Source organism: Condylostylus longicornis, unplaced genomic scaffold (genome assembly GCF_029603195.1).
Source record: "Condylostylus longicornis isolate FDR11 unplaced genomic scaffold, ASM2960319v2 ptg000084l, whole genome shotgun sequence".
NCBI lineage: Eukaryota > Metazoa > Arthropoda > Insecta > Diptera > Dolichopodidae > Condylostylus > Condylostylus longicornis.
This window is the reverse complement of record NW_026578052.1, coordinates 6,205,108-6,277,196: the sequence shown is the minus strand read 5'-3', so window position 1 is coordinate 6,277,196 and position 72,089 is coordinate 6,205,108. Positions and strand designations below refer to the sequence as shown.

The window sequence follows — 72,089 nt, the reverse complement described above, 5'->3', positions numbered from 1 at the left end:
TACCAGACGCATCTTAATCATATCCAAAAATCATATTGATTTAATTATAGAATGGTAGTATGGTAGCAGACACACACACACATATTTTTACGAATATTTTAATGCCATCTTAAACAAAAAAATAAATTTAAACTTTTTACTTTCGTCTACATTCATGCATTCAAATTTATTTTACAAATTTAAAATAATAAATTCAATATTTTTACTTATTCTTATTCTATACATACTCCCTCGCATTCCCTCTTCTACCTTCTCTTTCTTACATTTTGCCCTTAATTTAAATAAAAAGTAACTATAAACTAAAACAAAAATCTAATTAAAATTTCAGTCATAAAATTCAAAATATTCTTTTGCACACGACTCTACGTCCTTCTTCATACTTGTATGTACACTTGTAGTATAGTATATACGACAGAAAATGTGGCATAATGTTGTCATCGTCAAAAATTCAAATCAAAATGAAAATGAAGAATAGGACGCAAAAAAAAAAACCAATCTGATTTGGGTCAGCATAAAACCGATTGCAAAGTGTATTTTTCTAAAAATATAGTGAAAGTATTGTACAAACTTATGGCAATGTCCTTAAATATATATTTCAAATTTAGTAAATTAGAAAGATAACGTAGAAAGATAGCGAAGAAGTTCGGTATTTTTTCTAAAAAAAAATACAAACAGAACTTTAAAATATTAAATTTCCAGAATACAGTTAATTAGTTCCTAGCATTAAGAAATGCGTTTCCGCTGAAAACTCGACATGTAAAATTTGATAAAATCACAATACTTCTCTTATTTTATGCAATGTTGTCAGCAAAAAGCAAAATTAAAAGATAAAAGATAAAAAAAAAAGATCCATTGGCAATCGCAATTTCAGTCGCATCCCAGCCAGTAATTCATTTAGACATTTATTATTTTATTTGAATACCACGAGGTGTCATTTCGTCTACGTATACAAAAAAAAATCATTTTTGATGTAAATATTAATTCATAATAAGTCTTTGACATTTTAAACAAAAACAAAAATTTCAAAGGTGCGGTGCGGAGTTCAAATTCTGGTATTAAGTAAATAGACTTTAAGAATGCCGAATTTATTCATGATGATTACGGAACGTTCTTTTTTTTATTGTTTTGTGCAAACAAGAAAACAAAAACCGAAAACTTAAATTTAAAGTTATTTCGAAAATGATTTGTAATTTTGAATGTGCACATAAAATGTGTCGTCTCTATGAATGAATGAATATTATTTAAAAAATTTTTAACCTGCTTCAGGACGTGATTCTTTTACATAAATCAAAAATGGTAAAATATAATGTGATTTGTTTTTGCCAATAAAGTAACCATTTCATTAAGTTTATGCACATTAAACTGAATTCAAATAACAATTGCGTTATTTAAACATCTAAAACGCAAAATGCTGCAACACTTCAGTAAACACACGCAATTTTTCGATAAACAATTGTGTTCCACCAAAAAATTTTTTACATTTAACAAAACAAAAAATTTGTATTTTGGTAAATGTAAAAAAAAGTCTGAAATGACTTCTTCTACAATAAAATGGTACAAGCAAATGTCAGATTATGAGTTGATCTTTAAAATAACAATCGCCGAATAACGGTTTTCCTGCAATATTTCCTTTAAGGAAACTCGATTAAATTTCAAATTTTAACAGTTTGTATTAATAATGACGCTTATTCTAATATCGAATCACTAAGTGATAGATAAAAAATTGTCGTAAAAAATTCGATATTATTATAAACACGAACCTAGTCATACAAATGTATGATAAATTCGGGTTTATTACTATACGACTAATTTATCATTCGGGTTTATGATAAATTAATCGTATAGCAATTCGATACCAATATTTCATTTTATTTTACTGACACAAATTTTCTTTAAAAATTTCATTTTTCGATCCTATATCTGCATCAAACTGTGCTACAATACCCATTTGAACTTTTTTATTTTAATATATTAAGGAACGCACTACGTAGCTGGTTACTTTTAAATGCGTTTTGCTTGTATGTACATCAAAAAATTTTCAAAAGTTTAATGGAGTAAGTTGTTGCAAATATTTTAGATGAATTTATGTGTTGTACATATTTAAATTTTTTACCTACTTCTTTATTTTGAACATTTCTCCTAGATGAAGATTTACTGCTAGGTAGATATATTGAAGTCTTATGAATTCATTTAAGTAGAAATTTTTTTCATAGATAATAATAATTTTTAAGTATTATTTATAAGGGGGAAAAGAACTTTTAAAGAAAATATGTAATAAAAAAAATGAATAATAAATGAAATATTAGCTTTATATTTGAGTTAGAGAGATAAATGGGGAGTAAATTGAAAGAATAAAGTATAATAATAATGGTAATAAACGAAGTTTTTTATTTTATGGTTCTTTGAAGAAAGTGCAATGCAATTAAGGTCTATAAATGTACATACATACATATATTTATATGGCAGATTCATTAAAAGTTTAAGTACGCTATAAATTTATATTAGAAATTGCTTTTTCTTTTAAAATGTCATTATTAGATACCAATTTATGTATTCATGTATGTTCTATAAAAGTAGGTATCAGAAGATTTTAAAGCTTTAGGTAACTTGGTACGCGAATGTTGAATAAAAATTATGAAAAATGTGTATATGTCCTCTTGAAAAATCAGCGTGAAACTGCCAACAAAATAATCTGCTTAATTCACTAAAAATTTAGGCATATTTTCCAATCCACTATACCTACATAATATGTAGTATGTATGTACATATGTATGTATGCATAAGACTACAGAACACAAACTATTCATAGAAATCTATTTTTCATCCGTGTAATTGACAGACTAAAAATTAACCTCAAATGAAATCTGTTAAAAGTGAAAATATAAGGAACGAAATAGAAACTTAACAAGAAAAAATGTTATCCTTTTCTGACAGATTTCATGTTAAAAAAGTGAGGTTCAAATATTCAATACACAGAATAGATGTTGACCCAAATTTTTTATTAAATGTTCTATACAAGAAAAAAAGCTTTTCAGCAATATTTTTGTATGCCAGCCTTTTTTCTTCAATTATCTATCATCATAATATTTTTACTTATTTTCAACGTATTATAATTTTCGTAGCCAACGTTTATAACATGGTTGAACGATTTTTTGATTGTACATGTTTTTTAAAGGAAAATGGTTGTTAAATTTCGAGCTTTTTAATATTCAACTAGATAAGGAAAATGTGAAATTCTATTTTTTAAACAGATCTTATGTTGGCTGTAAAAATAATCACATAAACTTTTCGATACATCAGAAATCATTTTAAGGAATCTTAATAATTCAATATTTTAAGGGAAAAAACAGCCTATTAGCTAAATCCATTTGGCAATAAAAGCATCCGGTTTCAATAATAACACCCATGTCCACATACAGCTGCACGTCCTGTCCAATTTCTCCGGCTTTTTATACTTTTACTCTACTAAACATTTTTGTAATAATTGTTTAAGAGAATTATTCTAAACCTTATACTTTTTACTGCAAATAGAAAAAGAAAAAAAAATGAGGATAAAAGAGTCCTGTCAGATCATTCTTTTTTACTATAACCGGTAACGAAAAAAAAGCTAAAGGTTAATATTTGAAAGGTTAATGTGCTATCAAAGGAGGGTTATATAAATTTTTCCTAATAAGAGTGCTTTTTGCTTAAATTTGTGAGTGCGTATAATCTTCACAAAAGATTGTATTAACTACTGGTCTATATTAACTGCTGGATGGGTCCATTAAACAATCCATTTACTGATTTATGTCGTCTGCTGTACCTCCACTTATACATTTTATCAATAATATTTTTTATAGATAAGATGAGTGGAAAATAGCACATGTTATCTTCTTATATTTCGTAAAGTTTTCGCCTTTGTAGGAAATTTTTTTTCAGTTTTCGTCTTTAATTTTGAGTGAGTAGTATAAATATGAACTTACAAATTTCAATTTTGAATTTATAAAACAAGTTTCAAAAATTATGTTTAAATTTCGTAATAATGTTTTTAGGTAATATAAAAGTGTTACATTGTATGTAGACCGTAATCAATTAATGAATCAATTTTTCTAATTTATATGCTAAATATGTTTAAACCTCTCACTTTCAGAGAGTTGTGTAGATTAATCTTACCTATTAAATGAAAGAAAGAATGAGAGCCTCCAAACATACTTTAAAGTCCATTTTCTTATCCATCTCTTAAAATGATGTTTAATAATATAATGATGAATGTTTGACGAATTCTGAAATTATTAAAAAAAATTATAAATACTCATTAATGGTTAAATTATTCAATACATACATGCAAGTCCAACCCTTCCATATGCATAACTGAATATTGTATCATAATTACCTTTTATGTACATCCCGCAAATTTTAATTAATATTTTAAAAAACTTTCGATTAAAATTTTTTTTAAATATTATATGCATTCTTGTTTGTATATATGTACATATGTACGTACATGATGTACATTTGTATATCCATATGCAAACAAGCAATTATAATTACAAATCAATCATTGTATCCTTTGTGTCCTTTCACATTAAATAACAAAACCTTTCATATTTATTAGAAAAACATTTTCATTATCAAAATCAACACCATAATAAACCAATTTGAAATTATTTATGTGGTCAGACAATAATATTGATTGTAATTAAAATGAAAATTAATTTCATATTGATGAATTGAATGAAAATTTAAAGCCACAAAATTATAATACGTTTACACAAATTAAATTTCTTTTAATCTATTAAATTATTGTGGTTCACGTCAAATTTAAGATTAATTATCTGATTAAATTATTAGATAATTTAGTAATCAAATTAATAAATTTCACGAAGAAATTTGAATGTTAAAAGGCGAAAAAGGCGCGTTATTGTTTAATTGGGTTCACACGGCGACTTTAGTATCAATCGTTATGGAAGAAATATTCCAAAGCGGCAGCCCTGTTCATTAGCTCTGTTTACACGATGAATTTTGTGTATGAATATTTGAAACCTTATATCATTCCTCTGCCAAAAAAGCTTGTCGTCAACGGGAATTAAACGTGTGTCAGCCATTGATGCACGAACCGTCATGTATATACATATATTATTTCGCTTCGTTCACACGAGAAGTTTTGCTCCAATGGTTATTAAACGTCTCGTTCTCTCTCAAACTCTCTCTGAATGAAACGCATCTCAAACATTGATCAAAAGTGGTTTCGGGAAATATTCATTATAAAAAACGTTCACTAAAAAGTCGAGAAAAACAAAATGTGTGATCGAAAGATGCATTAGTGTGCCAAAGTAAAATCAGTAAAAGAATAAATTTATATACTTAAATATATATTTTATTGATTACTACCTAAAGAGCTGACCGTTATTTTTATTTACAAATTAAAAAGAATATACAAACATATATTCATCATATACATATATTATATACATACGCTAATGCACAAAAGTAGGTTTGTGGTGGATGTTAAAACGTTCGTTCGTTTATCTATTCTTTTTGTTAGAAAAGTTATTTAAAATTTTTTATTCGATATTGTTAATTGCTTTTTTTTATGATTTTATTATCCAAACGATGAAAAGTTTTTATAAATATATTTTTCATTTTTTATTATAGTTATTGTTCCTTTTTTTGGATAGTGATTTAATTAATAGGTGAGAGAAGTGCTTATTAAATGCATTATATATTTAAAATAACGATTGCAATTCAATTTTAAATAACTAAAATATTTAGTAGAATAATTAAATTGTTCGAATCAATATTACAAAATTTTAATACATAATAGCTTTATCAAACATTTTACATCACTTTAATTGATTTAAACCAGTTTTGTATTTTTAAAATTTGGTGGTTACGAAAAAAGTATTCGCTTCAAAACAAACAAACATGGGTCAACAAAATGAAGATGAATCTCGGAAGTAGCGCTTGTAAATTGCATTATTTTTTAATTTTAAATGTATTTTCTGTCGAAACTTTACAGCTGACTTAAGTCATGGTTCAATAGCCACCATACAATATATTAAAACCGTCAAATTTTGAAGTATAAATTTGCATCGCTATTATGTTTATAGTTTTTACCGTAAAAACGTATGACGTATGTCAAATGAATTGAGTTGAATGAATTGTCTACAACAATATAATTTTTTTTAAATTATCTCTTAATCAACTTTGACAGCATTTTTTTCTTAATATATAATCGAATCTTTCAATTTCTAAAAATATCATTAGACTTTATACATCTTGAAATGATTCAAAGTTTATTGCTAAGCCGCCATTCCTCATTCAAAGAGAATAAAAACAAAAAACTGCTTCCAAAATCCGCTGCCATCCAGTGACAACGTATTTTTTTATTCTGTATATATAAAAATGCACATAAAATTTTAATTCCTTTCCATAAATTTTTATAATCTTTTATATTCCAATTATTGATTGAAAAATTTAGATTATCCATATATAAAATAAAAATCTATAATGAAAAACATTTATAAAACTATAAAAACGGTAATTTTTTTTAAATTTAAATTTTTATTTATAAAAAAAATTTTTTTTGTAATCTTTATTCGTTATAAATGTGGCCATTAGTAAATAAATTTTCATTTAAATTAACTAAATTAAGTTTCCATAGAATAAAAGTATTGTACGATCGCTTATACTAAAATGCGTTATTTTAATTTCATATATGAAATAATGAAAATTTTAGAAACTATTAATTTTAGATTTTTAACAATCGACTAACTTTATTACTTCCATAAATGAATAAGGAAAACATAAAGCCATTATTATGTAAAATATAGTCAAATAAAGGGAACTGATAAATCATGAACTTGAAATTTATTTCAATAATGAAAACTGTTGAAAGCTCGTTTTTATTATAGTTTTATTAAAATTCATTATAGTTTTATCAAAATAATATAGTAATTATGACAGCATATTTCAATTATTAAGATAGTTTAACACAGCTGCAGTTTTAACAATTAGCTTTTTCTTGGAGTTTATATATGGAAATTTAATTTACTAATAATGAGCCTGTAGTTAGAAATATTTTTTGTAGCCTTATTGAGATAACCGTTTATTATTCCAGCCTATTTCCCTAGCCTGCGATTGGGATCCTTTCTTGTGCAATAGCTTTGAATAATATTTTCACATTATTTCTTCAATTACCCATATATGTAATTTAAATGCACTTCTTACGACTTGAAAATTTTGCATAAGAAAGTTAAAAGTCATGCATAATTCATTTTAAGTCTAATAGTTAATCTGAAACAGATTTCATTCAATAATGTTACAAACATGATAACAAACAATTAATACACTTTAAATATTTATTCATTTGACACTATATTAAAAAAAATTGAAATGGCTTTTATTTTAATTCGGGTGACAAAATGTCTACAAGTTTGACAACTTTGAAAAATGCATATAAAAATGAAACAGTAAAATTATTAAAGCAAACTCGTATGTTGTTAGACTTGTTGATCATCAATTTATACGGTATATGTGCACGTAACGTAATACAAATATACTTATGATAACAAATCTATTATGACGTTTTTTAAAAAACACTAATGTTATGTATTCAATTCAGTCAACTTTTCTATCCATGCGTATAGTTTAAAAATAAAAAATCGATGAAGAAAAAGAAAATATAAAAATGTATTTTTTCTTTAAATTAATTATAGATAATTAAAATATGTTGTTTTTAGCTTATAAGGTATCCTATAAAATGCCAATGAACTTAATCTTGAATTATACAAAAAATAAAACTAGTTTTTTTTTTCTATTAATGAATGCAGTGGGTATGGCACGTAATTAATTGCTTAAAATTAGAAACTTTTCAAAAAATCTATTTTAGTTTTCCAATACATTCAAAATTAAACATAGTGACAGACCATGCACGCTTATGTGAACACATAAGATAACTAAATATGCATATGTTGAAAATTATTTTAACGTTATAAATATAACGTTAATGTAATAGCTTTGTGTGTATAAATATATTCAGATTTTTAAATGGAAATTGAGAAGCATGCAAGTCTGTATTAGGAAAAAATAATATTTAAATTAGAACTTGACATACATTTTTTTATAAATAAATTATTCCAGCAGATTTCAGAATGTACATCAAAAATTACATAAATTTTCAAAGCTTGAAGCCGAGTTCAATCGGATTTCGAACTCATTATAAACGCTACTTGAGTTGAAATTTCAAATTAAGTCGATCCAATAAGATAATATTAGCTTAAAACGAAGAAATAGACGCTATAGACGCTCCTTTATTGGTGAACACTGGCTGCGCCGCATATTTTTTATTTTTAATACATAATGTCATCTGTGAAATATAGTGACATTTATTATGAATAATTGTCATAATTCGAATGAACAGTTAAAAATTCTTACTCATTATTGTCAGTTAATTTCAGTAGCACGACAGAAGAAATTTGACAAATTGGAAAATATTTTAAACAATTTTCGAAAATTTAAAAATAAAATCTAAGAAACATAAGAAGATTTTAGTGGAAGTAAAAAATTGATAATTTCATATAAAACACAAATTGTTCTAAGACAGAAAAGGACACAGAACAGATGTAACATGCGTACATACATACTTAACATAAAAGTAATAAGGTGGAACACGAAATATTTTTGATAGCCAAATAACCAATAAAATGGAATCTTAAAAAAAAGGTGCAGATGAGTGATTTCCAGTTCATCAGTGCAAAATTTATTTTTGTAAGTATTATATCTTTAATAGAATTTGGTAACGTTGAAAATTATGTAGATATAGCGTTAAACGAAACTTTAAGTGGATATGTACTTTTAGTTAGGCATGTAATTTAAATTCGATGATTTTGCTGCAAATCGTATTGCAAGTTACCATAATAAATAATGCTTGTCATACATATATTTGAATAATATATAAAATTAAAGTATATTTAAAGAACATTTTCTAATTTACGATCTATCTTTATCATAACACTATTCTAAATGATAAGCTTAAACTATTTACAATTTCAAGTCAAATAAAAATCTGTCATATTTAATTTTCAAACACAATTTTCTAACTTAAGCACATAGGTGGGTAGATACATACCTACCTGCTTATAATTAAGCAAACTGTAAAAAGAATAATTAATTTAATCAAAAAGTAAAATTTGACAGCCTATAATTTTTAACTGAATTTTGCTTTTGATCTGATTAAATACTTTTATTTTTACAAATAATTAATTATCTTCAAACTTTTATAAGGACTATGGATGTATAAATGCGAATGTATCTTGGTACCTACCTACATATTTTATATGAAAGGAAAATTTGAATTTAAAAGAACAGTTTTCTTAAAAACAAAAATTTCATTTAATTTTTTTTTCTTTTCTATGGTTTGCCACCACCACGAAACAACTAAAATAATAATCTTTTGGGAACTTAACTTTTCATTTTCAATTTTATTTTAATTCTCCACTTTATACTCTTTAACTAATTGTTATTACTTTTTCCAACAAAAACGACAAATCAACTTTATTTCTGTATGTACAACCATTATAACCATACTTCATTACAAGTCATTTAACCATAGCACCTAATCATCCACCAGATCATTTTTATTTTCATTATTATCCAAAAATATAACACTATATCTGATACTATGCTATATCTAACACGAATACACATTAAGTTGTTAAAATTTCTATATAAAACAAGGAAAAATTCATGTTGAACGTCTTGTCTTAATGCTGTGGTTAAAACGTCTTAACAAAATAATGCTTAAAAAACACAGAAAATTTTCAATCATCCTTTTTTTTAACATCATGTTGTTTTATGTCTTTTACACTTAATATTCTCACTTTAATTATTATTAAAAATGAAAGTAGCTATACAAGAACAATAACAATACAAAAGATTCTTTCTGATATAATTAACATCAAAACACTTAAAAAAAGTACATAAAAACTTAAAAAACAAACAAAAAACACTTTTTTCATAAATAAATTTTCACATACATTTACACACAAACACGCAATCCAATCACAAATTTCATGTTACACACTTTTTATTACAAGAAATGAAAATTATTTTTCTTGTGTTAATTGCGTTTATGTTGTATAACGCACCAAAAAATATGTTTAATTATATTTTCCGTATACATTTAAACACACCATATTATTTAAATAATTTTACACATTTATACATTCATTTGTATAGGTACATTAGGAATTTTCTCAACCCTCTCCCTTAATATGAAATGTTAGACACAATTTGATTAATTAACTACTTAAAAAATTTATTTAACTCATCAAGAAAGGAAATTTTATCCGCTTATAGCACCATAAAACACCACCAAACATCAAAAGTTGCCTATATATCTAGATACTAAGAAATATTGTAATGTAGGGTTTTATTATTTTACCTGAAATTTTCCGCAAGTACCTACCTATCGTATACTTTGTATTTTTTATAACGTTACTTTAAAGTAACCGTTGAGTACAAATATAAGTGAAAAGCAAATTTCATTTTGAAAAAATAATGGTGTTATTATTGTTGAGCGTCGTAGGCTCTCATAATCACTTCTTCTCTGCTGTTCTGTGCGGGCTACGTTTTATTTTGTTCTCTTTTTTAATACGTATATATATAGCCATACATAGTATGAATATATATTTTAATTTTTCCATAATAGGAGAATATAATTTTACCGTTACCTATTTGTTAACGTTATAATATTTTATTTTATTTATACAAAAAGAAGAAGTCTGCCACCATAATCAAACCTTCATGATTGTTATGAGGTTATGTCATTTTAGCAGAAGAGATTTTAGTCTTCAGTTTCTTCAGTTGCTTTGTGAAGGCATCTTTTTAAGGATGTCATAAAAAATTAACAAATTATCACTTTGAATATTTTTAATTTAAAAAAAAAATATTTGGCTTTTTTTAATTTAAAATATTTAAGTATAAAAACTTTTTTGGTGCTGTGTTGTTGGCATTAACATCTTGGATTATGGATGGCATGTTGATTTCATAGTATTAATTTATATGAGGAATACTATACATGAGTGTGGTTGCACTTTATAACCTAGGTACTATAAGTAAACATGGAAAAGTTCTGTTATTCAGATATTTCCCTGAACGAATTATGTATACTCCGTTAACAGCAGTGATTAAATTATAGTTCAGTAGAAAGAATACCGGAATGGCAATGTGCCTTTTTACTAAACATTCGAGAATCGCTTAGCATTTGTACAAATTGGATATAACTGCGAATTCTTTATGTGCAGAGTTTTTCGAAAGAGTGGCTCAAACATTTACAAGATGTGTACCACCCTCTTGAAGACTTGTGGAAAATCGAAATTGAATCCTACAACACCAACTTATTTCTACATGAAGAAGGGCGAAAAGCGGCTTCAAGTTAGAATTTTCAATTTTCCATGCAAAAGTTGAAAAATATTGATTTTGATTTGCAATCTGCCGAAATGGGTTTACGGAATTTTTACATGCAGTAGTTCAAGAAACATTTTATTTTTGAAAATTGTAAAGATACCACTTTAAGAATCTTATATAAACAACACCTGACTGAAACATTCTGTACATGGAGCTCAATGACATTGAAACGTCTTTTAAAATCTTCTAGACGTCTTTCACCTATCATATTATGTACATTAGTGGGATTTTTTTTTATTTTCAATCATATATAAAAATTTTATAATATGTAACACTTACTTTGACTCATAAACATCCTACTTATTTGTGCCACTTATGACAAAATAATTTCGAAAAGGATGAAATTTCATTTAATTTAAAAAAAAAGGGAATAAAATTTTTGAAATTGTACTTTTTTGGAAATTAAGAGAAAATTTAATTTTTCCATTAAAGAAAAATATTTTTTCAAATTTATTTTCAAAATTTTATGTCACTGCTCGTATTTTCTTCACCTGATCTTCATTTAATTCAGTCACAAGAATTAAAAGTTAAAATAACGTAAATGTGTATTAGATTTTAAATGTTAGATTTAAAATGTAAGAGTTGAATAATGTTAAGAAAAAAAATTAAAATTTTTTCGAAATTGGTTAAAAATAATAGAAAATTAAAAAAATTGGGAATTAAGAATAAGAAAAGATCATTTTCGTAAGTACAGATTAAATATTAAGTTTCATCTAGTCCATAATAATTTCTATGAAACCAATATAACAAGTTTTCTCTTAATAATTTCTATCAAATTTTTTATAAACTGAGTTTATTCAAAAATGTATTTAAGTTGGAATAGATCCTTATGCACTAGTCGCGGCTAAATGTTGCACCTTCGAAGTAAGGCTTAACATAAAAACTTTGTACAGGCTCAACATAATTTTTCCATATTTGCAATAGAATAATTTTGGAAGTACCCTAATTAAAGATTTTAATTTTGTCTAATTTTGCAGCCCATCAATAATAGTTGTTAGTACATCTTATAATTCACAAAAATTTTACTTTAATATTAATATTAAAAATATTTACAAATAAAATTCATATTACACGATTATGAATACTTCCACTAGCTTCATTGAACCATAAAATTCTGAAATTTAACCCTCCCACGAAATTTTGAAAATGTTAAAGTTTTGAGCAAAAAAGAACGTTTACATCATAAATTGGAACCCGAGTAAAAATATTGAACCAAAATATTTACTAATAGGGTAAAAGCACTAGTGGCCGAACAGTTAACACATTTTCTAACTTTAACTTTATATTATTTTTAGCACTTTTCCAAAAAAATTTTGAAAAAAAGTGCTTATTAGTTTCACTCTGTCCGTCCGTCCGTCCGTCCGTCCGTCCGTCCGTCCGTCCGTCCGTCCGACCGTCCGTCCGTCCGTCCGTCCGTCCGTCCGTCCGTGTGTCTGTTTACAAAACTTCTACATTCTTAAAGATAGAAAGCTGAAATTTAATACGTACATAGATCTTTACTAGAAACTTATTTTCGTAGAACAAAATTTTTACCTATCTCCCCCCCTCTAGAAGTTATACCCCCCCAAAACCCTAAAAATGGCCTTTTTTAACTATTTGTTGCAATGAAACCATAAGCATTTTTGAAATTTTGCAAACGCAGAAAGGCAGTGGCTTGCTTCCCCTACCGCGGTATACTATAGTTAAATTTTAGAAAAACAAAATGGCCGTTCAAATTTACCGTTATCTAAAGTCCTTTTTTTCCAAATTTTTGATGTCGCTTTTCTTTTAGACCCCAGCCTGTAGAAGCTTGAAATTTTAGGGGCTTTTAGACATTAACAAGTAGTTCATTTCGTTAGAAGAAAATTTTTTTCCATCTCCACCCCTTCTCAAGTTATAGCCTCTTGAAATTTGTAAAATTTGAGTTTTTGACACCTTATATTTCCGAAACCGCAAGCATTTTCAAATTTCTATAAACACAAAATGCTAAAGGTAAATTCCATGACATTAAAAAATATAATTATTTTTCTTATCTCACACAATTAACCCTTAAAATCGAGCATTATGTTAACCCCACTTTATATTAATTTTTGCTTTATTTCAAAGACTGCATGTATGCATCATCCTAAATATATGCAATCCTAGAAATAGTTTTGTATATGAATGAAAATAATTTCAATAGTGTGGTGGATATACATAGACTGTTTTTAAAAGCAGTATTTTCACTTGTTGAAGGGAAAAGTGCTACAATACAAACCATTGGTTTGACCCAACTTTATTTAACTACGAGACATAAGGCAAATATTTAAAATGTTTCTAAAAGCGGAAAAAATTCTCGATAGCATTAAATATTTCAAAAAATTGTAGAAATTATATTTATAATAAATAATTAAATTTTTTTAAAAAGTATCACTTTTTCTAGTATCCGAACACTAAAATTTAGTTGCCGAACACTTTTATTCTAGTATCCGAACACACAAATTTTCTTGATATATAGGTGCTTTTCTATTAAAAAATTAACTTATTAAATAAATTAAGGATTTATTTTAATATAAGTTTTATTATCTAAATATGTTAATCAAGTTTATAATGAAAAAACATTTTGCAAATGCAAGTACGTACAATTTTTTTTACATGATACTTCATCGTTAAATCCAAAAAAGGCTAGATGAAAAAGGCCAAATTGAGCTTCAAGAATAAAAACTAAAATAACGAATAACGAATTTTAAGAAACTTTTTCTTAAATTTTCTTTTTTTTATTCTTTCCTCTCTCCATTTTTTAATTGATTTAGCCTTTTTCTGCTTTTATTTTTTTTTATGTCATAAATTTGCTAGTTTTATCACCATTTTGAAGGGTTGTTTATAATATTTATATTCTTGGTTTGTACTTTTTAAGTAGTCTTCGCGATTGTTAAATCATTTCAGTATGCTCTCCTCAGTGTCTGCTGCCCAATATGCTCTCCTCGTCCTAAAGGAACGTTTCCACGTTTAGGGAACGCATCCATGATTCTCTTGGTAGATCATTTTTAAAAGATGTTTTTCTTTTACTGTCTTGAATTTTTTTTTTTCGTATTTGGTCGTCTGTTTTTAAAAGGAAAAGGATTTTTAAAAGGATTTGCATAAGTTAATACACCATTGTGCTTCCTCGTCAGATGTTAAATATGGATTTGGACCAATTTTGGTTGATTGTTCTCTAATTAATCTCTTACTCATTAATCGATCGAGTAGTGTTTTTGGCCGTAATCCTTATTTGGAGACTAATTTTCGAATACTTAAGTTATTATTACGGATATCTGCGAAAGCTTAATGTCTGCGACCATTATTTAAACAAAAGACAAGGGAATATAGAAATTAATAAATTGATAAATAAAATTAATAAATAATTAATATTAATTAAACTATTAGTGCAAAAATGTTTAGTATTAACGGAATTGTAAAAATAAAACAGATTATATGTATAAAAATTCCAAAACAATACATTTGTTTAGGCTAAAAAAATTATGATTCGTAATACGGTTTAAATTTAAGACTTAGGATTAAATGTATGGGCAATTTTTTAAGAAAATTTTTTGATAATTAGTTTGAGTAGTTTTTTATAATTCGCCCAATTTCACATAAGTACAAATTTTGTACAGAAAATTAAATAGTAAAAATTTTCTTTAAAAAATTAACACTTCTACATGCAATATTTCAATTATTTTAAATATTATGTTTATAAATATTATGTTTATAGTAAAAATAGATATTCTGATAATTAAATTTATTTACTTAATGTATTAATAATTAATTTATGTTCCTACTATAACCTTTATAAGAAATTAATTATATACAAATTTGGTTGTTCGGATACTAAAATATGCGTCTTTTTCATATCTTCAGAATCCGAACCAACTGTTCGGAAACTGAAAATATAAAAAAATTTCGGTACCAATATGCGAACTGCAAATATTTAGTTAAAAATTATTCTTTTTTTAACGTTTTATGATTTTTTTAACAAAATTAAGCAAATTCCAATGAAAATATATACTTATCACTAAATAGACCTTAAAATATACCAAAAAAACACTTGCTTTTCTACACACAGTTCCACTATTTTTTTTACAAAAAAAAACGCCAAATCAAACGCTTTTCACAAACTGACTTATAATTCAAAGAGCATAAAAGTAATTTATTTGAAATTTTACAAGCACTAGCCCAAAACATAAACATTTTTTTTTGCGTTTTTGGTTTGAACGATTTCTTGGGAAAATTTCTTATTTTAAATTAAAAACCAACGAAGTGTTCGGATACTGCAACTGTTCGGAAACTACTGCCTCTATCCTTAAATTTTGACAGGATAATAAGATAGAGAAAAATAATGTTTTTTTTTTTTTAGTTTTCTTAAACATATGATATTTTTACATGTAGGTACATAAGGTTTTATGCACGTGCACAATCATTCAACCTAAAATTTTTTTACATTTCATTTCTCCCATGGTGGATTTCTACGATTGTCTACTGTCTACAACACGGCGTATGTATTATTTTTGTAGACTGTTTTTGAAATGCAAAAATAGAGAAGAAAAATTAAAAAAAAAAAAAAAAACATTTTTTTGCATTTTATTAAAATAGAAAAAAAAGTGGGGAAAAATATTTTAGTAATAAATGAAAGCGTTTCGCTCATTGAATATTAAAATCATAGTAAAAACAATTTTTTTTTTTAACATATTCAATTCGATATAAAATAAAAATGTTGGTAATGGTAAAGACTGATGGGTAATTTCTCATTGAATTGCATAAAATAGAAGTACACATGTATGCATATGTATATTTACAGTTTTATATTAATTTCTTAAATCAGTGTTTTACAACCTTTTTTTTGGTTATGAACCTACCGCTTTACGGGTTTATTTAGTTGTGATATTGTTTATACTCTACAATTCATTTATACATATGTGCAAATGAATTGTAGTCATGAATATTACTATTTTATGTAACGCAAATTATTATTATTTTAGTTTTCGTTGTATTTGTTTACAGGTTGATACTTAAGTGATTTTTATATGTGACAAAATGGATGATGATGAAGAAAGCTTTTTAATTTTGAAAAATTTTAAATTTTCTTTTATATCGAAATACTTTTTGAAATGTTGAAATATCGAATGAATTTTGAATTTCTTAATTGCAGATAATCATCGTTTGCCAAATCGGACGAATGACGTGATGTATTATTGTGTTTCCTACATACTGGACTTTTGTCTAAACAAAAATTTTACCGAAAAATGTTCTTAAACTCTGCAAAAGTAAAAAAAAATATACTAAAATGGTAAATAACAACAACAGTTCTGCAACAAACATGAGAAATAAAAAAAAACATTTAACTTGCAATCTGAATTTGATTCTATATGAGCAACGTGTTTACAAAAACAAAATTTTTTCATAATCAAAATGAAATGAGATGCGCATTTTGGGGTTGCATTCTCCCATATTTGCTTGAAATAAAAATTCAAAGTTTAGTTGTAAAGAACATACAAGAAACAAAAAGGATTTCAATATTTATTTCATCCTTTTATTTTTATTCTCTCTATATATAAATTACAGATATACCTAGGTGATGAACAAAATTATTTTATATTATACTGAATAGCAGCTATAATATTAATGTTTGAAAAAATTAAAGGGAATTCGTTAAAGATTTTGGATGATGGATGAAAATAGTACACAATATTCATATATGTACATATGTATGCACGTATGTAAGTATCACAGAATGTGCAAACAAATTTCTAATCAAAATTTATTCAGGCTGAAATTTTTGATTCTCTTAATGTCATATTTAATGATATATGATCCGTAATTAATGTCATGTTGAAAAGAATAAAAAGTTAAATATTTTATTTCGTTTTTGGTTTTTTGAATATTATAACAATGGAAAAAAATGGGGGTTAAATGCGCTCTTATTAGAATAATTTTCAATATTTTGTAACCATAGAGTATTGATGTACATGAGTTAAGACATACTTGCTATGTATACGTTTGCAAGAATTAATATTGTATTCTACTTATTCGGTTGCAAGATAAGATGAATGCATTATAAATTTGAGATTATGTAATGGTTATAGATTTATATGAGGTTAAATAAGACATTTTATGATTAATGAAGGAGAATTAAATACAAATTAAGAAAAATATTAATGGGTTTATGGGTTTGTAAATTTTTTGATATAAGAAAAAATGTGCGTACGGGATTTCGTAAACCCAAAATTGTTTTATGTATTATATATTCTAATTTCGATTTATTGTAATCACCTTGAGAAAAAGGTCAATTTGAGCAAAAGATTTATTTTGCTGTTTAAATAATATATTGAGCTAGTTTAATATTGAGCTGTTTATACATACACACACAATTCAACATAATAAAAAAAAATTTGGAAATCATTAAATTTATTAAAATTTATTTAATTTTTTTTTATTTTAGGATGTGGCAAGTAATTCAGATTCGGAAGTACGAAAATTACACACTTGAGAGTTATAGAACTATTTGAATAAGCTTAAAATAAATAAGGCTGGAATAAATTTGGAATTGCACTGTACAATTGCTTTTACTTTGTACTTAAAGCTTATATAAAATTGGTTTCAATGTAAACATAATGGTTCTAATGTTATTAAACAACTCAATTCAGATAATATCAGCATCAGTTATCCAAGATAGTACCCAATTAGCTAAATTCTTCTCATATAATATAACTTCAGATCGATAACGTCCAGATGGAAACACTGATGGAAAATAAACTTCAGCTATGGAATAATTGGTAAATATAAACGACTATAAAATATTAAAATTAAAAAATCAAAATTCAAATAATTAAGTATTTTTAGTTTTTTTTACATCTTTATATGGGCACGAATGATTAATATTGGTGTATTTTTCAATTACTGGCTTAAAAAATTTATACATAACATTTAATTTTCCTTTACCTTCCGATATGAGTGGACATATTTTTGTTGTAATATTAAATAAAAAGGGCTTATATCCATTTTGTCTTCGAAAAATTTGAAAACGTATCTGAGAATTAATTCAAATTTTATTTTATTAGATTCAAAGTTATTGTATTCATATCTTTTTACCATCATATCATCTAGTGGAACTTTAAGATACATGTTAGCGTTGAAGACAGCAAAATCTCTTTTAATTGGCCGAATTTTACAATATGATATTTTTTTTATATAGTGCGTAAAATTGAAATCACATTTAACACCTTTCAATTGTGCTTTAAGAGCATATCCTTGATTCTAAAAGAATATATTATGAAAAGCAAATTATTAAGTAAATGTTTAAATTCATATAGCTTATTTATAAAATTTCATAAGTATTCAAACACAGTTTGATAATTAATTTTGCTACTCTAACATATTTGATATAATGAAGCAATATATACGTGCACTTAATTTTTCTTGTAAACCTACCGTAGCACATGAAAAATTCGTTAAAAATGAAATTACAAAAATTAATATTAAAAAAGTCATTGCTTTAAAAAGGAAAATTTTTAAACTACAATAAAAATATTAAAAATATATTTTCTTTTCAAACACATAATCAACCAGTCTGTGGTTAATTATGCGTAAAACAAGATTTATTTTTAATTTTGAGTTAATTTTTAAGTAATGTGATAGATAATTAGTGTTAATTATAATATTATTATGAATTTTCAGATTTATAGCATAAAATTTTTAACATTATTATATAAGAGCAATAGCAGATTGTGAAAATGACCAAGAAAAATTTATTCAATTGATTTGGAAACTTATTTGTGCTAATATTAATTAAAAAGTTCAATTATATTAAATTTTTATTAAAATTTAATACTGTTTTCAACTAATAGAAGCTTTATAGAAAAAATGCAACGAAAATTTTAACAATAAATTTAATAACTATTCTGTGAAACTTTTAAAACCTAAAAATCTTTACGAAAATTTTTTATTTTACATGAAGTAATGGGAGCCTAGAACGTTGAACTTCCAAAATTTGATAAATGATATGATTTCTTAAAATTCAAAATTTTACGTCACAAACAAAAGGATCTTTTAAATTTTTTAATCTTTTGAAACACACAAAATTGTACAACAAAATATTTTTTTTTTAATTTTTTCACTTTATCAAGAACACATAAAATTTTAACAAAGTTTTTTATTTTTTGTTTGAAATTAAATGTATCCTTTTCAATTTCGGAATGTTAAAAACAATAATAAAAGTATTTAATTTCAATAAAAATTCCTTATAGTTATTAATAACATCAATTTCAGTATGAACAAAGTAGAAAAATGTTCCTTTTTTCTTGGAAGCACTCGATATGTTGAAGAAGAGGGTTAAAATTTAAAGGACTTTAAAAAGATATATAGGATACCTCCTATGAGTAATGCCCTTACATAATCATTTTATGTTATTACTCACGTCTTAAAGTTTAAAAATTTTTTTTATTAAACAAGAAAAAAAGGACTCTTTTTGAAAACAAAAAAAAAAATTATCTTATAATATGGGTCTATTATTGAGCGAACTGATGGATTTTTCTATACAATTAATTTTTAAAATTTCATTTTCTCCGGAAATTCCCTGTAATTGAGGGATGCGCTGATAATAAATAGAGTGTTTTGTTCATTAATTCAAATTTAAATTTAAAAGTGTGGAGTAATGGTGTAAAAACTAAGGAGAATTGATGCCACAATGGCTGTGACGAAATTTTAATTTAATTGTTAAAAACTGAAAACTTTTTGAATGTACATAGATTTTGTGATCTTAAGTTTTATAAACGAAACGCGATTCTAACGAAACGACAAAAAACTAATCATTCTAAGGAACGATATCAAACAAAAGCTGGTGTGACATTTATTTATCAGCTTGTGTTTGGTTTCGTAGCCGAGGAACTCGATATTTGTGCAACTGTTTGAAGCTATTAGAATTGGAAATACTAAGGATCGAATAATTCTATGATAAGGATATTGTGTAATGTTAATTTTATGGCAAATGCAACACTATTAAAATGGAAAATGGAACACTATTAAAGAATCTTTAAAAATCCTTCTTGAAATTGTAGAAATTGTCGAAAATGCAATTAATCTGAGCTAGTTTAGAGAAAATTGCTTAATTTTTGTAAGATTAAACTCAATTTACAGAATATACACCCTGTTATTAAATTTTCTTAATACTTACGATCAGAATTCCACAACATTTCCGTAATTTTATAAAAACAAAAAAAAATGTTACTTTTATTAAGTAAATTGGATATTGATTGTGTGTCAAGAAAATATGAAAAAGGATAATTTCATATTTTCTTATCCTTATTTTTCTAAATGACAATTTAAATTTTAAATTTATTATTTAATAATTTCAAATTTTTTCCCTTTTTTTGTTTTTAGATGGAAAAATTCAGCTGCTCACCAAAATATTTTAGATCTTAAAAAATTTATGAATTTTTTTTATTATGTGGTTAATATCTACAGTAAATTTTAGAACTACATAAAAACAATTATAGAAAAGGACGAAACATTTTTCATCACCTGATAAAGAAATTTATGATTTAATTTCATAATAATAGGTATAAATATAATCGATTAAGTATGAAAGCAGTAAAAGTAAGAATAATGGAAAAAAAATCCACCACCACCATCATCCTGTTAACTTGGTACGCTGGCACAGAAACTAAAAGAGAAATAAAATTTGTTTTTTCAAGATTTCATAATATAAAATAATATAAAATATAGAAGAAATAATAGAAGGTATATAAAAGGATGAACTGAAGACTGAAATACTCATAAAACAAAAGGATCAATGATACGTCCTTTAAAAGAATTTAAATATCAATTTTTATTGTGAATCTACTACCATGATGAACCTGTCTTTTTATTTATTGTTCAAGAAAGAACAAAAGGAAAACAATAAATGAGGGAATCATTATGAAAGCAGGTGTTCTGTTTATGACATAGGTCAAGGTAAACTCTTCAAAAACATTTAAATTATAGAGGAAAAAAAATTTTAAAGGTAAAATAATCGTTTTTGTTTTTTCCTATTGTTTCTTTTAATTTATATTGTATATATTAACTTTTATGTACATATGTAACACGTACTATGGTAAATTTTAAATTCCTTTAAAATAAATATTTATATATGATTTTATTTTATATGACGGATTCGAGTAAATTTAAAGTAAATCAATGGAGAAGGGAAATTTGATTAAGCACATTTAAATTTCTCCATTAAAATTTTGAAATAGAGAGAAATAGCTAACATTAAATAGAAAAAATAACGAGTTTGATCGATTAATATTAGAAAAACTTTTAAAAATTCTAATGAACCAAATAAAGTGCATAAAAATATAAGATTAATTTTAAATATACTTCAAATATTGAATAGGAGAATTATCAAATATGATAAAAGATCAGATTTCTATAAATGAGAGGTTTACAAAAAGGGCCCGGACTAACTGTAACCCCTATACGCTGATATTAAAGCTACACTTGGCAGTAAAACTTCTAATAATTAGTAAATAATAAGTGGAATTGCCATAACGCAACACAATCAAATCATTTTTAAATCAAATTTAGAAAATTAATTCAAAAATTTAATGAACTGGTGAATTGGATCAAAATTCCTTAGATTGTCTTCCTTAAACATAAGGCATTAACAATAAAATAATGAAAATTAAAATAACGCAAAGCAATATATAAAAAAATATATTCTAACTAACTTTACTATAATATAACCCATACATATTCGAATAACAAGTTAGGCAGTTTATTCTTAAAACATTAAAACGACAAAATAATTATTCAAAAAGTAACAAAATCAATCTGCCCAACGTCTTAACAACAGGTGAAAAAGAGATTTTTTGTTTATTGATCTCCAAATATAAGCGATCACTTTATAATTTGAATCTCTGTAGGTTGTAGTTGTATTACAATTTTTATAGTTGTGTTTATAGTTGTGCTCATGCATCCTTGTTTGTTAATGTGTAAATATTGACATTACATCTTAAATTTTTTTCTTAATTTTATAATTTTTATGACGATATCTTAAAGAAGTTAAAAAGTATTTTGTCTCGAAAGAGTTTTATTCTAACATGATTTTGTGTATTTTTTTTTAAATTATAAAGATTTGTTATCTTTTTGGTTGCCAACGTATTACATTGATAAAATTTCTGGTGATTAGTAAGAGTTAAAATTTATATTTTGAAAAAAGGTTATTATGTCCGTCCGTTAAATTGTAGTTTAATAAGAGAAAAGATTGATAGGTTATGAGGTATCTACTGTGAGTAATTAAAATTTTTGAAATTACAAAATTAGAAAATCTAACTTAATATAAACTAATCTGGAATTAAATTTATTCAACATTTTAAATACTGTTGTTCAACAAGTCAAATTTGCACTCGTTCAAACGATAAAAATAATTTCATGGGATTTCAATTAAATCAACTATACACGATGGTTTGGCATTGCAAGCATTAATTAAGATCCATTTTAATATTGAAGCTAAATACGTGATTTAAAAAAGCAAAATAATTTATGGTGTCGATCTAGTAAAAATTATTAATCTTATTTAGTTTACTGAAAAATACTATACTGAAAAATTTGAGAAATAGTGCAATTGAAGCTACATGCTGGTTATGTTGTGATTTTCTAAAATTAGTAATTCGTTCGTCAATTAAAATCAAAACAATTTTACAACAATACCTTATGCACGAATAACATATTTTATACTGATGTACAAATAAATTTAGAAAATTTATTGAATTTTTTTTTATTTAATTACAATATCTTAGAAAAAAAATAGAACTTCTATATTGTTTTTATAATAAACAAACATACAGATATTTTGTTTATGGTTTGTTTACCCTTTAAATATAATATGAAAGATTTGTAGTTACGAAAAATTTTTAGTTTATGCGTAGGTGGTAATTATGTCAGAATGCATTACGTTCTGTAGTCACAGTCTTAACAAAAATTTATTTTTAACAATGAAAAATAAAATTATAAAGCGAGTATATTGCAAATTGAATAGATTAATTTTGAAAATTTTCGAAAATATTCGAAACTGTTTAAAAATATTCGAAAATGGTCGAAATATTCGGGAAAATTTGAATGTAGTTTCAGTTTCTAGTATTTATATATAAGACATTATAATATAGTTTAAAAAAAATAAATCTAAAATGGTATAAAAAGTAGCCACCTTAAAGACTACGTTCGGTAAATTAAAACTCTATTTCCATTCCTACATTCCAAAACTCGAAGTGGGACTTATTACTTTCGATTTTCTTCCAGAAAATTTTTTAAAGATATTAGAAATATTATCTAGAGAACCTGTTAACAAATTTACCTGTAATGGGAAGTACGGTGGGCATCATGATGTTATATAATTTTAAGATCAAATGTTGATAAGAATTCTAACATACATTTCAGATGTTATGTAGGATTCAAGAATAATTTTATAACTTAAATGTTTTTACATATATTCCTTCTTTCCTTAAATTTATTATAGCAATAAGTTAAGATGTAAATTTTTTTTTGTAAAACTCATTTACTATATGACTTTTACAAAGATTTTTTAAAAGATATTTTTATAACTTTTTCCTTTTTTCAAACCTAAGTATTCGATTATAATCTTCGAATCTCGTGATTTACAATTTGAGATGAGATTTTATGATTTTATCTGATAAAGAAAATAGGGAACAAAAATAAAATATTATTTTTTTTTTTACATATAAAGGGCACTATAACATTTAAATATACAAAAATTTATTATGATGTTGTTTTATGCAGTAACATTTAATAAAATGTTATGGTTTTAACCCTGTGCGTAAAGTTTAATTAAAAATTGAGTTCTTTAGAAGGAGTAATTATAAAAATAATCTTACAGCTATGCCCGAAAGGTTACAAATACAATTTTTATTCTAAACAAAATATTTTAAAAAATTAATGAAAAAAAGCTCGTATGTTAGTCACTAATTTTGTTCCTGATAACAATGATAGCATTGTGTAAGTGATAAGCTCCTTTTATAAGAATAAATATAACACCCCCAAATATTGTGCAGTCGATTAAAAAAAAAGCATCCAAGCTTTTATTTTTTCCAGAAAATAATTTTTTTTTCTCCTCGAACAAAATTCTTCTTCTATCGTCAATTTTATATCATCTAACAATTTAATTTCCTCTTCGGTCTTTTTGTCTCCAATTTCATTCTCTATAAATTTAGATTTTTTCTAACATGAGAATAATGTTATATTTCATACAAAAAGCAAAAAAAAAACTAAAATAATACTTACAAAATACCATTGGCCCCTTCGTATTTTGTCTCCAAAACGTTACTTTTGTTGGCATTGTAACAATTTCTTTTCATACCTGAAAGAGTTAATTATTGCTTCTTGTTCCCCTAACAATTATGTATGTAAATATTTTGATAAAATATTTTGACTTTTAAAGATTTTTCTATCACTATAATAAATAAAACCCTTTTTAATTTACATTTTCTTTATTTTAGTTAAAAATTCTAAATTTGATAAAAAAATTAACAAGAATAACATGAATATATTAAATGACCGGATTCTTTTTACCTAATATTTTAATTTTTTTCAGTAACAAAAATTTAAATTAAATACTTAATGAACTCGAATTGATTTTTAGATTTAATTAATTATAATATTTTAGTTTGTTAACATCCACTAGTTTCACAAAATAATTGTATTGCATTATTTAAAATCATGGATTTTACAAAGTGCTAAAGCATCGATTTCAAGATTTTAGAAAATATTTAGTTAATTTAGTTGAAAGTGCGTAGGAGTCGGAAATAGGAAATTGTTTAGAAAAATACAATTAAGCATAGGATGAGAATGGTCACAAAAGATCAAGGAGCTCAATTTAAAAAAAAACATAACTTTTTTATATAATGGTTATTTATTAAAATTATTAAGTGAAAAGATATCGAATTATTTAGCTACTAAATTATTACATAAATGGTATAGCGCGAATGTTTAAAATTGTGTATTTTTACCGACCGTATTGTGAATACAATAGGTAGATTATGTGATGGCAACAAATTTTGCATATCGAGTTTTTGGTGGGAACGCACTTCTTCATGGTAGGGAAGTTCAAATAAACTATTTTTAGCAACCTGTCGGTCTGTATGTGCATGCGCCTATTTCAAGTTTGGATGAACCGATTTTGATGAAATTTTATATGTAAGTTTATTTCGACAATGGCACGGATTGATCGACTTTTGGGATATATCAGGCCTCCAAAACTGCACTTTTTAGCGGGCTTGTTTTACATTTTTGATCATTATGAAGAAAATATTCAACAGATTTTTTTGAAACTTCATATATAAGCCTAACTCTAACGTCCACAAAACCTCCTAACTTTTGGAAGAAATCAGACTTCAGCAACTGAACATTTACTACAGGCCAAATATACATTTTTGCGTATATAAAGAGAAATATTAATATTTAAAACAGTGAATCTATAAATTTTTTGGAAAGATCAGGGCTCGGAAACTGATCTGAGGGCCGATTTTACATTATCATTATTACGGAACGAAATGATGGAATTTCTTGAAATTTGTTATTTGAGTTCGGGTTGTTAACGAAACTAATTGGCAAGCATTTCAGGGAATTCGGGTAGCACAAAGCAGAACATTTTTGTAGGTATGTTAACTATAAGCTTACTAAAGCCCTAAAAATTGGAAAGAAGTATTTAACAGGCATTTTTATAATATTCTATAGCACTTTCATTTTACTAGACAATACACATTGCGGTTATGTGCTGACCACATCAGATTTTTTTAAGTTGCTGAAACAAAACACTAGTAAATTACTTTTATCGAATGATGTTCATATTGAATCTATTTTGTTATTTTATTTTTGCTTATTAAGCGTTCACACGGCAATAAACATAAAATTTTATATTACATCTGATTCATCTACAATTATTTCAAAATTTAAATAATTGTGACGAAATCAAGTTAATTTATTTGATATAGAAAAAAATCTAGGAAAAAGTTATGAAAGATTTGCCACCAAATAAAATTTAGTTTCCCGTAATTTTACCACATACCGAATATTTATTAAAAATTGCTATCTATTTATAAAAAAAAACTTTTCCAGTTTGAATTGCAATTAAGCAAAAATATTTTTCTAAGTCGAAAAGCCATTAAATATTCTCATGCGCTTGACTTGTACCAAATTCTTTTATCTTTGGTATGGCAGTGTCGCAGGCAATGTTACAATTTAGTACGAAGGAAAAAATTGCCCTATCAATCGTGTGCTAGTCCTCTCAAAATTTCACATCCTAAGCCTTTTCGTGGCCTATAGAGATACTACGTAAATATTCTATCGAATAAATATTTTATCAGTATGGCTATTTCACAAAAGAGCGATTCGATTCTGAAGACCTGGTGTACAATCAGAAAACGGATAGAAAAATTAACACGGCAAAGTCGACTCACCATACGTTTCTATAAGAAAAATATATAACTATTTTTTATTAAATCGCGAATACTTCCTTCTTGGTGCTACTACATACGTTGTGACAAACTGAATACACCCCGTATATAATAATATTAGCGAATATAAAAATACTGTATTAATGATAAATTAAAAAGCAAATTTAAAAATGATTTATGTTATAGATATAATATTTTTATACCATAAGGTTAATGATATAATGAGCATGGACAAGCAAATTTAACGCAGTTACAAACATGTTTGCAAATGAACTTTAGTTTAAATTTTATTTCAAATGAAAGATGTTCATTAAATTAGTTCTGCTAATTTATTTTTCGGTTAATTTGGTCGGCCTTCTTACGGTAAAAGTTGATTATAGTTTTTGTAAACAAAATTTTTTAAAGGAAACATGATTTTTGTCAACTTCTTTTAATTTATAGTTAGAATTCAACGTCAATTTTAAAAATTTAATATGCTTATATAATGACACATATATGGAAAAAGTAAATTATAACATTCGACCCATACGAAGAGGAGTAAATGCTATCAATGGAAGTCTTTTTCTTAAGAAGCCTATAACTGACTTTATAGTAAATTGTTAAGAATATTTAAGATATGATAATTAAAACAGAATGCTTGCTTTTAAATACTATAAATGGAATCTAACTAAAAATGTTTTGATTAAATATTTTGAATAATTGTTTTTTTTTAATTTTTTACAGGCGACTTTTCAACTTTTCCAGAGGCAAAATGGCTGGAAACCATTTTTATTACGTTTTGAAGGTAGAATATGTCCATATTTATCTGGAAAGAAAACAGGAGCATATTATGTGTTTCATAAAATGTTTCGTGGAATGAGGGAAAAATACACAAATGTAAATCATTCATGTCCGTATTCAGGAGTGAGTTAGATTCATTTATTAATTTATCTAATTCATTAATTTTATTTTATTTTAATTTAGCAAATAATAATTAAGAATTTGTTAGCGGATGGATTTTATTTTCCATCAGTTTTGCCTGCTGGAAAATATCTTATAAATTCTTCTGGTTACGAAAAAACTAAATCAAACTGGATTGGATCACTTCAACTGATTTTTACTACAGATGGTGATGGAAGGTTTTAATTAATTAGGTGTGTTAAAAAATTTTGCTCTTTAAAATGGGTTTCTAATTTTATTATATAAGATTAAAAACTACTTATGAAAAAAAAATTTGTTTCTAATCTGATTTTGGTTGCTGTAATCGCCTTTTGCATAATAATTAACTTATGTTGAAAAGTTGTAATAACTAATAATTGTAATAATAACTGTGGTTTAGCCTAAATGGTTTTTGCAATAAAATGTTAATTAGTAAATGTTCATTACACTTACTAATTATGAAATGCTAATTAATTATTTTTCAAATTGTATTTGTCAAACATAATTCAGTTTATTAAATTTGAAATAAATTTTCGTATTTTGTAAATATTTTCTGAACTTTTTACATGTGACAGTATTTTAATAGACAATAATAGAAGCTTTTGCTGATGAGGAGAATCGACTATGCCTGTATAAAATTTTTAATGATTTTAAATCTTAAATTAAAAAGATTTAAACTGACAAGGGAATGATCATTATTTTCTGCTCGAAGAAGGCTTACTTTTATATATTCTTGTAAAGGATTAGGTCCGAAAATTCATGAAAAAATCATATAACAATTTCTCTGCTTTATCACAAGCATTCTATAAAAATCACTGTTTTGGATTTATTTAATATCATACAAAAGTTAAAAAAGTATTACGAGTGCCAAATTAAACCTAAAAATTGATCATGTTAAAGTAACGAGTTATGCTAAATTTCAAATCAAGCTCTTTTCCTTCTCAAATGAATCCTTCAACAATAGACAAACAGACTGACGAACATGCAAAGTCGACTCAGTGTATAATTCTGAAGAAGAATACACCTTCAAATAAATTACATGTATTACATAATAACTACCTTGATGTTACATAATATGCCGTTAAAATTGAATTTGTAGGTCTAAAAGTATCGCATGAGTGATTAATTAAAAATTAAATTAAAAAGTAATTTAAATATACTGGTTATAATAAAAAAATTAATTTAATCGCTTATGCTAACATAAAAAGGCAAGTTTAAATCAGCTAAAATTTCTTTTGCGAAAAATATTTCAACTTTATTACAATCAAAAAATGTCCATTAAATTAGTTCTACTATTTTATTTTTTATTTTATTTTGTGGGTTTTGATATGGTAACGAAATTTATTTAATGAAAATTTTTTAGAAACTAAATTTTAGAAAAACTCTTTAATTTGCAGTTAGAGTTCGATATAAATTTTAAAAATTTAATATGCTTATATAATGACACATATTTCGAGAAAGTAAATTGTAAGATTCGACCAATACGAAGGGGACTTAACGCCATCAATGGAAGTGGTTTACTTAAACAGCCTATAACTGACTTTATAGTAAATTATCAAAATGCTCATAATATTTTTATTGTATTAAAACAAATAAATGACAAGAATATTTTGGTTAAAATTTGTAATTTTACGTTATTTTTTTAATTTTCAACAGACTAGTTTTCAACTTTTCCAAAGGTATAATGGCTGGAAACCATTTTTGATACGTTTTGAAGGTAAAATATGTCCATATTTATCAGGAAAGAGAGGAAAATATTATGTGTTTTATAAAATGTTTCTTGGACTTAGAGAAAAATACACAAATGTGAATCATTCATGTCCTTATTCTGGAGTGAGTTAGATTAATTTATTAATTTATCTAATTTATTAATTTTATTTTATTTTAATTTAGGAAATAATAGTTAGGAATTTGTCAGCGGAAGGACTCTTCTTTCCATCAATTATACCTGCTGGGAAATATCTTATAAATTCTTCTGGTTGGGAGAAAACTAAATCGAATTGGGTTGGCTCTATTCAGTTAGTTTTTACTACAAAGGGCGATAAAAGGTCTTAACTTGGTGTAATAAAAAATTTTGCTTTTTTAAAATACATTTCTAAATTAATTGTAATTAGCAAGGGATTATTTTCGGCAAAAATTCAATATCTTCAGCAAAGTTTCATTTACAAGGTATGCTAAATTTTTGCAATGTTTATACAATTAAGAAGAATAAATATAATAATACAAACCTAAAATAATATTATTATAGTTCAAAAATTAATCCAAAAAGAAAAAGAAAAGTAATAAAAACTATATAACGAAATATAAAAAGAAATAGTTATAAATCGGTCATCAGTTTGTTGAAAATCCAAGAGCAAATACTGAATATAATAATAAAAGCTGAACAAATGGGATATTTTATGACTGGGAACAATAATAAGACGCCTCCAATTATTCCTCAAATTATGTGCTATAGAGTATGTAGCATTGTGATAACCGCATCTTAGGAAAAACAAAATTTAAGCAATTAAAGCACAAATTTCACATAATGATCGAAACTTTGCCTTTTAAAAGAGGATGATGAAAGAATGAATTGACATAGAATATAACAAGATGAGGCCCAGGACTGTGCTCTGAGGAACACCACAATCTAAAATTGACAATCCACTAAATGATTCAACGACTTTCATTCTTTGCCTATGATTACATGGATAGGACTCGGACCATTCCAAAATAAAGACTCTAAAGCCAGCTCAACGAAGTTTGTTAAAGAGAATTGTACGATCGACCATGTCGAAGGCTTTATCTATGTATGCTAATAAATAATGCGGTATTGAGTAGCGACTATTGATTAATGTCCCATAAACTGATAATTACCAAAGAAATTATATTTTTATAAAAAATTAATGAAAAACAGGAAAAACGGAGATCGCTCTGTAGTTATTAGGAATAGGAGGATTACGCCTTTCAAACAGAGGAAGCATTGAAGCTTCCTTTAAACAGGCAGTAAGGGGACAAACCACTAAACAAATTTAACAAAACCTTAAAAACAACTACAATTTAAAAGGAGAAATTTTCAACAATTACATTAAAAATACCATAGATATCACATGAATTAGAGTTTGTTCAGATCTTTTATTTGATTTAATAATTCAGAAGGCGTAATAGTTGAATATATGAAATTGTTTGAGTAATAAAAGTACTCAGTAATTGGTCAGGAGAAAGCTTCATTATTTAGAATTACACTGTTAGGGAAGCTCTATACAAGAAAATAACGGTATATCGCAAGATTACATTCGATTAAGGTTTTCAAGACTTTTAAAAAATTTTAAAGAACATTCCAAATGATATAGCGTATCCATATTTGTTGAAAAACAATAGACGATTGGACATGATTAGATCGAATTAAAATTTGATTCTAGGCAAGCATAAAAATATTAGTGATATCCTTTTTCGTTATTGTTTTTAAATCTAATAATATCCGCTTCCCGAAGAAACGTCACGTCCCCTCTTTTGTTGAATATTGAATGTAGAATATAAAAATAAGATCTTGATATTATTGTTAGCCTATTTTATTTAAATATTGAAAGACATCATGACGCCTATTCACTTGAATTAACGTAAAAATATCTAATTATACATTTTGTGTATTTGAAGAATTTGTACATTGTTGGTGTGCAAAACCAAATCATTAATAAAAACTTTTTTAAATAACAAATCAAAATAGATAATCCAATTATAAACGCATTACTTAAATAGGAAAATAAAAAAAATCAAATGAAAATTAGATTTCATGAAATGAAAATTAGATTGATGACCACGAATTACAATTTTGTGATTTGTTCTCTTGTTTTATATTTCAATCTTTCAAAGTAGTAGCACACAGTTAGCAAAATCTGTGTAACTATAAACACTATATACCAGCATATTTAACCGGTACGATACGTTATAATTAAATTTTATTGTAAAAAAATATCGATTTGCATATTAGAAGAGGGAAATAAGATGGAATGCAAATGGCTTTGGATTACTTTGTCATTTTTCGTATTGTATCAGAGTTTATGTTCTGAGGTAAGAAACAGTATTTCGTATTTGTGGCTCTATACTATACTATTTATGGATTATATTTGATTTTGTTAATTTAAAAATTAAAATATAATTTTAAAATTAAAATATAATTTTAAAATTAAAATATTGAATTGGCAAAGCAAAAAAATATTGTACTTTTACTACTTGAAATATCAATTGAACCTGTAAGTTTTAGTTAAACGTTACTCAATTTGCTTGTTGAAAACGGTTAATAATAGAAAATTTTTTAAACTTTTAATAAAAAAATTGCTCTTCTTTCTTTCAGAATATCATCAAAATTAAATTTACGAATCTTAAGTGTGACTTTAATCCAATTATCGTTAATCGTAATTATACATGTAAAATTCGAGCACAAAATTGGACTGATAATTTTATTGAAGGTGAAGGTTATCTTAAAAAAACTCTAAATGATGTATATGCACATGCATTGCTCTTTAAAAAATCTCCAATTAGATATAGAAAATATTTGGTTGATTTAAAGTTTGATATATGTCAATTTTTATCATCTGGAAAAGGTTCTATATACTTTAATATGGTATGGCCGGTTCTATCAACATACACAAATGTGAATCATTCCTGTCCATTTTCAGTTAAATATCAATAAAACTTATTATATTTTCTTATTTTATAAAATTTTTCAATTTTTTAGGGTAAAATAGTTGTGAAGAATCTCAAAGCAGATGTTATTCAATGGACTTTCATTTGGCCCGTTGGTGAATATAAATTAGATATTCATTTATTTGAAAATAGTATGAAAGCTCATATTGGTAATATTTCTCTTTATTTCACACTAGGCCAGATAAATGATAATTAAGTATAAAGATTTGGAATAAAAAATTTATAGCTGTTTTAAATATAATATAAAACAATTTAATATTCAAAATCTAAATGTATGTATCTTGTGTATTATGTATTTTCGATTCTCTTAAAAGATAGTCAGCCTATACTTATATTTAGGAAGGTAATAACAATTTATAAAACCATTATGAAATTAATGAAGATTTTATCGATTTAATTTTAATATCCAAATAGGTTTATCAATTTTCTAAATCCAATTTCGAAATGATTTTTATATAAATATAACAATATAATGTCTTTTTGTATAAATATAAATATATAATAAGTAATTAACAAGCTTAAACAACGCAGTAAATTTTTTATAAGCAGCTGTAAATTCACTTTACTAAAATCAGGGTCTACATAAACTCTTTTCTTGAATTTTGCGTTAGTTTTCTCAGCATGCAATATTTGTAATTTTTTTTAGCCAAGATCTTTCGTCTTACGGCAGAGCTACTTTAGATGTTTTAACAAAAAAAAATGTTTCCGTAGGTACATAATTTAAGTAAAATTAAAAATAATATTAAAAATAAAATTAAAAACAAAATTCTTCATATCATTACATAAGGTATATGATGTAATGTAGGTTAATTTCAAACGCAACAAAATAAACATACCTTTCAAATACCTATATGTACACACCTTAGATATCCATACATGTAGCATACCTTTCAAATATTTATTTAGATTTAATATGAATTAACATTACAAGTTAAAACTTAGCGCAATTCCACAAAATAAGAGAATTAAAAGAAGCCACAATAACAATAATCAGCCAAGTTATAAAAGTTTGCATTAGCATAGCAAAACAAAGCTCTGAATATCTTATAAAATGAAGAAAGAATAAAACTATTTGTATTGTTAATGTAGTAAGCAATATTACAGAGCATTTTAAAGATAACAGGCATCAGTAAACAGAGACGCCAGTTTTTATTTAACACTATTTCTATTTTATTTTTCTGTTAAAAACTATTTCAATTTCGATTTTAATGTTATATTTATATAGCCTCTGTATAAATAAACGGATCGTGTTAACTACATTCGTTTGTGTGAATTAAACAAAAATATAGTAAAAAGAGAAAATGAAAAGCCAGACAATGACAAATTAACTCAAAGAAATACCCAGTAAAACTAGTCTTTCGGGTGTAGTCGTCAATGACGAAAGCGAAATTTTTTGTTTACTGGGAATAAAATTATTTGTTTTTATTTAGTGCTGTGTACACAATAAAACAAATATCTTTTACTTGTTTTCTAATTTAAATTACTATCGAATTAGTGCCATTTAATTATTTTTTATATTAAAATTTATTAAATTAAATAATTATAAATAATTATAAAATTGATCGTTATGCCAAATGTAACTTATATTAAAATAAATCATTTACAAAATACATGGAGTTCATTTACAAATACGTCAGATATTGTTCCAATAGCTACAATCCGCTACAAAAATAATAGCGACTATATAAACAACAACGACAACATTAATATACCGCATAATTTAACATCAGATGTGCTCTTACTTCTTGAAGAACAACATAAAAATGGTAGTCGCTTATTCAATGGTAGTTCATTTGCTATTGCTGTAGTTGTGTGTGCATTTTTAACATTACTAGTTGGTTGCTGTTGTGCATGTAATTGGTATAATCAATATCCGAATTCTGCCGCTAATAATATAAAGAAACGTCAGCGACAACGACATCAACTATTAATAGAAAATGGAAATGTTAATACTACTACTAGAAATCATAATCGAAATAACAGAAACAGTGCAATTGCAGCTGTATTAGTTGGAACGATAAATAGAAATGATGAAAATAATCAAAGATTGAATGAAAATCATAATACAGAGGATAACATGACAATAAGAAGCGACAATAATCAAAATTTTAATACAACATTCAGAGAATATTTTCGAGATCGAAATAATGAGAGAAACAGAAGATTAAGAAATAGCTTTAATAGTAATAACAGATCAAATAATGATGTAAATGAAGGTAAGGATATTTTATTTCAATTGTAGTTTTTGAAAAAAATTTAATAATGTGAATTACTCTCATTATCGGTGAATAATGGTAGAGTACATACTCTGATAAATTTGTTGTGTATTGAAAATATGTTTTTGAATTTGATTAAAGTTTTGGGAAGATATTAAGTTTTTGGCGCAGTGTAGTTTATGTAAACAAATTTTGAGTCAATCATTCGAGAAGATTAAACAACAGAAAAACAGAACCTTTATTATTTTGTGTACATCCGGATCTGAGTTCATAATCTCTGCTAGTATCTTGTTTTGAAAATTTGAAAAAATAAAATAATTGTAAAAGTAATTTGAAAATTGTATAAAGTGAAACATAACAAGAACGATTTTCCGTTGCGCAATGTCTAAATTCGTGCAGAATAATAGAATCCACATGTATAAATGGGAGTAGACTCAAAATAAAGAAAAATTACCGTCGCGAATTTTATCAACGTCCACAAAATATTCTCAAATCCTAGTTTATCTCTGGTGATTTTTCTAACATACTCTGGTTTTGATGTGTGTATGACATTATATCCAAAATACTGAGCTGATTTTGTCGTTCCACTCTTTATCTGTGTTAACATCGGAAAACGCTCGCTGTTTTCATTCTCCGCTTTGGTTCTATTTTTAGTTTTATCTCTTTAGTCATTTAGTGTTCCTTTTATTAATTAATTTGTAAACAGTAATTCTTCAGTTCCTCCATGAAATCTAAAAATTTAATTGTATAACCGCATAAGTTTTGCATTAAAAAAAAACAATCATTAATATTCATTACAGCAAACTTTTTTTTAAATATGTACATACTTAGGTATAATCTTTCAAATATTATCAATATTGCTTCAAACATTCTTAAAGAGATCGATTTATTTTATATAACCATACCCAAAACAACGGTTCATCGTATTGAGAAGAAAAAGAAGGCAAAAGAAAAAACAAACAGCGAAACGAAACGAATAGCGTGATGTATAATTGATTGATGGTTTCTAGGGATCAAGAATAAATTTTATATTAAAATAGAAAACGTTTTTATACTTTCCTTATCATTTATTCATTTTCGCTACGAAAAAAATTCTTCCTGCTATCAACTCTAAAGATCCCCTTAAATATCTTTTATCTCTATCTCATTTTGTATTTTGCGTTGCTCTTAACTCCTATGTATATAAATGTTAGACAACATGTTGTGCCAAAATGTAGTACGAGGATGATGAAATCAATATAAGAAAAAAGCCTTACTCAACAAATGTCTTATTTTCGGAATAAAAAAAAAAATTTCATAAACGTGCAAAAAAGAAAAAATAAGAAGAGTAAAATTTTCAATTTAAATTCAAAACGCGATTTTTGGATCCCTTAAAATTATAGTTAGAAATCGTTTATTTTTTATGTACTTACACTTACTCACTGCAGTCTTACAAGAAAATGAAAATTGTATGTATGGATGTTTGTATATACAAAAAAAATTTACAAAAACTCTTTAGGCTAGTTACCAGTTACCATACACATTCAATACAAAGTTTCCATGTACATACTAAGTAAATATGAAATTCATATTTTATAAAATATTCTTAAAAAAATTAAAGCCTTACTTTTTTCAAAAAAAAAATTGTAATATTGTAAAAATATATTGTAATACATTGAAATGAATATTTAAATTTACTTGTGTGTATAGGTTTATGTACTACATATTTTATATAAAAACAAAATGGTGTTACTAAAAATTTTTTAATATAGTTGCACTTTAAGTATATTTAATTGAGCTTGACTGTTCCATTTACGCACAATTTGTTAAATCATGAGTAGTAGCTTGTAAATTGTAGTTTCATGTTTTTCATTCTATATAACGTGGTATGTAATAAACCAGGAAATCAGAATATTTAATGGAAATCAGATTGAGTTTCTTTGAAACCTAAAATTGTATATATACCTTTCGTAATGTGCTTCGTAAAGCTGTGCCCTCTCGTAAAGTTACTCCTTAAAATATTGGCATTTTTCCAGAACGTCATTTGCACACAACATGCAATGATCATGAATTCCAGTTTTCGTTGCTTTCTCAAGTGATACTCTTTTTTTGATTTTCTTTTTTTTGAATTTACAAAAACCAATTAACTGACTTTGATATGTAAAAGGAAAAGAAGTATGAAAAAAGAGTGCAAAATACAAAACATCATCTGAAAAAAGTTGCTTTATTTGCATGCATGACTGTCATTATTGCAAATTAAACTGATTGGCGTGATTGACATGATCGTCAAATTGATGATATTCTGTTAGAGTACTATTTAAATATAAAATTTATTCACTTTAATTTTTTAAAATGCATACTAGAACTAAATGCCTCTTCTGTATTTTTACCTTCATATTGAGTGGACTTAAAATTTTTAAATTTTCCGGTAAAAAAAATTTGTCAACATTTTATAACAATTACGTTATTTTTTTTTTGTTAACAGTTATAATAGACAATACGACTCTGGTTCTACTGTTTTGTTTACGAATTTTTTTTTTTTGCTTATGAAAATGTTTTGAATATAAATTTCAAAAAATTCTTAACACAATTTTTAAGTTGATTTAAGATCTCATAAAATTAAAAACAAAAAAAAAACAAAAGAAAGCAAAGATTGAAAATTTGTGTTCTCATTTTATGTAGCATTTTTGCTCCCAATACCATCTGAGCCATAATATTCTTAGCATAGGTCATGTGTATACTTCCGTTTTTATTCCTTTTTTTTTCTTCTTCCTTATAAATAGCCTTGAATGTACATTTTCTTCGTTGTAGTATCATCATTTTTTGTGTTCTTCACTCAAAAAAAAAAAAAAATCATCCGGAAAAACTAAATAGAACGAAAATTGACGAGTCCCTAAGGAAAAATTTTTTGGTGCTTTTGCCTTTTTGCTTTATTATTATTATTATTATTGTTTTACATTCTTATCTCTCTTTGTATGTTCTACTATACAAGTATGTATGTAGATCCAAATATAAAAAGGTTTATTCATTTTGCTGTGTTTGTTATCTTCAGTCATTTGCGCGTTTTTTTTCATTTTTCCGTGGGAAAATTCATTTTGGTTTTTTTAGATTTTTTCCATTTTCAGTATATTCATACTTAGTTACTTATATAATACAATGTTTCAGTATATTTACACGTACATTATTATTGTCTATGCATATGTATACGTATATTCCTATATAAATTTTAAAACATTGACAAGGACGGTCGAGTCAAACTTTGAATATAACTATTAAATAAAGAAAGAGAAAAAAATAACTTTAATGGTATTATGTTTGGTATAATAAAATATTTAGAGCATAGAAGTAAAAACAGCGAATATAAAAGCGTGTTATTTTAAGAAATGAGTTTTTATTATGTGAGATTGCTTCCGTTATTTAGTATAATAGTATATATGTATAAGAAAATATTAAAAGAAAAACTCATTTTTCAGAAAATTTTTGGGGGCTAAATAACAGAATAAAAAAAAAAAACAAACAAACAAATATGAGATGCACGAAAAAATTTAAAGAATTTTTATTTTTTTTCTCTTTTTTGTGTTTTAAAATTTACTTACGAGTATGGAAAGTAGTACACATTGTGGGTTTGATCATGTTCAAATTTTAATTTTGTATATATGTAATTTTGTTCAAACTTTAATAAAGATATTTTTTCTTTAAAACTCATTAATTTTCATTGAGTAATTGTATGTTTAAGAAATTAAATAAATCAAATATGTATAACAGTTTTGTAAATTTTTTAAAATAAAGTATAGTGAAACCAGGAAATAAAAGTAAAAGCAGGCATTTTAAACAAAACTGTGGGAATGGAAGAAATTGAAAGAAATCTGCTGCGTATAATTCCTCAAGGGAATTCATGATAATTATGTAAGAATTCTATTGTATATGTTTAATCAAAAGAAACTTAAAAACTGTCAATCTCGTTGATATCAGTTTTTGTTTTTGTTTACAATAACTCTGTGTTTTTTTACATATTACCGTATACTGAATGAAATTTGATCAGGAGGGTAGGAGGGGTTACTGTAAGTGTGATATAGGAATAATGTTGGACAGACTTAAAAGGTTCTGATCCTTGTCTTATCCCTTCCCATATAATATAATAAGAGTGTTTTAGTGCACTCAATCTGTAGGGTTAGGATATCTTTGTCATTTTGTACTGAATGGAAGGGTATTTAGAGGGAAATGAAGAAAGTTATGATCGAACAAAATTGGATACCAGTTCTTGTTATAAAGAGCCATGAAAAGTTCTCGAAGGACTAAAAAGAGAAATGCAAAAGAAAAAGCTGGATCTGTAAAAGAGGATCCGGTATGCAGAATATCTCTAGAATAATTACGACTCGAAAAGTTTTTAAGAAATCAGGATGGATATGAAAACTATGTGAAAATATTCAGAGGCCTTTCAGCAGTGCTCTGTTGTTTCTAGGAATACCTAAAACAGGGTATAGGGAGTGATTGGTCTTGCAGGTTTTATTGCAAAGGAAGATAATATTCGATTCACTTTTTGAGTGTAAGTATGTAGATCTTCATAATGCGTAGGAAAAGCAACAGTTTGGGGTAGCCCCCCGATAGAAGAAGTGTCGAAAGACGTTCATTAAGAAGATGTGCACTAGGTTATAATACTTGTACAGGAATACAGGTCACCTTGTGGGACATGCTGCATGCTTTCACCTGTAATAAATTATGGAAAGTAAGAACCTGTAATACAAAGTAAAAATTTATTTATAGACCTAAAATGAACTAAACGCGAATTTACTGTATTCAATTATAGCTGATAATATTTTAAATTCATGCTGTCAAATTAAAAGTAAAATAATAACAAAAATAAAAACAACAATAAAAGAAAACTCAACTCGCAAGTTAATTTTTTTTTTCTATTTTTATTTTTCTTAATTTTCTTTTATTGTTATTTATTTTTACTATATATTTGTACATTTGTGTATTTTTATGTGCATACTTACTTACATATTTTTTTTTATTTTTATAATTTGACATGATTGCCCTTTTAAAGTCCTTTCATGACATCAAAACGGTTTAATTTGTTCTTTATTTTTTTTGTATCTTTTTCACACTTTAGCTTTCACCCGCACATTTTAAGTCACTTGTTTATTATTGTGAATTCAGTTATCTTTCATATATATATATATATATATATATATATATATATATATATATGTTTATGTTTCTTAAATCATTTTATTTCATGGGGAGAATCTTTTGTTTTTTCACCTCCTCTCTCACCCATCTCTCTCTGAGGTTCTTGAAATGATATAAAAATTCCATTTTTCATTTTTCATTCATTTCTCAAGATTTCCAGACATCCATCACATCAGTATTTCTTTGTTTAAATGTATGTGTGTATATGCACGTAATTCTAAAATAATGAAGAAAAAGAAAAGAGATGGTTAAGATATAAAACATTTACAGTACTCTTATCATTAGATTGAAAAGAAAAAGAGTCCAACCTATGTGGAAGTGAAAAGAACAAGAGCTAAAATTAATTTTTATTTTTATATCATTTTTAGCTTGAGAAAAATTTTAAATTAGAAAATTCAGATTGATGGGTAATTTATTTTATTCGGAGGCATTTTATTAAAGAAACCATTATAATGAAAAAGTTTTTGGTCATTTAATGAAAATAAAATTCTAAAGGCATAAGTATTTTAAATATTTCGATGAATTTAAATAATTTTCATCAGTATAGAATAGGTAATGATTTTGTTTTTAATTATAATTCTGATTATTTCTGATTTTATTAATTATAAAAAGTAAAGGATGTAATTTCTAATTCATATACTTTAGTGGGACATTATAACATACCACAAGGTGTTGATATATATAACCAAATAATAAAAGTTATATGAACATATGGCATAAACCTATGGAGTTTTACCAAACAAAAATATCAAGGTATGAACGCAAAAGTGACATTGATATAAGGATATGGGAGTCTTTGAAGTAAGTGAAGAAATATGGAACTGTGCCATGAAACTCGTTTGGAGAAACATGAAAATGTTAAGACCTCTCAACTTATAGAGGAGAGAGCTAAGACAGAAAAATTAAAACGAATAAAGTCTCTCGATTTAGACTTAAGTGCTGTGGCTGCACTTTCATGCATTCCTTCGTGGAATGTAGCTACAAAAACACGATAGAGTTAAATTAATGGCTAGTCTGTTTGACTAGTTTTAGGAAGTTATAATCACCAAAGTGCATTTTATTTCGAGTTAAAGTACCTCACTATTGATAGATTTAACGACAATTCGAATCCGTCCATCTTTGCCTCTCTATAATTTTTTAACAACTATATGAAAAAAATATATATATATTAGTAATGACACTGCAATTTAAAAATAAGAATAAATTTTTCAAAAATCCTTAATATTTACAACTTTTTGACAGCTCATGGTTTAATTGTTAAATCACTTGAAAATGTTAAGACAAATTTCATTTGCAATTTTCGAAGAAACTGAAAATTTCAACTAAATTTAAGAAAGATTTAAGATATTTGGTTTCATGAAAACAATTGTATAAACATAAACACAATCTGTAGCTCAACTGGTATATATGGAGCGTCTACCATAAAAACTATAATTCACATGCTTAAGTCCAGTTTGAGGAAAAAAATCTTACTGGAATTTCTTCTATTGCGTCTAGAGCATCCTCGTTCGTTCTGCAATTGTATAAGGAATTTTGTATTTCTTTATTTCTAAATATAAAAAAAAACACCATATATATACATAATATGGACATATGTGCATATGTGAACAAGTAAATGCTAATAAAAATCACAAATTTTTATTTTCCTTTAATGTAGTTTATTTTTCTAATCTTTTAAATATAAATTACACAGAAATCTTAATGTAAATAAAAATAAAAACAATGAACTGAAAAAAAAACTATCCTTGCATAATTCTTAGATCCTTTCAATCTTCCTTATTGAAAAAATCAATGCATAAAACTCAAAAAACATTTATTCAAAATAAAACACTTTTTTACATACACTTTTGCAAGTGTTTCGTATCCGATTGCAAGGATATTGTCTTTAAAAAACAGTTATTGTTTCTAATAGATAAATAAAAAATAAACAGAAAAATAGCGAAGAAAAACCAAAAGAACCGAAGAAAAAATAAGTGAAGATTTTTATCTGCCTGTTTTACTGGTTGCATGCATCGGAAACTTACGTTATTTCTCTGTTCTGCAATGTTTTTTTATTCAAATATCCTTTATAAAACTTGTTTTAAATTTTCATCTTCTTCCCTAATGTTTTTCTTTCATTATTTTTGTTCTCTTTTTACTTGTGTAAATTGTTAAGAAAATCTCAACAAATCCTATGAATCAATGTAATTATATGAAAATAAAAACTTTAGACAAAGAAAAAGGATTTGTTTTTGAAAATTTATGTAAAGGATATGTAAAAATTGAGCATACAAATCAGCTAAGATTGGTTTTAAAGCCAAAAATTATGGTGCATATGGTGGTGTTTCAATAAAATTATCAGTGTTTTTAAAAAAAAAAAATTATCAGGATGTTAAAATTTATTTTAGACTGATTTTAGAAGTGCATATAATAAAATAGAAACGGTTTTTGCAAGGATATTATCAGAAGAATCCATTAGAATAAATAAAATATTAATCAAGTCGCGACAATAGCTTATATTTTTGCATAAGTCATTGTATAAAACTCAATATCGTAATGTGTCGTAATTATCTGGTTAGTTTCTTGCGAAACGATATAGATAATCATAGTGCGTTAAAGAGCAAGCAAACATTTGAGCCTGTTGCGCTGACAATTTAAAGAAGAAATAATTGCTGTTCGCTTCATACGTTTTATTTCAGTGTTTACTTTGTAAGTCAACCATCTCAAAATGTTTTGCTACGTGTAAACATAAAAAGATTTTCAATTATGTATATTATGAATTTTGAATGCCCTTTAAAAAATAGAAATTACTTCTAATTTATATAAAATTAAAATTAAAATGTGATGAAAATTTTAAAGTTGACTATAATTATTTTTTTAAACTTTGATTTCTTGTTATAATTACTAGACTTTATTTAATTAATTTTATTTTGTTCTAATTGATTGAAGTTTCGCACATATAAAACAAATCTGGTGTGGTCAGTACATAACCGACAAAATTATGAAAATAATCTTTCATCACGTTTTTATTACATTATTAAACTTTTATTTAACATACGTAGGAAAACGTAAATTTAACTCTTAATAGACATTTTTTTAATCCGAATCTAATTTCTCTAAAAATTTCTCCTGTTAAATATTTTTTTAAAAATGATAAGAACTGTTAGTCAGCTTGTAGTTCAGTTGAGATCTGATACATATATAAAACTTGGTCGAATTGTATCATTCTCGATGTAAATTCAGAGATAAATTTTCGTGAAAATCGGTTAAGCCGAACTTGAGATACAGATATGCACAGATAGACTGATAGACAGACTGATAGTCCTACACACACAGACAACTCTCGCTACAAATCGTTTATTTATGTTTCGCTATCATGCAGAAATGCATTTCCATCAAAAATTTGATATACAAAATTCGGTGCCATCACATAACATTCCTTATTGTAGGCAGTGTGGTTAGTAAAAAGTGTATTATGCAGTGTTTTAATAAATGTGATTCACTAGTTCTTAAATGTTTAATTTTATATGAATTAAAGCAGATAATAATATTAAAGATCGCAAATATAATTACGTTGTTAATATAAAATTATGAGTTACTTTTTGTATTGACATTATATTACGATCTCTGTCTATTAATTAAGAAGTATTTTTTCAAAAACCTGTGATATGTAATTAATAAAATTAATCAAATGTAATTTATTATTGAATAATAATAAATCATTAGTACATGTGACCGTAAAGTTAAATTAATAGGGAACTGGCTCATTATCTGTTTTTCGAGTTAAGCCGATATGGAATTTGAAAATGAAGAGAAACATTTGTGAATTTGATTTTCGAAAACAATTCGATTCGGTGTTACAAATTTCGAGTTGAATATGTTTTTTATATGTGCGGTGATTTCCTTAGAAGCTAAAATGAAAGTAAAAAAATTTACTATAGAATTTCGGTTTAAATTTTGTTTCTTACAAGGGTACACATAAAAATTCAAATTAGATCAAATATTCCTAACTTTTATGGAAAATATATACCGTTATTAACTCTAAAGTAACTTTGAAGTATGCAATGGCAACAAAATTTTATTTCTCATTTAAAAACAACTTGCTTAAACTGTCTCTGGAAGATTGGGAAAGTTACTCTGATCTTGCAATATTTGCTTTTTTATTTTTTCTTCTCTATACTTATTTAGTATTCTCCATTATTATTTAGTATTTGTTTAAAAAAAAAATTATTTACAAAAAAAAATTTAGAATCATATGGTCATTTCCGAAAATCGAATTGAAACTTTTCGAAAATTTGTAAAACGATCGATTTTTGTAACACCGAATTTTCAAGTGAATTATAATTTTGAGCCAACACTATTATTAAAGTAGAAGTACCAACATTAATAGGGAGAACTATAAAAGTAATAATAACTACCACTAAATTCTGAAAGAACACTAAGTACCTACCATATAATAATAACTTTTATTTACTCCGATTAGAGTATATCGGCAATATTGAACTATACATTTAATTAATTTAATTAATTGTAAAACTCACGCGGTTTCTTATGTCGCTTTAATTCTGTGTTATTACGTTCGAAATTTTAAAATTGTAAACATATGTGGATACAAATAATAATTTAAAATTAAATTAGTTGTAAAATTGAGAAAATGTGATTTTTATATCGCATTCTAACATAATAATAAAATTAAGTAATAAATTAAATTTTGATAAGAGGTATAATTTAGGAACTGTGTAATGAACTAATTGTATACACAACTTAAAAAATGAATTTATTTGAAAATTAGTAAAAGAGTTTTACATTTAATTACACCACGTGTAGGCGCCCATAGAGACACGTGCGAAATAAAGATTAATTTTTTTTTTTCAATATTAAAAAAGCCAATAAAATTGAAAATAAAAAGTGAAATTAATATTTTTTAATTTACAGAAGTAAATTAAAAATTGTTTGTAATTTACAGAACATTACATTAAAAACAGTGATTAATAATTACATACAATTAAATTTTTCTAATTAAAAATACGATAAAATTAAATTTATATTTTAGATCTTAAAGCAAATCAATTATACACACATCTCAATTATACACACTAACTTAATTCCAGTACTTACAATTTTTGATATATTAGAGGATTCCTTAGTGCAAGCGTCTAGTATCTCAAGCATCTAATAAACATCATTCGGCCAACAAACATAGTTATCAGTAACTATGACTAAAATCGTCATTATTTATAAATAAAAAAGGAATGGAAAGGGAAAAAGAGAGAAAAAAATAATATTAGTAGTAACAATTTAAGATTAATAGATAAATTAAGAAATAAACAACCAAATTCAAACGTATGTAACTATGTACTGCACGGCAAGTCAAATATAAAACGGCACATAAATTGAGAATAAATTAAATGAAAACAGTGCTACCGTAAAGTCTGCCCTCTTATTTATGTTCTTAAAAAAAGCACACGAATAAAAATTAACTTCGCGCAACATACGCTATTGCGAATCACGGAACTACTCCGGAGATTCCACCTGAAAAGGAGAACTTGGGCATGCCTCTAAGAACCCTAGGGTTGCTGCTGCGCAACGCGGCAGTGGAGCGCACCAACCTTAGATGGGCTAATGGAGCAACGTGTAACGCGACAAAAAATTTATGGCCAAAGCTGGATTTACGTCGCACAAGGAATCTGATCTCTCTCAGAAGGGAGGATATCAGTGCTGTGGTAGAAGTACTGACGGGCCATTCTCTGATCGGCGAACACACAAGGAGAATGGGAACCCCGCAAACGATCTTTGTAAGGGTTGCTGTGACGAGGGGGAGGAGGAAACGGTGGCCCACCTTCTATGCTCATGTCCGGCACTGGCGAACTCTAGGCAGAGATTCCTTGGGTCTTACTTCTTCGGACACGCTACGGACTTGGCGGATGTAAGCGTTAGGAATTTGAACCGATTTTTAAAGGGTGTGGGCTGGTTCAGATGAGCAGCGGGAGTGAAGAGATCCAGCGGTACCACAACGGGCCTAGTTGGCCTATGTGTACCCTTCGGGGAGCCGCGACAACCTAACCTAACCTAACATACGCTTCACCGGCTCATGCATTTTAAAAAATTTTAAAGAAAAATTAATTCAACATACAAATGACACTGGTAGTGGATACGAATACGAAACTTCTCAAAATTCCGATTACTTTATCTCACTGTCGTCTATCACTTGGTTTATTTATTTATTTCCTAATATTTGAAGAGAATTATGATCGACACAACCCTTCATTATTCTCTAGCGAACGGTACGGTCGAACGTCTATATTGCCATCATTACGTTACGTGTCCGAGCTGACGCTGTGTATTGGAGTTCAAAACTTCCAATTGTTGTTTTAGTTTACCGAGTCACGGTAAAAGAGAATTTTAAATGCTCTCCAGCCGAAATGGTTCACGGACAAAAATTTTACTTGCCGGGAGGAATTTTTGTCAATAACTAGTAGAATCTTAATGAATAATGATTGCCACGTAGTAATTAGAAAATACCGCGAAACTACACGAACTCTTATAATGGTACTCTCCTTAAAGAAACAAAAAATTTTTATTTCTACTAATATTGACAACTGCAAACATGTTGTTTTCGCGTTGAAAAGGTTACATCAGGACGCAGATTTAGATAATATTTTGTTGCTGACGTCAATGGACGCAATCCTACTAATTCCATTCGAAACCTGCATTTGGTATTCTCCATATAGAATTAAATGATCGTGAAACATCTTTGCATCATATAAAATTTCAACAAATTTTTTTTTCTTCATAAATTTTTGTAACTATTAATTAAACATACTGCAGTTGTCAGGTGTGCTCAGGTCATTGGACAACGTGATATTTTAATTAATACGAGCATTGCATTTAATAATTTATATTGCAATTTTTAATTGAAACGTAAAATGAAATTTCGGATATGTATAATTATTGTTAATTAGTTTAATTAATTAACACTTATTAATTAGTTTAATTAATAAATTTTAATTGTTTAATTAATAAATTAAAGTGTACTTTCACTGTCATTCAGATCTAAATCTTAAAATTACATGTAAGAGAATGTGTTTAATATAAAATTTTAATATTATAATTAAATTGAACAGTTTAATTAGATAGTAATTAAAATTTAAAATTTTTGTAATGAATTAGTTTAACACATATGAATAAAAATTAAAATAACTTGAAAATTAATGAGTGAGTTTTTAGAAAAAATAATAAGTTATATTAGATTCTGTAATAAATTGTATTACAGAAATTCTAGTTACAAAGCAAATAGAAGGTGAGATAACTTGTATATATTTGAAGGCTAGAGCCCCAATTTGTTGAGGAGTCTGTCGAATGAGCCGAATGTGTTCTAACTCTGTTAATAACATGATGATATTACTTGTGACTCCCAAGTTCGAATTTGCTAAATATCTTAATATATTCAAGTTTATATTAAGATTCATATTAAATAATTTATCTATTTTTAACATATAGACTTTTAGATATATGCGTATCTTTAAAGTGATCAACATGTTGTTTTCTTAATCATCTCCATAATGTTTTCCTAAATAGTAACCATAAACACATGTTACTTTACACTTTTAATTTTATTTATTTTTTATTAAATAGTTGTTTTATTAAATACTTGGAATAACTTTACTATTATTTTATATTTATATATTGCTGTGTTTACGATGCCACAACAACTGTTCAATCGAAATGAATACCATGACATTATACCAATAATCGCGTGCTGTGCATACAAGTCTGATAAAATGATTCAACTGACTTGACCATAAATTTTCTTCATATTTGCAATAATATCATCAGTTATGGTTCTTTGCATTTTTTTTTTCTCATTACTATTTACTTAAAACACAAACAACATGTATACACATAGTGTGGTGCTATTGAAAAGTGTCAACATATTATGTGTCAAGAGGAGGACGAAAAAAAAAGCTGTGTATAACTTTATGAAAGATGAGCAAATTTTCTTCGTTGTTCTTGTTTTTACACTCATAATATTTTTCCCATTTTTCAGTTTCAAATTTTTTTTTCTTTTTAAATGAAAAACGAGTAGAAAAAATGCTCGACCACAAATCAATCAATCAAAATACTGTGTATTTGTTTTCGCACTATCGCGTCGCGTATACTGTTATTGTATACATTATATTGCATTCTACACAAAACATACTGTCGAGTTAAATAATTGATTCGAAAAAGAGTAAAAACGAAAGAAAAAAAGAGAATTATGGAAAAGTTGGAAAACTTGTGGGAGAAAAGAAATTGAATTTTATTATTTTATTGCTTTTATATCGATGCTGTACAATATGGTCTTGTCATTACTTTCTCAAACGACATCAATTGCATTTTGATATAGTACCGCAAATATGTCAATATATTTAACGCACACACACACGTACTCATATATACTTGTTCAATTTAAGTTTTCATTACATTACGTAATAGCGTTAGTTGGTTAAGAATTTCTGCACATAAATTTTGATGCATCGAACCATTAATTTTCAAAAGAAAATTAAAAATAAAATAAATTTTTCGAATATATTTTATACACATTTAGTTCAACTTTAGAGCTATAGCAACTATAAGATTATTGCGAATTGTATGCGTGTTATAGAACCTGATCTTTTGAAATTTAAAGCAATACATATCTACAGTGAAATTTCAATATGACGAACTCAAAAATTCAAGTAAGTTTATTTGTATAACACAAGGATTTCATTTTATAAAGAATCGATAAAATGAAAAAAAAATTCTACTACTACAAAAATTGTTAAATTTTCTATAAATATGGAGATTTTCATTTTATGAAGAGTTCGTTACATTTAGATCGCACTGTAGTTTGAAAATGAATATTAGTTATTTAAAATGTAATAACACTAATTCAACAATTGTAATAACAACTAAACAATATGTTGTTTAGCCACCAATTATTGACTTTGAAAATTCTAATTTTAGCAATTATTGGTTACTTATCAAGTAGTCTTAAATTAATGCTTGTAAATAACACAAGTTTTCACAGTTTTAAATAAAACCCAATTAATAAATTTAATTAATGCTTACAAAATTGTATTCTGATTTTATAAGTGCACATTACAAACTAGAAATGAAAATCTTTGCATCATTTGCAAACTATTGCAATATATGCGAGAATTAAAAAAAGATTTATGATGTGTCATGGTAAAATCAAAATTTTGAGTTCACCTACTTGCAAGTGCTAAGTCACGTATAACTACATGGAAGCGCATATTTTAATAAGTGTATATGTGAATTAATGAAAAATTTTAAAATTTAATGGAATTAGAATGGCTGTATAGGAGAAAATATATGATGTTTATGTTGAATCCGATTAAAATGTGTACCATAAATATTCTTAATTTTTCAAGAATCGCAATAAATAATCCAGACAAATTTAAATTTAAGGTGGGTAAATTAAACAAAACTATACGTACTAGTCTCATATACATGTAGTAACTGTACCACATAATTTTTTTGAATTCTAAAGAGCTTTAACACTAGGATCCAATTCGCCTTAAGAATTTTATTGTTAACTTAAATTAAAATAATAATGTTCTCATTATGACTTTGACATCCTTATACACTCATAGTACTAATAAATGAGCGGGTCTAAAATAAAAAGTTATTTTAAATCTTCTGGGTTAAGCTAACGCAAATCTCAAGTCAACACGAATTGGTTAAGAGAGTGAGACTATGACGGTTTCTCAATAAGTACACGTACAAATTTAGTTTAAACTGCTTCTGCAAAATATTGGCTATAGTCACAGTTCACTAGAATCCAATAACGCCAATGTTGAATACTGAAAAATTTTACAGTGGTAAGTATTTTTTTAGGTAATTTAAAAGTAGGAACTATAATTAATTACATATCCTTAAATAATTTCATTTTACCTTAAATCATCCATGATGATTTAATGACATCCTGAATCGATTATGATCCTTAAAACTTAAAAGGTATGATGAGAAAAATTCGATTTTTCCCGTGATCATCGTTGTTCCATTGTTTTTTTTCTTCATAAATAGAAAAAAAATTTAATCCTTGAAAATTAAAAAGAAATTATAAATTTATCCCTTAATAGTTTAATAAATTACATCAGGTTACAATTATTTTTCATCCACAATTTTCCTTTTTTTTTTTGGTTTTTGTTCTTTTCACCCTTATATTTATTTTATTAAGTTGCGATAAATGTCCAATTCAAATTCCGATTCACATAAAATTCCGAATATTTTCTCACTTCCTTTGTCTAAATATTTCTTTTTTTTTCGCTTGTGTTGAACGGAAATTCCGACATATTTATAATGGAATTTGCTCTTTATCTCCGTAACGTAGGTAACCAAGACTATAAAGTTGCCTATTTTATGTGCTACCTCTTTTGTAATTCACCCTTATATTTATTTGATTGAATAAAAAATTAAAATACTTAATTTGTCTCACTTTTTACATACCGAATCAACTATGTGATGACGAGCTTGACTTTTTTTTTAATCGGGTCCTATATTTAGATTGTATAATGGTCGCGGGAATTCAACTATTTTTTTCTCATTTTACGTTTTCCATTTTGTTATTTTATTTTGTTATCCTTGATCCTGTTATATTTGGACCTTAATAAATCATTGCATAAAGGAAATAAAAAGAAAAAATAATTATAATCACACGAGTATGGAGTTAAAAAAATTTTAAGGTTATTTCTTTTTTTAACGTTTCTTTGTTTTTTTTACTTTTAGTGGATGCTAAGTGTTATTTAAATAAAAATTTCTAATAAAAAACGGAATTGTGTTCAAAATTTGGTTTATTATTCAGAAGAATTTCAGATGTTCACTTATCTTAAGTTGGCTATATCTTATAGATTATGATACAAATTATGAGCTCTCATACTCTATATTCCTGATTTTCGATTGATAAAGTTATGAATTTTTGGTTTAATAATAAACCATAACTAGCCCAAAGGAAAGTGGTCGTAAAAAAGTAAATTATTCATTTGTAACAAGTAATATTATTATTAAACACGTAGGAGAGTCCGTCGTAAATATTACGATGACTGCAGAAGTGTTGAAATCGGGTACGTTGAAAGAAGAGACAAAGTTCTTCATTCGGTTTCTTCTAGAATAGGCGGTAAAAAGAAAGCAAAGTCAGTAGTCAGACTCTTCAATGGACATTGTAGACTGGATCAATTGCGCATTTGTGTCAATTTTGCCGTGATGAACATGGCGCTTGGACAAATTTTTAACTACGTTACCATTTTAAATCTAGCTAGCGCTTTAGAAACGGTGAGCTGTTGCCGTAAGTTTTTATGACTGCTTATGGATTTGGTCTTAGGTCGACCCCTGTCAATCAACAAAGCTAATCTAATTACGTTATTCATGGACCTTAACCCATAAAAGATAATGTAATATACTGTGTCCGCCAATTAATTATTACGTCCGAATGCCGCCTTTTAGTGCTTCCCTGCCCCAGTGCATTAACACATCAAATGCTTTGAGGTAGTGTTTGGAAGTCTACTCTATATTTCACATGAATATAAAAGTTCCTCACCTATCCACATCCAACCTGATTCGATGATCAATGAGCCGTTAATGTTTCATTAAAAGATCCGTAAACTTTCTCACTTAGTTCTAATCTATTTGGATCTGTTCTGTTACAATGGTTATTATGCTCATAACACACAGAATCTGTTGGCTTATGTGAATTTGGAATGTTTATTATTTTAAAATAATATCAACACTGAAGTTAAAATATTCCTATAGTAAGCAGTACGAGAATCGAATAAACTTTATATTTTAATGAACTTACATAATTTGATTTTGTATTTTTACCTTTTCATATAATATATTTAATATAGCTTATAATATTGTGAATGTACATTGTATAACTTATTCACCTTTCGGAATTTATAAGTAAGTTCAGTTAACTAGGCTACTGTATATGTGAATAATGTATGTGAAATAATCACTATGCCAACGTTTTTTTTTTTATTTTTTACTTAATTTTTTTTTTTTATAAAATTCAGTTCTTTTTTTTTTAATCGAGTCTAACAAAACGTTTCTTTTTTTTTTTTCTTTTAGCATTTTGATTGAAATTGGGCTCCTCTGTCTTCGGCCCTCTCTTGTTCTTCATTTTGACCTTAACTTTTATTTATTCGATTCCTCTTATAATTTTTTCCCTTAAAAATTTTTTCCTTTCATTTCTTTTAATACCATTTTTTAAGAAGGAAGTAGAGATCAAAAAAGGTTATAAATATTATAAATTGTTAGCAGAGGCGGTGTATAGACATATAACATAGGTAATACCTTTTTTCTCTATCATCTATGTGTATTGAAATTGGAAATATTCCGAAAAAAGAACAAAAAATAAAAGAAAAAATTAAATAATAAAGTCACCTTTTTTTTTCTTTTTATACCCAAATAAAAGGAACTAAAAAATAAATGACAATAAACATGAGAGAAAGAAAAAAGACCAAAAAAGTCACCGAATCAGGAAGTATCTTTTGTCCATTTTTTAAATTGAAATAATAGAAGAATAAAAATTGGATTAAAAAATCATAATTCCGATATTGATAATAACAATTCAGGTTATAGATTAGGTACATTTACTGGCCGTATACCGTAATGATGACAATTTCATCATGAAGTTTTGACTTTATTTGAGGATTATATAACGTATAAAAATGTTGTCCATATCATCACTTAATACAATTTCCTATATACAATACGAGTACATACTTTTATTTTTACCGAATTCTATAAAAAAAAATTTCCCAATAAAGGACAAATTCTAATATAATAGAATTAAAAAACATTATTCTTTTTTTTGTATTAAAATAAAATAATAAATTAATAAAAAAAAAATCCGATGTATTTATGTTTGAGAAAAATTCATCAAAATTTATTTTATTAAATATTTTAACTTTAATCAGCGGGAACGGAAGCCAATGCACTTGATAGTACACAAAAAAAATAATAAAAAATGCGAGAAGAGCAAAAAAAATACCCACTGTGTGATTCGATTTTCTTCTTCTGATATGGACAATATTTTTGATTTCGGAAATACTATATAGGTACAATACTTTAGTATAGTAATAAGAATCTTAAAAAATAAATTTAAGGATTAAAAAATCTATATGGTAACATAAAATTTTCAACAAAATTTTGCAACAGGAAATAATAATTAAGGATAAAATTCAACACACCATTCACATTAGCTTCTTAAAATATACTAAACATATTTTAGAATTTATTAATTCAAATCGTCAAAATATGACTAGACAATTCAATTTATATAGGCTAGACAATTTAATTTAATTTGTGGGACGCTATTGTTTATGTGTACAATTTTGTATTAGGGTCGGTTTGCAATGCAATGCAACTCTGTTGGTGATTTTTTAAATAACATTGATTGTATATTAATGATTTTGTATTTGTATACTGCCTGCTTGATTGCAGTTTAAGTGGATGTCTTATTGAATAATTAGAATTTTAATATTTTGTTTCTAAAATAAAAGGTACCAGGTAAATTTTTTTGATAATAGTACTGTAAATAACAATTGAATAAAATTTTGCTTAAAAAATTAGTCTTTCTTAATCTAGACTTTATTTCTTACCTTTTATAACATTATAATTTCGATAAACTCCAGTAGATGTCAGAAGAAGCACGTCATATAATTCACATTCTCATTTCAAATTCTTAAACTCACGTATCTTGAACATTTCTAGTGTCTTCCTTTACTTGCCAAATAACTTCATAGTTCTAAAATTTTAGAAAAATTAGTAATATTTTCATTTTTTAAAAATTTACCAATTAAATTTTTTATTTGCGCTTTTTCAATTTTGCTCTCAGCTTTTCATGAGCGTTCTTTTTCTGCAAATATTAATTAAATATCTAAAATTTAAAAAATATATATATATATATATATATATATATATATATATATATATATATATATATATTTTATTTATTCAATTTATAATAAGTATAAGAAGTGCTAAAAGCAATTAACTTTTCTCCCCTTCTAAAAATATAAGTGTATTCTTTTTACTGGCACAATAATCTAGTTTGTTCAGGTGTATAAAAATTTTTATTTTGAACAGATAAAATCTATACGCAAAAGATTTTTGTTTTTTAAATTTATAATCAAAATTAAAGAGAATTTTAAATTCTTTTAAAGTTCTGATTGAGGCAAGGTAATCCGTTTTAATGTACATTCGATATTCATTATTAATTAATTAATTAATATAAATCAATTGCTACTCCAGAGTGGCTCGAGCAAATAATATTAAAACAGGTTTTAACCCAGAGTTAAATTAATACAGGCTTAGCCTCAACTGTTTTTTCAGAACATGTTGTTTTCATAAATTTGAAATCGGCTATAGGAAACTGTTATAATTATAAAACAATTCTGATTTTTGTTATCTGACAAGTATAAAAACAAACCAAATTTAATTAAAACAATTTTGTTTCATTCCACAACGTTCTTCAAAGAGTGAATAGAAAATGAAACACAGCTCATGTTATACACAGACATTTGAATGTCCCTAACTAATTTTACTAATTTATTTTTAATTATTTTTTATTTTTCAGTTTCTTATTCTTTTGTTTTTTGTATTAATTGAAATGTGTTTAAAGATCTTTGTTTTTTCCCAATGTAAAGAATTTGAACAATTATCAAAAATTATGGAATATTTTTTAAATTTTACCGCCGCATACTTCCATACATATACGTATATGCATACATAAATTATTGATTCAGTTGTGTATTGTGAAATTTTCTACCAAAAAATTTGCTAGCAAATGTTTATCTAATCTCTTCTAGAGATTATTTCCAGACAAATCAGGTTAAAATCATTTAAACTTGGATTTGAGTAAATTGTGCATACATTCATGTGTATATATTATGTATACATGGGTATGTATACAATTATATATGTAGGTTCAGATGTTATAAATTTTGTTTGGGAATCTCTTTGGAATTAATATAGGAAACAAAAGTGTGATAATAATTATCTATTTAAATATTAAATAAAAATTCCAAAAATTCGAACAGAACTGTTTGTAAGTACATAAATTAAAGAGAAACAATATTATTAATTGAATTAGAAATTTATAATATAATTTAATTATTTACGCTTTAAAATATTCGTAATAATTATGCTAAATTTTTGACGAAATTGGGTTGAATAAGGTTTAATGACAGTTTTGAAAAAAAAGAAACACACACGCATACAGGTAAAATTAGTTACATACATATGTACTTAACCAAGCACTTCATTCGAGAGTGCCTGACGGTAAGATTGTGAACATACAGAACTCAACAACTTGTCAAACAACTTGTAACTAACGTTCCACTCACAAAACTACTTTCAACTACATCGGGGTAGTTCGGAACGGTATATTCTTGTTAAAAGTAATACAATATATATTTAAAATTTAAAAAAAAATAAAAAATTTTTAATATTCTATGAATAGTCTTCACTATCGCTTGGCTCCAAAGGTGTTAGATTGAAAATTTAGGTAAAATTAAATTAACGCTATAATTTAATTGTTCGTTATGAAATAAATAGCAACATGCTAAATAGTTACGTGGCAAATTGCTATTTTATTATTTTATATTTATTGAGTTACGAGTAACAATGGCCACGTTTATTTAAGAATATTTTATTCTTATTAATTGTTAAATTTTATACGTATATGTAAGCTACGTCTATATTTGCTATGACTCATTAAAAATAAATATGTAATGAGAGAAGAACATGCTGTATACTTGCTTGCGGCTTCATTACTCGATCTTAAATTAAAGTAGAAATATTTAATATAATATTGGAATATTTTTCATTTGAATTGAAAATTTTTTCATTTTAAATTTTTTATATGTAACTCAATGTAATCTGCATAGTTACGCATCTAAAATAATCGATTTATAGATTTTACAACGAAGGTGGTACCAGCCAACTGTTGATAAAATTTTCTTTGGTGAATTATGAAATCAGGATTTTATTTTCTAAATTTCAGTGGTTTTTTAACTAAAATATCAAACCGGTCATTTTGAAATAATTAACAGAAATAAGTGTAGAATAATTCTTGGTAATTCTAGTTCATACTTGTATACGCTGGTTGATAAGGTGTAAGAAATTCTAGTATTATTATTGATCTTAAATAAAATTTTACTCCGATAAAAATTTATTTTCGTCTATTATAAGAACTAAATGGATAATGAATTAAGTAAATGTACATTTAAATATGACGTCAAAGTTTTAAGCTTTAGGGCATAAATTTTTAAAATTTCACCTTATTTTTTAACACATAAAATCAAAACCATAACAATATTCTTGTTTTAAATTATAAAAAAAATTAAATTTAACTTACGCACGTACATTATATCTTAAATTGTTATTTAGCTGAAGCAGTACTCTGTATTGTTACTTAAAGCTTCCAGAGGCAAATGTGCATATAAATAATACAAAATTGTGTTTATAAAAGTAATTCTTAAGAAATTGTTAAAAATAATATTATTTAAATCGAATTATTATCACAATATTTATTAAAATTTTGATCGCAAAAAAGTTCTCGTGTAAAAATAGAACAATTATAGAACTTACGTATAATGTGATCTTCTAGTGACTGGTACGTTTCTAGACAAAATTTTAATTTCATTAGTTTTTTTTTTTCTTTGTGATATACAAATTTAATTTTTATTTAGCATAAATGTGCTAAAAATTACGTACATATATGTATATGAATATGTAAAATTTAAATATTTTACATTTTATTTTTCCTTATACGTAATCTTTATGTTATATTTACGAGGTGTGGAAGCGATCAAGATTGGTATAGGAATGAAAAAGAAATTACGGACTGAAATGTAAGAGAAAATTTAAAAATTGGATCATTTCCGGGAAGCCCAAATTTTTTTGAGGAGGGTATAAAATGAAAAATCTCCTGTTACTTGTTTTTCATTGAACTTTGTTTTTGGTATTAATTTGTTCCATTCTATCGATCTACTTCTGGAATGTTGTCGAGCATTGGACTTTCTGAATCCTGAGTTGAAAATTTTAATAGTGCAATATTGCTTATGGATTGCAGCGGGTAATTATTATGAACTTGTCCAACATTTTAGATGGAGGTTCTCTTGGACATCGTTTCGCTTCGTGTCCAACTTAAAAAGGAGGCTACGAAGAGAGCATTGTAAATCAAGCAGCAATACAGGGATCCAAAGACTGGTGACCTTAAGTGCCACTTTAGTACTGTGAAGGTACATATAGATGTCTTTAAACTGAGCCTAAAAAACGTACTTAGGCTTTTACATTTTGGATCTGCTTAAAAGGCAGATTAAGGACGAAAGGGGCCCCATAAATATCACAGGTTGTTTCTTCAAAAACTAACTACCAATATTTCAGGCTGAAACATAATGTTATTGAATTGTGTGTCCTTCGTCTAATATAAAAGGATCCAAACTGTTTAGAGAATGCGTAGATTCCCTTGGCATTCTGGCTAGGTATAATAATGTAACCTTGATGTATAATAATGTAAAGCTGATGTCTCGGCCGGAGGGAAGCAGCAACTCTTTTCAGAGAATCCGAGCCATACTTTGGGATGTCAATGACAATTGCGTGCCAACGTCGACTATTGGAGCAATTTCTTGAGCTTTTCACACTCCAAATCGGCCTATTATAGGAAAAACAAAAGCATAAAATTTTTCTGATTCGATAAAATAATTTCTTGAATTTTTCAACAGCCACTTTCCTAAAAAATCAAAAATCTACTATTTAGACTATTTTTGTTCTAGATTCCGTTTCATATATATTTTATTAATAAATTTAAATATTTATTTTACATACTTACACCTTATATACAGTCATACATATTTTAAATTCCCGGAGATGGGTACTAATTTCATAACCTTATAATTTTTCAAATTATTAAATAAATATTTGTAAAGAAAAGCTCACAATTCATACCTATATGTATGTACATAAATGTAATAATAGTATAATAACAGTAACACAATGAGTGTAAAAAAATAAAATCATCAGAATTATCGCAGCCCCCAAAAATTCAAATTCGATTGATTTGTTATTTATTATTACTTTTTTTTTTTTATTTTTTCTTTATTTTCAAGTTTATTTTATATCCAAAAATCGTAACATGTACATACACACATAGATGTAAGTAAATATGTAAATTCATACCACAAATATATATACACATAAATTTCATTGTACATACATATATACATACATAAATATTTATATTTAATTACCATCTTTTTAATAATTTAAATTCAAGTCAGTTATTTAATTGCAATTGATAAGATAAGTTCGATTTTTCATACCGTACCGCTGCCGTGTGTGTTGCTTCTTTAATAACAGAAAAAAAAAAAATAATAAATTTAATTTTGTGTTTTGTTTTTTAATTTATTTTTTGGTTATTTAAAAAGGCAAAGCAGTAATAATAATAGCAATAAGAAAAAAAAAATATCGTATTTATTTTCGAAAAAGTAGAGATTATAGACCGTATAATAAGAACGTTAACATTAAAATTATAACATTATCGAAAAACATTTTATTATAGCCGCTACATATATAAAACAATAATATTGCTCAAATCCAATATCTGCGTTTTGTTTCGTTATCTATGTATACGAAATCTCGAATCACAAAAATTTCATTATCGAAAACAAACAAATTTATTTTAGTACTTTTAACTATTTAGTACTATTAAAATATAATTTTGTACTTTAAATTTAATAAACCGGTAAATTGTTTTAAAATCAGAAATTAACTGTTAATCTTTGTTTGTGTTAAAATTCTACCGGTTCCATTTTATTAAAAGAAGAACAAGAACAGAAAAAATAAATAAATAATTTTACCATTTTAATTTTTGAAGAGTTTATTAGACTTGAAGTACACGTGTACTAAATATTTACTAATATTTTTATAGTTTAAAATATTAAAAAAAATGCAAGTACAATTGGAAACAACAAATCATACAACATTTTCAATAATATCAAATAGTTTACAACCATCATTAACAATTATTAATAGTAATAATGATAATGATATTAATAATAATAATGATAATAGTATATCAGCATTAATTGAATTAAATGATGAATTAAATGGTATTAATGATTTAAAATCAACTGAAATTAATGAAAATTTATCAAAAAGTTTAGATTTAGCTAAAAATTATAGTTTATTAATAAGTAAATTAGAAGAATTAACATCTGGTTTAACTGATGGCCTTAATGGTGATTCAATTAAAAAAATTGAATTAATACAACCAATTGAGCATGCATTTAGTGAAAAAGATTATGCTAGATTTGTTAGTGATATATGGATTGGTATTGTACTAACATTATTAATATCATCAATTGTATTTTTTATATGTTCATGTTTTTTATATCATAAATTTCAACAATGGAAAGCATCATGTAAGTTTAAATGAATATTAATTTATAAAAAAAAAAAACAAAAAGACAAAAAAAATTAATTAAAATTAAAAATACATGTATGTATGTACAATAAATAAATAATAAGTAATAAATTTGAAGTACTGAAATGAATATTAATTTTATATTAAAATATTTTTTGTTTTATAAGTATTTGCATGTACGAATTTAAAATATACGTACATAATATGAAAGTACATATAAATTACAGAGTGTGTACCTATTATAGTTATTTAGTACCTATTTAAAGAAATAATTACAAAGAAACCTGACAAATGGTGAAGTGGTAATAGCATCGGTTCTATACCGAACTTTATGGTACCCGATTTCCGTTCAAACCTAGTCAGGTCACCACGACAGACTTGTCAATTACCTAAATGAAAAATGAAATGATGTACGAAACTGGGGTATGCTCCTTCGAAGGTATAAGGGTGTAACTATGCTTCTTCGAAGAATTAGGATTACTTTATTTATTTGTCAATTCAGTATGACTATAGTTCTTTGCCAATTTGCTTACACAAACTCCAATTTTTTAATTCAGTCAAAATAGCATTTCTTAGGCAATTAAACTGTTTGATTCTATAAACAATGTTTGAAGACTAAAGCAGAATGTTAAATTCAATTATTTTAATATTTTAAATGCACCGTTATTTTTTCGTATAAAGTAAACACTTGCACAAATAATTTTTGAGATTTTGTTTTTGCATTATACTGTGAACACTATAAATTAATGATTATTATTTTTTTAAATTATCTTTGTTTTCATATATATTAATTTACGTAATATGATTTGAATTTAAATTGTTTGATTTTTACGAGATTACGTCCCATTATTGAAAGCAATATTATACAGATATGCCTATACACAAACCATTTTCGGAAACTGGGACACTCTATTTTATAATTTTTTTTTTCACTTCACTTATATGGGAAGTTTTTATTATATTATTAAATATTTTTTATATAATAGAAATTACAATAATTTAACAATATTAAAATTAATTAAATGTAGAATATTCAATTGTTATTGTGAATATAGAAAATAAAATTTACAAGTAGGAAGTGTAAAATAAAAGTTCCTTGAAAATGTGTAAAAATTCATAATGAATAAGAAAAGAATGATATCAGTTTTAAAGTATTTATAGATCATTTTTTATCAGGAATGATTTTTTTTTTTTAAATTTTATTTTTTGTACTTTTGACTTGATCATACGATGGTAAGATGAATTGATTTTAAGAATGAATGTTTCAATAATTGAGTGTTTCTCAATGTATTAACAAATTCATTCCATATCTTTTCACTCCTCCAGCAGAAAAATAAGTGACCCAGCAATTAGTGACGTAATAGTTTTATATTGTTAGTGCATTAGTGTTTATTTTTATATCGAATGCAGTTTTCAATCGAGTAGAGTGAGGTCAAAAACTCATTTTTCTCACATGAAAACTTATTTTTCTCATTTAAAAACTCCTAAGTTGAATAAATATACTTATACAGAATAAATATACTTATAGTTAATGCACTTATACGACTTATGGTATATATATTCGGTTATATACATACGCTATACTGTATATATGTATGTATATATATATCGGCTGAATGGTTGCGTACAATATCTGGTAAAAGACATAATGCACACACATTGAATCGGAGACAATTAAAAAAAATCATGTTGCTAATAACTTATTTTTACAGTTATTAGTCGAAACTAATGGTTTGACCATGGAGACAAAAAAATAGATGGACTCGAATTTAAATTTTAAAAGATTTATATTTTCCTCGGTAATCCAATTCTGAATCAAACGGCTTATATGCTTTATTATTTAGCTATATATCACCATTTTGTTGTATATTATTAACTTAGATCTACGAGTTAGGAGCCAATAGTTTTCTCCATATTTAATTTCTGTGTTTGACATCCAAAATCTTTCCTTGATATTTTACATATTTTGGAGCTTTCATAAAATTAATATTAGTCACATTATTGTTTTATTGGCAAAGTTCATTTCCACTTTTATTACCATATGCAGATATGTAAATATTTCATATACCTCTAAAATAATCCGTTCCATAAAATTATTTTAATTCAGTTAATGGAAAACTTATAAATATTTTTTTTTTTAATTATTATAATAAAATAACTAGAGTATAACGGTTTTATTGTGTTTATATAACTCTAATCTTGAATGTTATATTTATGTAAATAAGTTATATTAGCTCTTATTAAAATAAATATTACTATGAGTAAGGAAATTTTTATACTGTACTAAAAATCATATTGATTCTATGTAGAACTATATATATTAAATGAATGTCCTTTAAATCAAAATAGGGTTACCAGTGTACATATTAAAATTTGGAGTGTAAAAAAATCAACCAGAAATAAAATAACATGAAGGGTATGAATTTTTAAGCTCTTCGGTTTCAAGAGATTTTAATTAGCCCATTTTTTTTTGTAAAATTATCAAAATATCTTCAATTGTTTCGCATAGAGAGCTCTTGTGTCGTTCACGTCGTCATCGACTTGCTGTTATTAGAGAAATAATAACATCAGACTAATGTCCTTTATTTACCCTTATAGTGAATAAAATTACAATTAGAAAATTTCCATAAAAAATTAACAACCCAAAATGTGTGAATTTTTACTTATTTGGTTACATTAAAATTTTAAATTTTATTCTTTATTATTTGAATTAATTTTTTACTAAAATAATTTTACTAGATTATTGCAGTTTACAAAATCTAATTTATAAATTCTATATAATAAAATTACCAAAAAAAAAATTAAAAAATTTACTTAGGTAGCCAAGTAATTATTTTTATCGCAAATACAATTAATAAATATGAAAAAAAAAATTACTATGTGTGCGCTAATTAAATTATTATTCAAAAAATCGAACAATATGACCGGGAAAGAAAATATTTTTATGACGTTATTTTTTTTGTATTGATTGAAAAATTAAAAAAAAAATGGCTGTTTGTGTTGTTTTTGATATTAAATTCACCTTCATTTTGTATTCCCAATGCGTCTAAAATCTTTTATTTATTAACGGTTATTGAATATTCTAATATAAATTATAGATATTATTTGAATGTGTGTGACTGAATAGAGAAAAAACTGCAATATCGAATTGAATACATAATTATAGATGGAGGTGTTACTCTCTATGTGTAACAATATAATTTTTATGATTCTATTGAAAACTTTGAAATTTTAATAATGAAGTGCAGAAGTTGGACTCGTGATTGAATTCTTAATTGAATTGAGTTTGGCAACTTTACAATGACTCTTTATGATATATTCATTTATTTCTCCTGTTTGTTGGAAACATTTAATTCTATATCTCGTAATGTCAAAATTTTTTAGTAAATAGTAATATCATTGTAATAAATAAAGTTGGTTCAAACCAATGGTTTGTATTGTAGCACTTTTCCCTTCAACAAGGGAAAATTCTGCTTTTAAATACAGTCTATGTATACCTATCAAACTATTAAAATTATTTTCATTCATATACAAAACTATTTCTAGAATTGCATATATTTAGGATGACGCATATATGAAATGTTTGAAATAAAGCAAAAATTAATATAAAATGGGGTTAACATAATGCTCGATTTTAAGGGTTAATTGTGTGAGTTAAGAAAAATAATTATATTTTTTAATTTCATGGAATTTACCGTTAGCTTTTTGCGTTTAAAAAAATTTAGAAAAGCTTGCGGTTTCGGAAATATAAGGAGTTAAAAATTCAAATTTTACGAATTTCAAGAGGTGATAACTTGAGAGGGGGTGGAGATGGAAAAAAATTTTCTTCTAACGAAATGAACTATTTATTAATGTCTAAAAGCTCGTAAAATTTCAAGCTTCTACAGGCTGGGGTTTAGTAAAAAATGACATCAAAAATTTGGAAAAAAAGGCCTTTAGATAACGGTAAATTTGAACGGCCATTTTGTTTTTCTAAAGTTTAACTATAGTATATCGCGCTAGGGGAAGCAAGCTACTGCCTTTCTGCGTTTGCAAAATTTCAAAAATGCTTATGGTTTCATTGCAACAAATATTTAAAAAAGGCCATTTTTAGGGTTTTGGGGGAGTATAACTTCTAGAGGGGGGGAGATAGGTAAAAATTTTGTTCTACGGAAATAAGTTTCTAGTGAAGATCTATGTACGTATGAAATTTCAGCTTTCTATCTTAAAGGCTGTAGAAGTTTTGTAAACAAAAAAAGTGTCCACGGACGGACGGACGGACGGACGGACAGACGGACGGACGGACAGAGTGAAACTAATAAGCACTTTTTTCAAAAAATTTTTTGGAAAAGTGCTAAAAACCAGCTTACCGCTCCGCAATAATTTTGTAATTAGCTATACATATCAATTAATATGATAACTTTTGGAAGGCGTTAATTAGCTTCATTCTGGTTTCGTTCTGGCTTTAGTTAAATTGAAAATATATCTGAAGCTTCGTAAATGATCGTTGTCTCACTGGAGGGAGGAACCTATAACACATTCTAAGGCATCTGTCAATGTGTTAACACTCGTGAATGTTTTCTCTCCTCTTACAAAGTGCCAAATAGCTACAAATGTAATTGTTCTAAAGTATGAACTCATGCGGCAGCCGAATGGACAGTTACAAAACACAATTCCATCCAAAATGTGCCTGTGAAAGAGATGACTGTGCATAAAAGTCTGATTGATAGGGTTATTCTTATATCCTTTCGGAGAGTATAATTCGCGCTGTTCAAAATCCATTTTATGTTTCGAGGTGATGTCAGCTATCATTTTGCATAATTCTGTTCCTCAATTTATAAGTTCATGTACGTTCTTATTTTCGTTCAAATTGCAAAATTTCTTCTAACAAAGGCTATTTTACCCCGAATTCAATATTTATATGGAGAATTTAAGCAATCGGATGGTAACCCCTAAATTTCTTTGCATACAAATTTGAAAATTTTGCATATACTTACCCACTTAATGTGTATATTATACAATAATTAGTCATTTTGTATAATAATTGTCAAATACAATTTACAATTTGTACTTTTTCTCATTCATAATTGAATTTTTGACTGCCTAAGAGAGCTTGAAAAAACAAATTGTACTTTTTCATTTTTTTTTTTTTGTTTTAATGTTTGTTTTTGTTTTATTTTATGATTTTATTACCATAACTTTCAGTCGAGTATAAATTGTATATTTTCACGCAATTTAGTTATTAGCACTTTTTTGGCACTTAAGCCTATCTGATCCATAAATATGTACTTAAGTAAACACACGTACTCATACCTAAAAATAACAAAAAAAAAAAAAATTTGTAGGCATGAAAAGAAAAATTAATTTAATTGACACTCTAGAGGCGATGTTATAGCCTTAATATTTTCTATATATTACAAGTATATAAGCTTAATTTTGTCGCGAAAAATAAAATAATTATTCAAGTACTTTAAATATTATTATGTATGGGTATGTAGACTATAAGTAATGAGTTTGAATAATATTAAAGTAAAATTTTCATACGTACCTACCAGCGTTACAGTTCTGTTTTTTTTTGTTCTATTTTCTTTCATCATTTTGTGCGAGCATTCCTTGTTCCATAATATTATTCCAGTGTCTCTCAACAATAAAGTAAATTCAAGAAACAAAATATTGTTAAGCTGACCGGGGCCTTGCCAGGATCACCGAGAATTTTTTAACGACAATTTTTATAAGCCGCTTTTAAAAGACTTTTTCGGGGTTAATTTGAAATTCTTCTGGAAACAAAATTTGTGGATGTAGGAGAGATGTTTTCAACGGTACACACACTGCACGGTGCTATAGGTGGCAACATCTGATTTTCGTACAAAATTGTTTCGTAAGAGAAAAATGTGCCAAACGTGCTAATATCAGTATTTGCCATTGTCCTTCCCATCAGTTTAAATCAGTTTCAATTGTAGGTTTTTTTTCCAAGTTTTTAATATCTACTTTTAGAACACGCGTACTCTTTGTGCATTCACACTGCCGTACCATCACTAATTGTTTCACTACCATCACTAATTTACTTGAAAATGTTTAAAGTCACTGCCATACTTATTTAATCTTATTCAAAGCTTTTTTTTCTTTCTAATTTATTTTATTATTTTTATGTAAATAAACAAAAATTTGAATTGGAATTTATGTCGCGACAACATTCAATGACCCTATCCTATCATATACCATATAATAACGCAACTATAAGAAATTATTTATAGGCATATAAATTCTTATATTTGTAGTTATGTGCGAATATGTTCACTTATAGAATATTATTTCTACCTATATTTTATAGTATATCCTTTGATTTATGTTAAGAGTATATATAAAATATAAAATAATCATAAAGGTGATTTTGTACGAGCATAGGAAAAAATAAAAAAAAAATTTAAAAGCACCATATAGTGATGGAAAGCGTATAATGTAAATCATAGCACCTGAAAGTGGGTGAAAACATGTAAAAATTTAAATAGAAAAATTTGTCAAAAATTTCTGAATCTTATACTTGTACATTTACATTATTTAAGTATACACCAGTCTTAATATGATGAAAATTATATTTCTCTTTTAATTAAGTGGTGCGATGATGAAAATTTTTTAATAAAATCTTGTTTCCTTAGCAAATGTTGATCTCTTTACTGAATATTATACATATGTATGTGAATTTAATAGAATTAAATTACAAATTTTATTCATTTAAATAATTTGTTTGAAAAATTTAATATTTTCAAGTATAGAAGATATCCTTAATTATATTATGAAATTTTGTATATTTTGATGAAAATTTGTTTTAAGATACCCACTTAATATTCCCTAAATTGAATTCAGGGAAATTCGTCTAATGTAAAATATGTAATTTGGTATATAAATATCTGATTTTTAATTTTCTAATAACTCGACTGTTGCAATTAATGCAAGCTATAGTTTTCTGAAATTACCTTAAACTAGAAGATTACCTTAAACTAGTACAATTGTTCAATATCACAAGTATTTGTTGCAATTTTGCAGTTTATATACTTGCATTTGCGATGCCACTATATTAAAACCACTGATTTTTAATTATTCTTAATCATTTATCATTTTACCATTCTACAACAGAAAATTTACAATATTTATTTACCAAGACGCAAATTTTACACAGAAATCTGTTGCAATCGGCAAATTTAACACAGAGAAGTTTAATGTTTATAAAATTTATTGGATCAACTCTTATTAACATACAAGTTCTTTCTATTTGTAATTAAAATTTCAATCTTATTTCACTCTAGTTATATATCATGCATCCTTACGGTTAAAAAGAAAGAATGGCTTCTGCAATAACAACCTCAAAATTTTGTTTTGTTTAATTTGCAGTCGTTTCAAGTGTGTTTTAGCACATATACTCCAGATAATAAAATATAATTTTCTGAAAAACAATCTTGTAAAGCAAAATTTTATTCTCATTTAAGAGTATTGATTTCCTGTTCATCAAAAATTACAATATTTTTAATTCGGTTGCATTTTCATTTCGTTATCACTCCAATATTGATTTTTATCATAAAATCTGTCGATTTTGTTCCTAGTACACATACATATATCGATCACAACAGGATTGGGACGATTTTAATATATGGTAGCATTAAAATTTAAATTTTACATTTATTTTAAATAACATTGTATTTATGTTTTACTCTAAATTTTCTAAAATATCAACTTACTAAAAAAAATATTTTCTTTTTATTTTATTACATTTTTAGGTCGACAAGATCATCATGGTGATCAATCTCCAGAAATTGTAAGACGTTATGATATAGATGTTGAATCATTACCAAGTTATACATTGGTATCTGGTTTACCAACATATGATGATGCTTTAGAACAGTTCCGAAAACCTGGAATTATTATAACAACACCAAATATTATGAAAATATTTGAAAATTATAAACCATCGGCTGAATCGAATCAAACAACTAATACAGAAAATATTCAATCATCAAAAATTAATTCTGAATTAGAATCACCAGAGTCTGCAACTAATCTACCAAATCAAAATTCTACAAATGAAAATTCATCAACATTACCATCATCATCAACATCATCTTCTTCACCATCATTATCATTATCACATACAAATATACCAACAATTATGATAACACCAAATATTATTGAATCTTCATCATCATCAAATTGTAATAATTTAATTGGTGGTGGTAATAATGTTACACAAATTATAGAATTGGGACCAGATCAATTAAATTTATTAAGTAAAAAACGATTATCAGTTCAAATTGCATTCAATTCACATCCAATTAGTCGAAGTCAAAATAATTTAACACATTTAAAAAATTCAATTAATGGTAAATTAAATATTCTTACCAATAATAATAATAATGATTTACCATTATTACATGGACGTACACCAAGTTTATCGGTACGTCATTTAACAGATCGTAGATTAAGTGATTCTGTAAGAAATTCATTATATATTAAAAATTCTAAAAGAAATGTGCAACATAGGGGTAGTTTAGGTTAAAATTATTTTGTATAAGGAAGATCGATATTTTCCTTAATATATATATATTTTTTTTTGCTCCTAAATATTATAAAAATTAGAAATTAGTATTATAAAATTTTTATAAAAAGAATAAAAAAACAAAATGAAATTAATATCAAATTTGAGTCAGTATTGTTTTATTAAATTTATTAACTAACAAGAAACTAAAAACGAATATTTTAATTGAATGTTAAATTTTAAAAAATAAAATTTTTATTGTAACATTAAAATTTAAAATTAGAAAACAAAGGATGTGAAAAACGTGAATATTTTTTATTTTTAATATTTTTTTATTATTTACTGATATTGAAAACGTTATGTAAGCATGCGAATATCAAACTTATGTTAACATTTTATATTTAGATCGTATAAAAATTAAGGAAACATAAAAAAAAGACAATGTTATTTTTTATTTTAAACACTAAAGAATATTTTAAATAAAGTTTTTTTTTTTTTAATTTTACTTTACAAAAACAAAATTACTCTTATTTAGTTATATAATATTAAAATTGTAAATATTATAGTTGTTTATGCTTAACTAGTTAAGTATAAGCTTAATAATTAAGTTATTAGATCCACGTTGATTACCATGAATTAGGTCTAAATGTACCTTTCAGTATTTTACAACAAATGAGAATTTTCAACTCTATTGAAATTTTTATCAAGTTAATTTATAATATTTTTGGTTCTCTTGAAAACGCAGTTCTTCAACGCTTTTAAAACTTGTGCCTTCACCTGACACTTATGGCTGACTAGTTACAGTGCGTTATAATTTTACATTTTGATTCATCGCATACATCGCATTTTTAATTTTCTGATTGCAATAGCTTAATTATCAACAAAATAGTTTTTCTTTGTTTTCAAACTTTTATCTACTTTTATTCAAAAAAGTCTTTTAGCTTTAAAATAGAAACGCGTACGTATACTGACTTCACTACCAAAACTCCGTTTGGATAATTTCTGAAGTTTTCTTATAAATTTCAAAATTAAGAACTTAGTAAATTTAATTTTTAAATAAGATTATAAATATTAAGGATTTTTTTACTTTTTTTTCCATTTTCCTAAAACGAAATAGTCCATTCTCCTACATCATTTCGAATACAGTAAAGGCTTTCTAAAATTTCAAACATAACTCCATTTTAGAAACCAAAACTTCATATTTCATTTTATTACACAATATTATGAACTTAAAGAAATATGAAAATTTTGAATTTTCATCACAATATCACATACATAATTTAATAAACATATCCTTTAACTTTTTCTATCCTGAATAATAATACTCCAAAGACCTAGTTACCTACAAACAAATAACTACCAAAACAAAAAACAAATAAAAAATTTTTCAAATTAATATTTGTATAAAAAAAAAAATAAATATTTTTAAAAACTAAGTAGTAAGTAAGGTACGTACCTATTTTACATATTGTATAACTTGATTTTGTTTCTGTATTGTATATTTATGTACACACATTTGCCTAGTATGAAAAATCTACTCTACACATTATACATATATATTAAAGTTTATTAAAACGAATGAAAAAGGATATTATCACATTAGTATATAAAACACCTGAGTTATTACATAGGGAGGATACTTTTTAATGTATAAAAAGTATAAAAATAAATAAATTACTTTATATATCCTTATCATTTGAATAAAATCTATTTTTATGAGTTTAAGTAGCTCAAGTAGCTTAATATACCCCAAACTAACAAAAAAAAAAGAAAAGACTACATACACAAAATAAATTATATAAAATAAACAAAACTAAAATTTTTTTGTATATAATGTATGTGTATATAGTTTTGTTTTATGAAATTCATAACATAGTGAGTTAATTTTGATTAGAGCTATCATATAGATCTAGTACATGTATACATGTATAGCTATTTTAGGTTTTATAAAATAATTTTCGTTTTTTGTTTAATCGTTGAAGAAAAGTAGTTATAGGGCTGATAAATATGTGGTCCGATTTATGATATGTATGCGAATATAGTCTCGTCTTGTTTAGTCTTATGCTGACACTGAGATTGTGAGGTTGAGGCCGGAATTCACTAATGAACTGCTGTTCCTGTAAGTTTGCAAATATCTAAAAATTTTATTTGAATGTAGATAAAAATTGTTATGCTAGATCGAAAAATAACTCTCTTTACTTAAATTTGATTAAGTTTTCATTAAAATTCAAGTTAAAATCCGAAGGTAAATTTAGTGACAAGCAAACATTTTAAATATTTTATAATAATTTAAGCAGTCTTATTAAGCATTTCAGTCATAAGGTGAGGAAAATTATGAATTTAGAATTTATATTTTCTTAATCCAATAAGTAGTCTTTCTAATACAAATTTGTATACAAAATTTTTTTCAGAATCTTATGACAGAATCTTAAACGGCTGTTACTTGGAATGTGTATTTCTGCTGTATTTCTCTAGAAGTTATTTATGTCAATAATTACTATGGTATTGTTGCGATAACCGTGCTGCATATAAGTTTTTCAAATATTGACTAAACTTATCACTTTCTCAGATTTCAAAGAAATTTGCTTGAGTCGGTTAGCAAAACAGGAAGTACACGTATGACAAAGGCCTAGATTCAATACTAGGTACAAGTTAAATTTTAACATTACAGCTGTTGTTGCTTAAATTCTGACTTTTGCCGGACAACACAAGAAGGGAAATCGTCGGATATGTTTTAACAAAAATATTGACAATTACTATAAAATAATCACACATAATATTTTGAGTCACATTCAAAATAAAGATTAACAATTTCTGGAAAAAAAAAATAATAATTTTAATCCTGTTGGATGAAAATTACCTGAGTATAATGGCACGCAAAATAAAAATATTTCATAGAATAATTTTTTTTTTTAATATTAAAATTTGCATAAAACTTGTATATTTTTTTTTCTTTCTTTCTTTACTTCTTTTCGTTTTGGTTTGAAAAATGAGTAAATTGGTCATAAAGATTAATATAAAGTGTTAGCATACAGGTGTATATTGCACACCTTTTTACATACAAAATAATACATTCATAACAGAATATTTATTAGTGTAAAGAAAATACACAAAATTACAATTGAATTCTCACTGTTTGTGACTGTTTTTCTGTGTAATTTAAATGAATTTAATAAAAATAGAATTAAAAGATTAATTTTGTATTCAAATGTTCAATTCATTAAATTTAATTTGTTTTGTAAAGCCTCTTCAAAGTGTTATATTTGCATGTGTGTGTGTGTCTTATATACATTTTTCATTTAGTAGAGGAGTTCATATTATTTAATGATGAAGTTTATGTAGTTAGTTATTAAGGTTAATTACTACTTAGGATTAAAACTCTTTGATAAAATATTATTGTATAAAATGATGGTACTTTTTAAACTCTTTTTTTTTTAATACGCGCTTTATTCTTTGCGGTTTCAAAAGCAAGAACAATTTGTTGAATACTAGTAGAGTATATCCATTCTTTATATAGTTATTCTGAAAATTCATTATAGGTTAATGAGATATTATAAATCTCTGGTGTATATGCTATACCATTGTGGCATCAACATAATGTTGGACTTTATTTATTTTGTTGTTACTGTTTGATGAAAGGAAATTGTTATTCTTGTTAGGTTAATGTTATAAATGTGGCCACTGTTTTTATAATCTAAATAATCTTTAATACAAAAACTAAATAATCTAACGTATATATTAGACTTTTAATATTACAGGTTGTATAAGTGTATAAGATAAGCGACAACAGGTGCATACTATTGAATACTGGAGTTATACATAAGTACTGAGTGAAATCAATTCCAGAACAAATAACACAAATGACAGCTAGGTAGAAACGAAAGTAGTTCCAAAATCAAGTTGCTAAAATCAAATTGTGTAACCAATAAAACATCTCAAATAATGAATGGATTTCTGATGAAATAGAAGAAATAATGGATGAACGAAAGGTGGATATATAGAAATATAAATCCGGTAAAATACAAACAGTTAAAGAGAACTATCCATTAGCGTTATCAACAGTGTCAGGAAATAGAAAGATTGCAATAAGTCTACGACCGGTGTTTACAAGAAAAAAGCAAGTCTGCGAAGAATATATAAAAGATCTTTTTCAGACAGTAGTAGATCCGACTTTGATTGAGTTAGCAAGAACACATCTAACATGTCAACCAATCACACAAACTAATCAAACAAATATGTGACACTGGAGAATA

General features: G+C 25.9%; 1 protein-coding gene across 1 annotated transcript; it reads left to right on the top strand.

Moving 5' to 3' along the window:
• The first annotated feature begins 33,843 nt into the window (after positions 1-33,843).
• On the top strand, positions 33,844-68,283 carry LOC129613521 (putative uncharacterized protein DDB_G0289263). The gene is made up of 2 exons (XM_055527628.1): positions 33,844-34,708; positions 67,082-68,283. The coding sequence occupies exons 1-2, from the start codon at positions 34,060-34,062 to the stop codon at positions 67,855-67,857; spliced, it is 1,425 nt and encodes a 474-aa protein (XP_055383603.1). The 5' UTR covers positions 33,844-34,059; the 3' UTR covers positions 67,858-68,283.
• Positions 68,284-72,089: the final 3,806 nt, after the last annotated feature.

What these genes read in the sequence shown, in the direction of transcription:
- LOC129613521 (XM_055527628.1), top strand. Translation starts at nt 34,060, where the DNA reads ATGCCAAATGTAACTTATATTAAAATAAATCATTTACAAAATACATGG. An exon ending in AAATAATGATGTAAATGAAG is followed by an intron (nt 34,709 to 67,081) that starts GTAAGGATATTT and finishes TTACATTTTTAG; the next exon opens with GTCGACAAGATCATCATGGT.